At 39.8% G+C, this 72,089-nt stretch overlaps 5 protein-coding genes and 1 pseudogene across 7 annotated transcripts; 2 read left to right on the top strand and 4 right to left on the bottom strand.

Moving 5' to 3' along the window:
• The first annotated feature begins 4,728 nt into the window (after window positions 1–4,728).
• On the top strand, window positions 4,729–7,587 carry LOC147862560 (ACT domain-containing protein ACR3-like). The gene is made up of 6 exons (XM_087321138.1): window positions 4,729–5,145; window positions 5,318–5,478; window positions 5,695–5,762; window positions 5,944–6,564; window positions 6,658–6,762; window positions 6,955–7,587. The coding sequence occupies exons 1-6, from the start codon at window positions 5,081–5,083 to the stop codon at window positions 7,312–7,314; spliced, it is 1,380 nt and encodes a 459-aa protein (XP_087177264.1). The 5' UTR covers window positions 4,729–5,080; the 3' UTR covers window positions 7,315–7,587.
• Window positions 7,588–9,132: 1,545 nt separating this feature from the next.
• Window positions 9,133–12,067, bottom strand: LOC147862559 (large ribosomal subunit protein uL24z-like). The gene is made up of 4 exons (XM_087321578.1): window positions 11,927–12,067; window positions 10,705–10,817; window positions 9,867–10,008; window positions 9,133–9,449 (listed from the first exon to the last, which is right to left on the bottom strand). The coding sequence occupies exons 1-4, from the start codon at window positions 11,940–11,942 to the stop codon at window positions 9,277–9,279; spliced, it is 444 nt and encodes a 147-aa protein (XP_087177704.1). The 5' UTR covers window positions 11,943–12,067; the 3' UTR covers window positions 9,133–9,276.
• Window positions 12,068–17,321: 5,254 nt separating this feature from the next.
• On the bottom strand, window positions 17,322–19,302 carry LOC147862558 (desiccation-related protein PCC13-62-like). The gene is made up of 3 exons (XM_087321421.1): window positions 18,899–19,302; window positions 18,163–18,391; window positions 17,322–17,688 (listed from the first exon to the last, which is right to left on the bottom strand). The coding sequence occupies exons 1-3, from the start codon at window positions 19,291–19,293 to the stop codon at window positions 17,323–17,325; spliced, it is 990 nt and encodes a 329-aa protein (XP_087177547.1). The 5' UTR covers window positions 19,294–19,302; the 3' UTR covers window position 17,322.
• Window positions 19,303–28,110: 8,808 nt separating this feature from the next.
• On the top strand, window positions 28,111–29,941 carry LOC147862557 (desiccation-related protein PCC13-62 pseudogene; annotated as a pseudogene). Its single transcript, XR_015529934.1, has 3 exons — window positions 28,111–28,484; window positions 28,889–29,117; window positions 29,251–29,941. The product of XR_015529934.1 is annotated as a desiccation-related protein PCC13-62 pseudogene (transcript).
• A 736-nt stretch (window positions 29,942–30,677) lies between these two features.
• Window positions 30,678–39,794, bottom strand: LOC147862556 (microtubule-associated protein 70-1-like). Of its 2 annotated transcripts, XR_015529963.1 has the most exons (13): window positions 39,330–39,794; window positions 37,647–37,958; window positions 37,451–37,536; window positions 37,300–37,365; window positions 37,039–37,209; window positions 36,727–36,897; window positions 35,644–35,799; window positions 35,080–35,226; window positions 34,679–34,750; window positions 34,044–34,574; window positions 33,774–33,954; window positions 31,183–31,296; window positions 30,678–31,099 (listed from the first exon to the last, which is right to left on the bottom strand). XR_015529963.1 is itself a non-coding variant. In XM_087321528.1 (12 exons), the coding sequence occupies exons 2-11, from the start codon at window positions 37,939–37,941 to the stop codon at window positions 33,775–33,777; spliced, it is 1,875 nt and encodes a 624-aa protein (XP_087177654.1). In that variant the 5' UTR covers window positions 37,942–37,958; window positions 39,330–39,794; the 3' UTR covers window positions 30,678–31,296; window position 33,774. The 2 variants fall into 2 exon arrangements, 1 of the variants encoding a protein (XP_087177654.1); XM_087321528.1 differs by having other exon boundaries at window positions 30,678–31,296.
• A 3,584-nt stretch (window positions 39,795–43,378) lies between these two features.
• LOC147862555 (F-box protein At2g26850-like) lies at window positions 43,379–46,216 on the bottom strand. Its single transcript, XM_087321529.1, has 5 exons — window positions 45,436–46,216; window positions 44,406–44,485; window positions 44,078–44,256; window positions 43,916–43,990; window positions 43,379–43,830 (listed from the first exon to the last, which is right to left on the bottom strand). Exons 1-5 carry the CDS (start codon window positions 46,138–46,140, stop codon window positions 43,643–43,645), a joined length of 1,227 nt encoding a protein of 408 aa, XP_087177655.1. The 5' UTR covers window positions 46,141–46,216; the 3' UTR covers window positions 43,379–43,642.
• Window positions 46,217–72,089: the final 25,873 nt, after the last annotated feature.

The following is a 72,089-nucleotide window of genomic DNA, read 5'->3' as shown; positions in this document are numbered from 1 at the left end:
TCCAACTTTGTGAAAGATATAAAGTGTACTCTCTCCTCTCTCTCAAAGCTACCAACCTAACACCTTGGGTTCAAAGCCCAACTTTCACACATCTTTATTACTATAGTCAATCGACAACACCTTGGTTAACGTCTAACTTTCACACATCTTTATTCACCAACTTGAGATTGAGAATGGACGTACTAATGGAGTCCCTAGAGAGGAAAGGATATGTAGATTATGTCACATAGAGGTAGAGGATGAGTACCACTTTACATGCAAGTGTCCAACTTACGCCGATATAAGGGAAAAATACCGAGACATACTCAGTCCCTTTGCCACCCTCCTAAACTATTAGATACTCTACATATAAAGAAATTAGGCAAATATATCTAAGAGCTAAAACAACATAGAGAGAATAAACTACAAAATGTTGACAATAACATTTCTAATATTCACCAACATGTAATAAATGAAGTTTTTCAGGGACAGGGGGAGATGACGAATGTGGACACACTTGCACCACTCGGCCTATTCCTTGACGAAGTAGAAAACCAAAGAAGAACCAAACACCCTCGAATGTCGGGTTTCAAAGCAACTCGACGTGGTGTAGAAGCAATAAAGAAAATAAGGGAACAAAAGCTACACAGCCTAGAAGCCATGATTGGGGTACCTTCTACACCACCAGGACCATTGGTCACACCCACACCGAAACCTTTTGACCTCCCACTTCTTTTCGAGAGGCTTGGATGGAAATGAAACTAGGCTTAGTACAAAGTCATTTCCTTTATTGAATATGTTCCACCATAACATGTTTTGTACAATACTAGAATTCTTTTAGGTTAAGTTCTATTTTTATTTCAATGATTGGGTAGACACCCTATTTTATTGCACACCCCAATTGTCTCATGGGCCAATTTTTGGCCTTAGAAGACGTTAATTATATATCTCTTCCTCCTTCCTTTTTCTCTCTCTCTCTCTCTCTCTCTCTCTCTCTCTCTCTCTCTCCATGGAGAACCGCACCCTAATGCAAAACCATATTCAACCCTTAGCTTGCAAGTTGCATGTAGGTCCAACCTATTTCAATGGATGACCATTAGAAATATAGGGGTTGAACAGATGACCTTCTTGTGTAACCTATACCAATTCTCTTTTCTATGGGTCTCTCAATATTCGTGTTTCCTTTCCATCCACTCTTAAATAATCCTTCCAACCACTTTCTCCTTTTACAAATGGATAACGTTGATCACATGGATATTTGCTTCTTTTTTCCAAATATGCCTTCTCAAAAGAGTAGTGATCATAAATAGAGAGGAATACTTCAGCTATTACTAAAGCTTGTTTTTATGTGGTGGCCACTAGCATGATGGTGGATTGGGGACCATTTTCATCTCTATTATGCGAGCTTATCGAGCTTATCGAAATCTATAGACACAATAAAGATTTAATAATAAATGTTCCCTACATGTCAAGCTAGGAGCACTTTTGGTTTGGAAAGTCAAACATGAGCTTGAACCATTTGTGAATAGTGAAGTAATGTTTTAACACAAGAAGGCATATATTTTCAAACATTTTGACTAACTTTTGCGACATTTCTTGCGTGGCTTCACAATTATCGCAACATTGCATACACAATTGTAACACAAACATGAGAAACGTTGAATGCTCAATTAATGCACCTTGGATTCGGAACAACACATCACCTACCATGATACACGCAATATTGCCACTTCTTACGTACATATACACAAACACACAAAAAAGAAAGACAATACCGAAATGAATGTCATATGCTTAAACTACATTTTTTAACTTAGTGGATCTAAATTGGGGTATGACTTTAATTTATAGTGTATTTAATTGATTAATTGTAATTGCAATGTGCTGAAACTGTTATATTGATGATATCATAAAATAATCATGAAAGAGATGTAACCTACTTTATTATATTTATCTAAATCATAATTAATTGGCTATTAAATCTTATCATGTTTTCCCATAAAACTCTTTATTTTGTGAAGACAATCCCTTGGTAAAATCTAGTTAAAGAATACTACCTCTAAACTCTTATACATGACCAATTATAAATCCCTTTACACCAAATGATATAATAACAATATCACTTCCCTCAAAGATGTAAAAATTCCATAAAATCCCAAAATGCATTACTGATATGGGGATGTAAAACACCATTCACTATAGTCATGTCCCTAAGATGTCAATAAGAGAATTCTAGTTATTCAATAATCTACAAATCATAAAAACTTCACCAAACATCCATCCATCAATTCAATACCTACATAAACAAAGCTAATGACAGACAGAATAAGTAAAATAAATAATGTGTGGTTAGAAAACAATACATTGTGTGTTAAACCACAATGTAAAAGGGCTTGCCATCATCAATTATATAAACTTGGTGTAGTGGTAAATCTTGTAGTTTGCAGCATTTGCCGAGTAAAATGTGTGTATCGTCAAATTTAGGTAGGATTTTAATTGTGAGGGATAACAATATAAAATATTGGTTGTATAGTTCCGTCGAGAGGAATGAAAACAATAACATGGCCCTCTAAAGGACCACACCAACAATAATGAAGAATTTGTTTGTGTTAATGTCGTTGAATTTCCACTAGTGTCTAAGAGGAATGGGGACCGTTTGTCATGGAGTAATCTACATGGTTGTACCATTGGGGAAATTCCTTGTGATCATGAAACGTTCCTTTGTTTTAATGGCATTGAATGTTCTCACAAGAATGCAAGATACTCTAGAGGGATCCATTTCTTCCCTAATCTAGTTCTAAAACCCTTTTGTGTACATACAAAATGTCCATACATGTTATGAACCCACATCACAAAGCGTTACGATTAGAATTTAGAGCACCATATATCTAATTATTAGACATCACAAAGGTTATGAAGCACTAGTGTTACCACTAGAGCACCATATATCTAATTAATAGTAATGGAAAAGTTTAGTAGGTAGTTATATTAGCATATTCTAAAATACAAGTAAATGGTCATTCTCTATTTACATTCAAGCAAATTAAATAAGTAACAGAAACAAGGTCTACAACATTAGCTTCTTTTTTAATATTTAATGAGCTATAAATGTTTGTTAAGTGCATGGAAATGCTTGAGGTTGTTATATAGAAGCCTAAACTCTTGAGAAAGAAGTTGAAGTTCTATACATCTTGCCAACATGTTTTTGGTTTGAATTGTAAGTAAACAATTTTATTTGCCTCGCAAGTAAGGAAAGTTATTCTTCGGTTGCGATGGACACATGGCATGGATGCTCATAACACATGACAAAATATTTAATTTTTCAATTGGGGCCCTACTAGGAGTAGGGGATAATGTAGGATGAGTTGTCTATAATAATCTCATCAATTTAAATAAGTTTGATAGTTTAATCATTTAATTATAGTGATGCAATGAGAATAAAGAAGTATTTTTCTAATGACAGTTTCTAATGGTTTATTTATTATGTGATTGATATTGGAGTTTATTGATTAACGTCATATGGGAGATTATAATCCATAGGCAACATTTAGCTCTGTTGTTTTTCTCTAGTTACTTAAGTACATTCTTAATCCAACACGTAGCAACACGCTTTTATAGTTTACTCATTCTCATTTGTTGTGACATCACTTCAAGTATTGAACACAATTATGGTCGCAATTCAACTTTATCAAGATATCTCATATCATATCTTTATGTGGATCTCTTTATTAGATAGAGTTTTGATTAAATAAGTTAGGACCATGTATAGCCCCAAAACCAGCCTTCTTGCCATTTAAATGAAATCTATTACATTTTGTGAAAGAAAGAAGTTATGACGAACATGAAAAGTTTTGCATTATGTCTCTAAAAAGACAAAAATGGGCTATTTCCACAACAAATACAAAAGAAAACATTGTCTCGTCTATGAGAAACAAAGACATGAATGAGCATCGTTTATGAGGAAGACTTACTTTAAAGGTATGTATGAAGCCTTTTACAAGAAAGCTCACAATTTTAGCTCACATCTAAGATTAGTGGTGTCTCATGAATATACATATTCATAAAGGGCTTGTCCAAGATGGAGATGTTTTCAAAGCGCTCTTGGGGTCTCATACCAAATATTAAGTAAGCATGATGCTTACATTATTTTCCACCTATTGAGCATGTTGTGTATTATCAACGAGACAGAATCGTTAACTGATATGAAGAGGGGCCCATTTTCCCCTTGTCATGTGTGACCCGATGGTATATGTGATGATCATGTGCATCCTCTTATGAACACGAGTAGTTTCAAGATTTGGCGAGTTATATTACGAAGGAGGCAAGAGGCATAAATACATAGGTATTAGATAGACAGACAGAAATATGGATAGTAGACAGACAGACAGACAAACAGACAAACAGACAGACAGATAGATAGATAGATAGATAGATAGATAGACAAATAGCCGCTTGAGTATTAGCCCGTGGCTTGTCAATACATTTGCGGCCATTGGGGTGGGGCATGGGACGTGAAGTGTGGATAGTGATAGTATGGTGTAGCGTGGCGTGTGGAGCACGATCAAAGGGGTCGGCACGTGATGAAGGGTCACAAGGGATTAAGCGAATCACCCACTTTACTTGACCCAGCACCAGATGTCTAGATTTTTAAATGTATCCAAGAAAAGACATACTATACACACACACACACATATACATTTCTAGTCTCTTTCTGTAGTGTTTGTCTTTGTTCCTTTCTTTTCAGTTTTGGGTGTTTTTCATAAAGAAGAGGAACAAGAATGAAAAGCTTGCTTTTATATTTAAAAAGAAAATGAGCAGAAACTGACTTTTTTATATTTCTCATTTGACCGGCTATACCCAGTCTCCAAAGCTACCCACCTACCCTTAACAACAACAATAACAACAGCCACTCTGTTTTCTTAAGCCATGTTAGAAGTCTGCCAAGAAAATGAATCAGTCTATAATTCTTTGCTTAAAACCCAAATCTCTTCTGTAACCCTAACCCTAACCCTAATTTGAATTCAGAGAAGGTTATCTGCTTCTACTCTTCTTCGTCACTCTTCCTTTGCTTTATTCTTCTTTCCGGAGATTTTGCCTTACTATGGATCGACCACAAGCTGAATTTGATGAATATGAGAAGCTTGTCTGGCGTATGAACCGACCAAGGTTCACATACCTCCCTATTTCTCTCCTTCTCTCTCCTTGTTTGATCGCATGTTGATTCAATCGATCCAAGTGTTTTTATTTATTTCCTTCCAATGTTCTTCCTGAATTCTTCTCTTGATTTGTTTCCTTCATTCTGGATCCTTCATTTTTATCTTAAATTATTCTTTTGTAGGGTTATTGTGGACAATTGCTCATGTCAAACTGCAACTTTGGTGAAGGTGGATAGCTCCAACCGCCACGGAATCCTTCTTGAAGTTGTTCAGATTCTCACAGATCTAGATCTTTGGATTAGAAAGGCCTACATCTCATCCGATGGTGGATGGTTCATGGATGGTCAGTTTACACCTCTTTGGATCTATGAGATATGTATGTGTGTGCATAACCACATGTGCGTGGATGTGTGTGTGACCGTGTGTGGGACCTTCATATAGGTAGGTGTGTGCTTGACTCTGTGTGTATGTGTGTGTGTGTTACACATATTGCATGTATTTGATCATGTATTCATGGATTTCCGTCATTTCTGGCTAACCTTGTTCTATCTACATGCAGTTTTCTATGTGACTGATGCCTCTGGTGACAAAGTACGAAATGAAGACACAATATCACACATTGAGAAGGTGAATTCCTCTTCTTTTAAGACATAGGATTATTGCCGATGGGCATTCTTTGAAATTTATTGTCTGTGATTCATGCCATTTGATGTTAAGATTATGTGTGCACTCAATAGTATGTTCTTTCTGCACTTTCGGAAAATGTCTTAAGAACTTCTTCTGAAATTTGGGCAAAACTTTTGAGCAGGGTATAAGCACATCCCATGAATCTACTAGGAGAAATGTTAGGTCGACTATTCATCATGACCCTATTGAGACTTCCAAACATACAGCCATTGAGTTGATTGGCCACAATCGTCCAGGTTTGATGTCAGAAATATCGGCTTTGCTCGCTGGGATGCGGTGTAATGTTGTTGCAGCAGAGCTCTGGACACACAACATGAGAGTAGCATGTGTTCTATGTGTCAACGATGAAGAATCGAAAGGTCCGATCGAGGACCAGAGCAAGCTCCACAAGATCAAGGACTCACTCTCAAATGTGTTGAGAGGACATGAGAGCTCGAAAGAAGCAAGAACCGACTTTGTAACGAGTGCCACACATACCGAGAGACGCTTGCATCAAATGATGTTTGCAGATAGAGATTATGAGAGGGATGATGATGATGATGATGATGAAGAAGATTTGGAGTGGGATGCGGTAAATGAGAAGATCACTGTTACTGATTGTGAAGAGAAAGGCTATTCTGTGGTGAATATTGATTGCCGAAACCAACGAAAACTGGTATTTGATATTGTTTGCACATTGACTGACATGCAATATGTTGTGTTCCATGCAACGATCGATTCAGATGGGGATCGGGCGTGTCAAGTAAGTTGAACAAACAAGGATGTGAAAATATGTTTTGAAAATGCATAGTTATGCATATATTTTCATTACTAATTTGATCAATTACATATGCAGGAATATTACATCCGTCATATTGATGGTTGCACTCTCAATTCACAAGCAGAGAGGAGAAGAGTGATCAAGTGTCTGAGAGCTGCTATCCAACGTAGAGTTTCTGAGGTATATGATTATTCTCAATCCAGATGGATTAGTTAGTTCTAGTGTAATGGTTTTTTCATAGTTGGTTTAACCCCTACTATGGTGTGAATCCTCAATGGATGCCTCTTCATATCACAGCCTAATGTTTTGTTTTACTTCTGCATACAAGTAGGTTGATTGACACGGGTATCTTTTATTGATGTGGATCTGCAGGGCCTGAGACTTGAATTGTGTACAAGGGATAGAGTAGGGTTGTTATCCGACGTTACCCGCATATTCCGCGAGCATGGATTGTCAGTTGCTAGGGCTGATGTCTCTACAAGTGGCGAAAATGCTATTAGTGTGTTCTATGTGACTGATGTATCAGGGAACCATAATGTTGATCTGAAAGTAATTGAAGCTGTGAGGAAAGAGATTGGCCAAGCTGTCTTAAAAGTCACACAACTGCCCCTTCATGCAGCTCCAAGGTCACCCCCGGCTACCCGAAGACAATTAGTATCAAAGTTTTCCTTTGGGAACTGGCTTGGAATGCCATCCCTAGTTCTACTCAATTTGGGATTGATCAAATCCTGAAAGCCATAAAAGACAACACGATAAAAAGGCACCTGCCAAACACATTAGATAGACTTGAAGCACAGACTTTACAAGAATGTACAAACGAAAACCTTTGTAAACAATGTATCACAAAACAACGTAGTTAACCTTTTTACATCAAGGAATTTAACAAAACTGACACCAAGTATTTGTATAGGCCATACACATTAGTTAACATACATCCTTGAGCACCTCAACATGTATATATGTGTATGTATATAATGATCCAGTTGAACATTAAACTTTATTAAACAATCAATGACATTTCTAGTTACATTGGGCATGATAAAACCTCAACAAAATAAGAAAATCTTCAAATGGTAAGGACAAAATCATGTGATAGAATTGCTTACAATGGTATTTTTATTTATACATATGCTTCAGCTCAAATCATTCACAAAATAAACATCATTTAGAGCTTTTACACGATTTCAGCTTCACATCCTTGTGAACAGAAATTTGGCTTGAAACTATAGATCCATTGAGTGCTCAAACACCTTGAAGACATGATGGATTACTTTTTATAGCTCTCTCACACTTTGTAACATAATGTATCCCTTCCGATCAGTGACACTCACAAGAAAATTGCTTAGATGTAATGTAGCAATTTTCTCTTTAAGAAGAATGATTATAACGTGAAATCTGACTGATTTTGTTAACACTCCTAGGGTTCAAGAACAAGTTTAGCCTTGTGCTTGGAACCTCATAACAATAATAGGTAAATAAAGCTACTTCTAGCACTGTTTACTCACCTATTTGATATGCTGTGACAAAGTTTACAAGGGAGAACTTCAAAACATTGGTAGTGTGCAAAATAAAACATCCAATCAATGAATTAGGTAGTTTGTTAGACCTCATCCAATCAAAATATATTCCCCAAAAACTAACAAGTTAGGCATGCAGTGTCAAAACTTTTAAACAATTGCGGATTCACGAAGTGCTCACAAGTCATACAGTACGACGCCAGCACACAGATTTATTGACAAATAAAAAATTAGGGAGCTGAGCATATTACACGGATCTCATAAAGAAGCACATAAAAAATAGTGGTAAGAAGACAATCTCTATAGATGGTCAACCATTACTTGACATGAAGGTGAGGACCAACTGGATACAGCACAGGTGCTCTTGTGTAGCACATAAAATAAAAATGCAGTGCAGGATCAATTCAGTTCAACCATCCATTTTGAGCATCCCACAAACAAAGAGCTGGATGCAACTGTAAAACACCCACATACCTATATAATGTTGCAGAGCCTTACAGATGAGGACTGCGTTCATAATTGCATGAAGCTACACCACTAACCATGTTGGGTTTCACTGAGTTAATGTGCAAAAATATCAGTTGATATGAGTGGGTACCATGAGACTGCCTGTCAGCTAAATACCTGCTGAGCCACAACTATTAATCCTACATCCGCAAGGTCTCTTCAGATAATAGTGATTTAATGGCATCTGGGTGAGATAATGATGGAGAATTTTAAACAATCAACCACGACAAAGATGATTTATTTCTTGCCCTATTCCGACCATCTCCAAATGCCTACTTTGAGCAATCAGGAAACCATCCTTTAATCAATTTCAATGTAAATTAACACCCAAATATTCGGTTGGTTAATGTAATTAAACCAGCCTCTTTAGACAATAGATTATGAGTTCAAAAGGGAAATTGTGTGCGCTATATATGACAATATTGTGAATATCTCCTATAGTAAATCAACGATTGAGATAAAATTGTCGAAAATAGAGAACACGAGTTTTCATTACCATGGAAGCAAAATATTGCAAAAGAAAGCATTGTCACTACAAAACTCAGCTTCGTGTACTCATTGAAAATATTGCAAATGTGCTGCTCATTAGCAAAATATCTTATGCCTTTGCAAAGGACAATTAAAATGAACATTTGGAAGAACCTACTGTCCCCAATATCAACTAAAAATTCTAATCAATTTCTGTCAGGGGAGCACCAACTTCTTCTGCTGTGAACTTACCCTTGCCTTTCTCAGCTGCCCTTCCTTTTCCTTTCCTGTCTAGGAGTGATTTTCTATCCTTATCCAACTTGATTTTGGTAATCACAACTTTTGAGGGGTCTATCCCAACATTTACAGTGGCGCCTGCACAAAGAAAGTGTATATTTTTCTTGCAATGAGCACATTAATCAAGAACACTTTCAACTAGATTAAAATAATGCCTATTATAGGATGCTTCTTGATATGTAGGATGACATCCATTCACGTGGATGTCCACAACATGGTCTCAAGGAACAAACCATAAGATTTTAATATAGCAATAAACACCTAGCTAGTACATCAAATGCAAGGTCTCATTCCATTTCCTTCTTTGATGTTCAGGACCTTCTCAAACACATTCTCTTTCAGAAAGCAAATTCACACATCAAACCAAGAACTTTGAAACATCTCCATATATCAGACTGACACTAAGAACATTCTGAAAGCCAATTTACAATGCAAACATAAAACAAAGACATCCTTTGATGAACTCAATGTAAGGGGGGGAAACAATGTGTTTACCATTCACTTTCTCTCTTGTGATACGTTCAATGTGGATAACCCACTTGCGCCTGTAAACTTGGACAATTTTACCTTCCCTGCCTTTGAATGTACCCCTAACAACCTGCACTTCATCATCTTTACGGATGGGAACAGATCGAACCTGAATGCAGAAAAGGATACTCTTTAGTATCTAGTCGGAAAATGTGGATTAATAGCGTGATACCCATTATGATACATGATTCTCTACCAACAATTAAGTAATCATATCAGACAACAGCAACTTCAGAACTTTATGCCAGTGACAATGATGGATAATGCCGCTCATATTATAACACATCATACATAACAGTTTTTATCCCACAACATATTTCATTATGGTAGTGACAATAATGATGATAGTAGCAACCAGTTAAATCACGTTATACAAACTCTGAGCTCAAATTAAACTTTTCGGTGGTGATGATGATGGAAACTCTCAGTCATGGTCATGATAAACAAATCTCAACGATGATGGTGGTGATCATGACATTTTCATAATCCTGATGAATAATTCTGGTAACAGTAGTTTGAAATAAATCTTATTTTCACAGATATATTGAATAAAACGTGATGTGAGATAAGAATTCAGCTCTTAAGAGTAAACTTTAAAGATGTGGTCAATATCAGCCAAAGAAAATAATGATCAAACACACTATGATAATTATAAAACTCAATAAAAGAAGAAGTTTCTAACTTACGTTTTATATTTCTATTATCTTCACGAACTGTGATGAAATCACAGTTAAATGTTTGAATAGTGATAATTACGATGATGGAAAAATGCCTCAACCAAGAAGAGGAGATATTTTTAACTCACATTGTACTTGTTCCTTAATGCAGAAGAGAGAGGCGCACTCATCAAAATCCGCCGTGCGCTTGAAGGAGCAGTAAAATGTGCCTTTCTTGACTTCCTCCTTGAACTACTCACCCCTACACAGCAACAACAAAACCAACATTAAAACTGAGAATTGTAGAAAAAAATACACAAACAAATCATAACATAAGCAGCTTTTCAATCTTTCCAAGAACTATATAACTTTAAATAGGATACCGCAGGGCAGTGATAAGGAATATTCCTTTATTACCATAGGTTCTGCAGATCATACTCACTGATATTATGAATAGTGTTGCAACTTTGAGAAACGTTTTAGCAGTGTTCGCTAAGTACCTTTTCCATAGACTTTGACAAATCATTTCTTCATAAAAACAGGTACAAATGCATGTATAAAGCATATTAAGATAATAACGCAAATTATGAAACCGTATATATACAACATTGAGAAATTAGTGCTCATACTATCGACAAAGAAAAACAAAAGCAGTTCTGTAAATAAAATCTTCACTGTAAATATTGCATAGAACTGTCGAAATTCCTACACATATTTACAGATAGCCAATCATTTTGATGAAACTAATTAACTGTTTTCACAATTCTCCAAACATATCTCATTGCCAAACGAATAACGGTAATTTAATAAGATATTTACCAAGAACATTTAGAAACATTCAATGGCCCGTTGGTCTCCAATGAGATGTTTCTTAAACTATATTTTCGGAGATTAATCCGTTTGTCAGGATTCCATTTCATAACGGGGATATAGAATCATATATTCAATGAAAACTACAATTTTTCAACAACACTTGGGAACTCTCTAATGTGAGATACTATTGATGGTTTCATAAAACAGATATCCTCAGAGAATAAAGAACCAAACCATTTCCAAACACAATGTTGTTCTGTAAGCATAACACAACAGCACATTCTCGAACACAAAAAACATGGAAAAAGGGGGAAACTTCAGCAGGAGGATGCATTGCAAGGTAAAAGGCGAAAACCAGCTGCACAACACAAAAAGAAACTCACTCTGCAAGCAATAAAAGATAGCAGAATACGTGTCACGAATGAAGCGGGAAACGAGACAAAATTCTGCAGAGAGACGAAGGTGCGGGTAAAGAGAATAAGGCCAGCACCAAATCCAGGGTTTCATGGAAAAGAAAAAAAGAAGGAAGGGAGACACGGAGAGAAAAAAGAACCTTACTTGGATTGAACTTCATGACGACGGGCGCCGGAGAAGATGCAGTCTGCTGCAGCAAGCAGACGACGACGAAGACGAAGAAGAAGATGAAGATGAAGATGAAGAAGACGGAAAGGAAAGGAAAAACCCTAACGAAGAAGAGAAACTATATAATGAATGGAAGGAGCAAAAACAAAACAAACAAACTTTTATTATTAACTCCACCAAATACCCCTCTCCAATTTTCCTTCATTTCGACAACATACCCCTACGCTTTCGCTCTGGTCTTTTTGTCACGTTTGTTATTTATTAATTCCGCAAACACCCCTCCACGTTTCCTATATATGTATACATATTCTACAAAAAATGCCCCTACGCCTTTATCACGTTTGAGGGACCCGATACAATTGCTCAAATAGCACACATAATTCCCCCTGCGCAATCCAAGAGACATGAAGAAAAGGGTCATTCTCGAGCTTTCCGTCTCTTTATTATTCTTATAACTTCTCTTTCCTTCGTTACGGGCAAAGATTTGTGAACAGTCTAAGGCTATGTTATCATTGAACATCTTGCATGGACAAAATATACCCTCATCGTGTGGCACAAGATATTTGGTCACAAACTGCAGAACAAATATCGGCTCCTTTGGCTTTCGGAATTCATTTGAATTGATAGAGTTTTCGATTTAGATTTGTTACCATAAGAAACCCTCTTTCTTTGTATAAGACAAGTTTAAAGGTTCTACTCATTGGTACCAAACAAAAAACATGCAAATAATCATGGCATGAATAGCTTATATATTCCTCATGCACATAAAACATTAGTCGAATTTAGATGTGCAGGAAACACCAAAACTATTAGGATAATGCTACATGCACATTAGTTGGCCATATGGTGGAGGAGATGTGCTTTGGATATAAATTGTTAAAACTATAGGATAGTTAAGTAGAGAGATGAATTTTAAATATTAAGAAGGGTATTTGGAATACAAAGATTTAGGGTTACAATACATAGTAATTACTTCAAACAAATATGAAAGTTAGAGGGTAAGGTAATGGGCCATGTGGAAGAAGAAGTAAAGAATTGTCTTATTTGAGCACCGCATCAATGTAGCCTATCCCTCCTTATCCTATTTAACCCTTCATTTTAGGGTTTAATTTAATTGGGTTGTTTGTTCCTTGTTAGAGTGTTCATTAAAATTTAGCTTCTAGCAACCCTAAGAACCAAGCTTAATCTTGGAGCTATGAAAACCATCTTCTACTCGCTTGTGTATTTGCCCACTCGATTACAAGGATCCTCACCCCAAATTGGTATAAAAAATAGGAGACACACTTTGAAATGATACAAAGTGTTCCATAAAAGCCCTTTATGATTGTGATCTTACCGTGGGATTGATATTCTCAAACATGCCCTAAGATAAAGGAATATTGCACGTTTTGTGGCACACAAACTTTAAAGAATATTCACAATGCAAAATCAATTCAACCAAAATGCAACTTCTCAATTGTTGGAGAAATTATATACCCTTTTAAATATTGAAAATGAGTTCCCCATCATCGTCATAACCTAGATGGGCAATGGAGGAGTGTATAAGACTCTAAACACTGGACATTGTGCTCACTTTGGAAAGTTATACATTTCAAGACGAGATATACTAGGCAAAATTGAAAGTTGTGAAAGATTCGTGTCTAAAGACATTTACTATCACAAGGGGATGTTTTGCTTGCAACAAACATGAAAATCTCTAGAAGCAAGAACATTTGGAGTTACCTTCTTCGGATGCTCTTTGACATCATTAAGAATACCGCCTTTGATTTTTACACTCTATAGTTGATTCCTTCAACTTGCATGAACATGGCCCACATATATCCATCCTTACGCAAATAAAAATAGGTAGATTCATTATGTGGGCACAATTACACCCAAGAAATATGAGAGGGAATGGTCTTACATGTGTCCAATCCAGCAATGTTACATATTCTACTCAAAGGTTGGAAATTGTGTCTTGCAGGTCAATTGACGAACCATCAAGGGGGATAACATACTCATTGTCAAATATTTATGAGATTGATGGAAATGCAAGTATTCCATTTCTTGACCTTGTATTTGTAAAGTCTATACTTTTTTATGGGAGTTTCATGTGGTGTAAATTGAGCATCTCCCACAAATTGAAAGCAAATTTGGTCGACACTCTTACAAAATATCACGAAAGCATTGGTTGTTTGTCTTTCAAAACCATAGAAGCGGGGGAAGATAAACACAATAGTTTATGGCACATTTCCCATCTATCAGTAAGGATCCATCAAGTTACAATGGAAATAAGTCATCAAGAGGTATACTCAAAGTGGGCAATTGTATCATTTAGATACACTCCTAGTAAATCCTCTTCAACATGAAATCATGAGCATAAACCTTAGTAAGAGAGGAAAATAGATGAGACACTTACATGACTTTTGGAAGTTAGAAAATGTGGGTCCCTAATAAAGAAACATTTCATCTCCTTAATTCTCGATAGAATATTGGGATTCATATGACATCAATTGGTACACCTAACTTAATAGTATATTTTATTTTCGCTAACATCTCTCTATCAACATTTTGACAACCACAAATAAAAGTTTTTATTGCCTCACAAAATGGGTTACAAGAGTGCCGTGTGCCTCTTTCGGGCTTGGTGTTATTGTCAAAAAGAGGAGCGTTTAAAATCTCCACAGTCCAATTTGGTGTGAAGAATACATGAAGTTTTCTCTTCCTCTTCTAATGCACACATAAAAAGGTGTTTTCTTTGCCATTTCCAGGGTTCCATTTTACAAAAGAATCAAGAGTGTGAATATTGGGATATCTAATCTGACCTCATCTAACTCCAGACCCCTATTTAGAGGTAAAACAAAATTGTGTGGTCACCCAAAATATGTTTTCTTTGTTTATCATCGTGTACTAATTACAACAAATTTAGATGCAAAAATTGAAGTATCATATATTCATGCCACATTTGAGTGTTTATGTCACGTCAATGTTACACATATCTATGTGAGGTAGGATTGCATTATGACTAAACTAGACCGAAGGATTTTGGTTTACACTTAACGATGATTATATTCATCTCATTTATCCTCCGTGTCCCAACATCCCTCAGTTTCAAATGGAAATACATGATGGTAGATTTTTCCTCACATTTTGAAATTAATGATTTTATATTATACTATTTAGTATCACTCTCTAAATATGAGCAAGATACCAACTTGAGGCATGTAATGGTATCGCCTAAATCCATTGCTATGGAAAATATAAACTAAAGCTATTGTTTTCATGGATGGAACTCTAAGTAATAATGGTGCAAGCCATCTAATGCAGACAAGAAACGTTGAACCAATGCAAATGGTCATATATAATTTAATCTTCGGTTGAACCTTATATTTGAATTGTTTCACCCTTAAATTCAATCCTTATTTTAGTGTTGATGCAAACCAACAATGCATGGAATTTTAATTAATTAAATCTTAGAACTACATTACTAAAGTTAGAATTCACACTTATTGAAAGAAGAAGAAGAAGAATTGACAATGTACAAGAAAAAACAAGTTTTTTATTCATAATAAAACATATCGATCGCAATATTATATGAAGCATTCATTGCCTTCATACAATGCATAAAAAAAAACTAAACATCCATGCCAAAGAAATTTGTTTTAAGTGTGTTGAATTTAAAATTTGAAGTGTATAAGAATGATAACGTGGTGGTAAAAACTTGTGGTTTGTGACTTCAAAGTGACACTTGCAAGTCATGATAGATTTAGTTTACGACCATGCACACCAATAGTGTCTTTTATAAAATATGTTTATAAATCACCTTAACCCAAATGATGGTGGAGAACAAGTCTCCTTAACAAGCAATGCTAAAAAAACTTAGTAAGTTGGGATATGATGTTTTTAATATCTTTAAAAAATAGGAATCCCATAATTTTCTTATAATTAGAAATGCCGTTTCTTATCATTTTCTTATCAAGTGACGTCACATTTTGGAGATGTGTGTGTGTGCCATTTCACAATGTTGAGTTAATGCATGGTCACATAATTCTTCAAGAGCTAGTCGATGTTAGTGATTCAAATCTAAATTGATAAAATGTGTTTCCGATGAACATGATAACTTTGAGCCAGCTATTTCCCAAGAGTTCAATCTTGATGTCTATTAACTTTGAAGTTTTATGTTTTAAGTTTTGTACAAGTGTTATGTTAAAGTGATATTTGTTGTCATAGTGTATGGTTGTATGCGTTGAGAATTTTTTCCTCCATTGCATATGTTCTCCAACAATGTGTGTGTGTGCCATTTCACAATGTTGAGTTAATGCATGGTCACATAATTCTTCAAGAGCTAGTCGATGTTAGTGATTCAAATCTAAATTGATAAAATGTGTTTCCGATGAACATGATAACTTTGAGCCAGCTATTTCCCAAGAGTTCAATCTTGATGTCTATTAACTTTGAAGTTTTATGTTTTAAGTTTTGTACAAGTGTTATGTTAAAGTGATATTTGTTGTCATAGTGTATGGTTGTATGCGTTGAGAATTTTTTCCTCCATTGCATATGTTCTCCAACAAGGGTGTACTAATATTCACTCTTTCATCTACGATTTGATAAAAAAAGGAAGGGCGAGGCCTAGATATTTGAAGATTTCTTACATTTCAAGTGTTTTTTCTATTATGCACATGGTCCCATACTATTTAATGTCTTGACATTGCATTGCCGAGAAAGCATGCATTCATGGGATTGCCTAGTTGTGTCGACACATGGTTGGACAATTATCATCCAAGGTATTTATGGGAACGTGAAATCCCTCCTAGAAGGTCATGCAATTTAAACTACTTTGAATCCTCGAATCCTCGACTCCTAAGTAATAATAGCAAATCCTCTATAATTGGTTGAATGCCTCGTTGTGTAGACACATGGTCGGTCAATTATCATTCAAAGTATTTATGGGAACATCAATTCCCTTGACCAGAGAAGCTAACTACTTTGAATCCTCCACTACTAACTACTACTAAGGCAATAATGGTAAATCCTCTATAATTGATCAAAATCATTGACACCATGGTTTTAATTAATTGATTACTAATTACAAGAGAAGCTAAGTACATATTTAGATTTGTTCCATACCCGTCATCAAGTATGTACAACAAAATACTGCCCAAAGTATTATTATAAGGAACTTTTTATTAAACTAGAAACATGGCTAAAAAAGAGTGAAAAAAAACGTGATATGGTAAATACAAAGGGGAATGCAGGTAAATATTTATGATAGTACTTCCCAACAAAAAGAAGCCCCTGGCTATGGAGCTCTTGTGATAGAGAAGCAGAAAATGATGATTTATGGCACTACAGATTTTCAGAGAAATTTTTAGTACTACTCTCTGTCATGGTCTTCAGCTCAGGAAACTCCTGGCAACGGCACCGTCAGCACCACGGGGGTAGAAGCCACCGGGTTTCGAAGCACTGCCGGTGCCATAGACCACGCTAAAGATTTGCTCGGGAGTGCGCGCGTAGCCCACCGAGAATGTATCTCCCGCCAGCGTGTTGCCCGTTATCCTCCCCTCCGCTCCCAGACACTCGGGCACCACGATCCCCTCGTCCACGATGCCAGAGTGGCCCAGCGTGTTCCGTAGATTCGACAGCTTGTCCGTGATCTCTCCGACTGTCACGCCGTACAATTCTGTATCCTTATGCTCGTAAAGCAGGGTCCTGATCTGTGCATCTTGTCCGGACTCCACTGCGAGCAATCCTGCCACAAGCTGTGGAGACAGGATTCCAATGGTAAGTCAAATCCAAGGGTTAGATGACAAATTTGGTTGATTCCTCAGAATTGAATTAAACCAACAGCTAGATGCTTGTTCTTAGACCTATCCATCCAAATGTGGTCCTCATAGTGTGAAATTAAGTGCAAAAGAGTGGCCAATTCACTATACTCTTAAATTTTCCGACATGCAAATGACAGTGCTAATCAAATGTCAACTTATTATCAAACACAATTTATTATTGAACACAATTAATGAATGCGGTACTTCCAGCTGATGCATTATTCAACTTTTCGTAAGAATCATCGTCAATACATTTAAAATGGTATCACACAATGAATGCATTTTAACACAGAATCATTTGCAATGCATTTAACACGATCGATACTTGGATGGTTGCAGCATTTAATATATTGACGCCATCGAAGAGCTTAATATGAATTGAATTTGTGAGGAAAAGAAATGCGTTACTCGTTTCGCTGTCGAGCTTGAGAGATTAGGGTTCGCACCGACATAGCCAGTAAGTCCAACATAGGGCACCAAGTAGATGGCAAGGAGCCAATTTAAAGAGTTCAGGTAAGGATTAAACGGTGGTGACAACGTGCGGCCCAATGCAGCATTCATCGCTCTAGAGAATACGTCCACGCTGATGTCTAGCTGCACTCTAGGAAATGGATTCGGAATGCTTCCTTTGATGGCCCTATGAAATCATGCAATTATTGAGTTAAAGCAACACATATTGTTAATTTTGCCCTTGTTCATGTAGCATAACTACATACTACCAAATTGTGAGTAGCATGCTAACTGTAAAGTTTTCCCTTAGCATGCCAAATTATCCAATGTAAACATGCAATACTAAATTATAGCTTGCCAAATTATCCAATGTAACATGCAATCCTAAATTGTTATGCTACATGCCGAATTAGCCCATGTATCATACAATTGCAAAAAATCAAGTAACATGCAATCGTTGATAAGTTAAGAGTGTTACAAAATAATCGCTCGATTCCATACATTTCATATATAAATCTAATGATAAAAACACAAACTACTCAAATCAAATCAGTGTCAACATAATGATTGAACGATCCAAGTGTAGATCAACTAGAAATAATATTAAATCTGATGAAATATTTCGGCGTACCGAATTAATTGCATAAGCTAAAGCAAGCTCTAACATTACAAAGAATATGTGTGGGGGTCGTACCTAATATGACCAACTTCTTGGAGTGCCAATTGCTTGGTGATGTCGAGAATGAAAGGGTCGAGGTCGGCCTTTTGGGCTCCGATGGGACGAGGGCCACCTCCGATGAGGGACGGATCGAAGCCTTCGAGACCAATGCCATAGGCTGCATTAAGGAAGAGCTCCGCCTCAAGATACTCCAAATTTAGGGCAACTTCTAGATTTTGTGCATCATTGGTCGGTATCAATGAAGGTTGGTAAGAACCCGGGGGTGGCGCAATCGTACAATTATAGCCATTGGAGTCTTTATTTCCCGGGGTCGCAGCCGATTGGGATCCCAATATTAGCAGAGAATTCATCAAAGGCAACAGAATTAAATGCAACACGCTTATCTTCATCTTCATGGATCTCATAGCCATGTTATTGTTGTCCGGGGAATGATTTAAAAACACCTGCATGCATGCCACCACATCGCATTGTTTCATAAGCATTCTAAAATCTGGAGAGGAAGAGTATGTATGTGATATTTATTACATGTAAAATTAACGACAAGCTTGAAAGGACCTGTAGAATTTAAATGACAAAGTTTCATAATATTGATGGAAAGGAATTGAAAAAGAAGAAGCAAAGAAATTAAATATCTAGGTTTAAAATAATATGTAATAACTTAAGGACACATATAATATAGGACCTTTTAACAATTATGTGAAGCATATAGATCTTAACCTATAAATAAATAAAATGGGAAAAAAAAAGAAATCAGAAAAGAAGAAAAATTTAACTAGAACAATAATTATATATTGAAACACAATAGAGATTGGTTTTTTACCTTAAAAATAAAACATAAGAGGGTGAGAGAGAGTATTATATAAGTAGTTATATATATAAAAGAAGAAGAGAAGGAGATAATAATGTTAGTTATGTTTGCTTTTGAGTGTGCATGGAAATGCCATCGGCAGGTCCTTCAATTTATATAGGCAATAGGTGTGCTTCCTGATGAATAGAAAGAGAAAGAGTCGCAATAATTTACTACTAATAATAATAACGATAATAATAATAAGAAGAAGAATGTCTATTTATTGTTATATCTCATGTTCCCATAAATTACATTTCTGGGCTGGTAAAGACTAAGTCTGGTTGGATGTGTGGGGGGGGGGGGGGAGGGGAATCTAAGCTGACACGTGGCGGAGGCCTCTGGTTGCTACGTGTCACCTATCCTGCCATGTTTCTATATTCATGCAAAACACCAAATCAACTACCCCCTCCCCAACACACAGTCTTTGAACAAGCCCCCCCCCCCCCCCCCCATTTCTCTCTCTCTCTCTCTCTCTCTCTCTGGGTCTCGCTTTCACACTCATCATAACCACCCTAAGAACACACACACACACTATCTCTCTCCTCTCCTCGTCTTCATTTCACATTCAATGAGCCGTCGATATTGGACACTTGGGCCAACTTTTAGCTTGGCCCAGTTGATGTCGCCCCATATTTTTATTACGTTTGTGTGTGTGTGTGTGTGTGTCTCTCTCTCTCTCTCTGGGTCTCGCTTTCACACTCATCATAATCACCCTAAGAAGAACACACATGCACACGGGCGCGCGCGATATCTCTCCTCGTCTTCATTTCACATTCGATGAGCCGTCGATATTGGACACTTGGGCCAACTTTTAGCCTAGCCCAGTTGATGTCGCCCCATATTTTTATTACGTTTGTGTCTCTCTCTCTCTCTGGGTCTCGCTTTCACACTCATCATAACCACCCTAAGACGAACACACACACATGATATCTCTCCTCGTCTTCATTTCACATTCGATGAGCCGTCGATATTGGACACTTGGGCCAACTTTTAGCCTGGCCTAGTTGATGTCGCCCCATATTTTTATTACGTTTGCGTAAACCAACACCTCACCTCGTATTCTTCAATAATCAGCCCATCGCAATTCATTAGTCTAGCTCGTTTCACACACGCCATGTATTTCGTCCCATATTTATGCCCCCCCCCCCCCCCCCCCCCCTATTTCAACATTGAGGTTTGGCTCTAATACCACAAGAGACAAATATCTCCCCCCACCCTCAAAAATCTATCACCTTCACATTTGACGAGTCCACAAAACATATGGTTCTATCGCCTTCACATTTGACAAGTCCATAGAACATATGGTGCATGCCACACCACAAGTTCGTTGATATGAGTTTTGAAAACACAACTACCTACACGCTCCTTACCTCCAATGCTTACCCCCCCCCCTCCCCCCCCCCCATCTATGAGAGTATAACTCTGTGATGTAAGATTTATCTATGTGAGGTTCCATACATAGTTCGTGTTATATACATCGTGAGAACCGACATGCTACTGGTCTTTTGAGGATGATTGCATCCCCTCTTTCTCCATTTACTTCCGTTATATTATAAAAGCTATTTGTATTATTCCGTACACTATGTTACCATAGTTATTAGTGATAAGCTATATTTTGACATAAATGCATGTGCACATGCATACTAATCATAATTCATCGTTTATTCTTACAAATATTCCTCCCTTAGAAACACTATGCACAATAAAATAGTGCATTTTTATTTTTACAAATATTTCTAGCTAATACAAAGTCTTTCCAACATTAATTGTACCTAGAATTAACTCTAGAATATTAGAATTCCTTTTCTTTTCATTAAACTTTACATAGTGCGAGTACAAGAAAATTATCCTTCAAAGGAGAAAAAGGAACAAATACGCAAATGATTGAAATTGGTACATGGATATTCAAACAAGAAAAATACAAATTCTTCGAGTTACTAGGAACTTAACCAGGCCATGTGGCAGGATGACAAAAAGGCCCACCCCTTCCCCGAGATATATAGTGGCACTTGCATTTGGGCATTCCAAAAACCGACCGTAATGACTTATGAATCAAAATGCAACTACCCCATATATCGCTCTCTTTGAAACCTTAGCTTGTACTCCTTACCTTCTAACTCCACCGTTTGTAATGTAATGCAATAACATTAATTGTAACTAGAAACGTAGTTGTAACAATAATGTAAATTATATTTCTCCCTCACTTTCTCTCTAAAAGTTTGATTCCAAAGCTTGACAAAGCATCGTTTTCTTTTACTCCAACAATTATGCATATAAAACATATTGAATGCATCATATTTTAGCATTGGAAATATATGATAAATAAGTGACGCGGTTCATCTAAAAAACTTCATTATAACTTATCAAAATATATGACCTCAAACTAGAATGCATGCTTGCCCTTAACTCCCATAGCAAGCAACTTATGACCTATAGGAGTCATGAACTGAGAAACACTATATGGGCTATTTTTCGTGATGAAAGGCAAAATTCCATTCCAACAAGCCACACTCACTTGCATTGCTCTTTTTGTTGCTCTCATTCTCCCTCTTGTTTCCTTTCCTTTTCTTTCTTTGTTTCCTTAACATCTCTCCAATTAAGGGCAACATTTGTTTGTTATAAGAACACTAATTCCTTATTATACAAGGCCCTCAATTCTTATCATATTGCAAAATGCAATCATCGGTTTAGATTTCTAGGAGCATAACAACAAAGATTATATAAGGCATTTACACAATATTCTTAAATTCTACTCCAAAAAACTCTCTAACAAACGGAGAATGTCATAAGGATTGTCACCAAACATTCTTGTGGCACACAATATTGATTTTTGCATCATGCATTATTTATTTATTCTAATGTATCCTTCCATTAGTTTTAAAAAGGCATATCAACGACAAAATACAAAATAGTTGGAAAGGAATTGACTATCCTTCCCGAGCCAATCTTGTGTAAGACGATGGCTAGCCATGGATCCTTCGTTTGATGAAATTGATTGAGCATTTCCTCAAATTTCCCATTCTCAGCATATCTTGCAATCATGCATTCCAAGAGACTTGTTCCTAGACTGAAAGCCTATGAAATACTACCTGTGCCTCGGCAAGTGACCCACATTTCGCATACATATCTACTAATGTATTGCCAATGAAATAAATATTTCAACAACTTTTTGTACATTATCCTTGTGAATTTCATTTCCTGCTAATGTAGCTCTAATGCTACCACATGCTTTCAGGCAACAAACAGTGTGACACAAGTCTTTGCATTTGCACAAAGAGGGAGAGTGTTTCACTAAATCCATGTTCCACATATCTCTAATACCACAGTAAGCAAGTCCTTCAGATTCCCACACATTGTTTGAGTCCAAGAAGAGTTCATTGTTGTCTTCAAAAAGATTGTATAATTCAAGAAGCATGCCAAACTGCATGAAGCCAACACAACAATTGAAATCCTATTTCAAACATTCAAGGATGACATGGTTCTCTCTAAATCTCCATTTAAAATTGCCCATACTGCCAATATGGGTCCACACCAAACCATACCACAAACTGTTTGAGTCAAGGGAGAGTTAAGTGTTGTCTTCAAAAAGATTGTATACTTCAAGAAAATGCCAAAATGCATGAAGCCAAAATAACAATTGAAATCCATTACACCACGTAAGACCAAAACTGTTGAGCCCTTGTTTTACCAAAATGAGAGATGATTGAAAGATTTGGGGCTACACCCTCCATTTGCATCTAGATTAGCATCATGCATATTATTTAATAATGAAACAAGGGAAATTTTGTGCATTCCAGGTTATCCCCTCACAAGTCTTGTACATATTTTAATTGTTTTGTTTACGAAACAGAGTGCACTAAGAAGGACAATAACATGACTTTCCTATGGACAAATAGTCTTGGTAAATTCATTGGAAATAAAGCATTTGGACATGGTCACTCCATGCAAAGGTGGAAATTTACAAATTCAATATTAATGTTAAAATATTCCCAACCTTGATTATGGAAGGATTCCTTCAAAAGCAGGTGTACGTAACTTATTTTGTCTTAACTCACGATTATTGTCATTGAAAAGGCATGAATGATTTATGCCATAATTTGATTTTGTGTGTGCTTGTAATGATGGCATTCACTATCTCATCATGGTCTCACTAATTGCATCTTCCACTATTGTAATATCTTGGTAACTATTGCATTCTTTAGTTACATGATCTACTTGTCTTTAGTGCAATTTAAGCTTCGATTTTATGTGTTTTCAAAGTAAACTCAGCGATTTCCGAGTCTCGATTCTATCAAAATGCTTCATATATGGGGTCTTTCTACGGAACTATTTCCTTTGTATTCACTATAAGTAACCATATTGCTAAGTAGTTATACATGTATACTACTTTTCTTTGCATGCATTACGCAACTATATCGCTTTCATGGTAGTACATAAAATCAAAATATGAGGTCACATGTATAATACATGCAAATTGTATTAGTGTAGAAATGTTCTTTTGCACGAAACTCATGTCTATCAGGTTTCTCAAAATTTACTTGTATTTTCCTATTAACATTTGATTTCCTTCCCTTGATGTCTTATGTTAACATGAACAACACAACACAAATTTCAAGAAATGAAGCAATGTCCACATAGTAGTGCACATTGTCTTATAATAGAACCATGGTGATGGATGGTGAAAGATTTATTCTAGTTCTCAACTAATATAGAAATCTTCCCGAAAATTCAAAATGAGATCAATTGCGTTATAAACAAGATGGAACAATTGAATGGCATCAAGTTAGATGATTTGAGTCTAAGCATGACATTTTATATTGGTCCACATGATGGACATTTGGTACTGGGTGATGTTGTCTATTGCAGATTTTGATTTTGTTCATCTTTCAGATGATAGCTATTAGCCAGATAAAGGCCAACATACCCCTATGGTGGGTGGTACTCAAACAAATGATTATTAGCTAGCAGATACCTCAAAGGTTGATTTGTTGCACTCTCAGTGTTGCAATATTGAGCAAACACACAATACAATATTAATCAAATAATATAGTGCACATTATTGCTAACATAATACAATACCGAACACACACGAGGGCTCACTAGCCCAATGAGAAGAATCAATGGGCACACAACTATTATAACAAGAGCTCATGCTTTATGACATCAAGGCTTTATCACCCTTAATCATGTCCCGATACCCTTAGCACTACCAATTTTAATCCTTATTTGTGGAATAGACGTAGAAGCCAAAGTACAACAAGTGTAATGACACTCTTGTTTATTAAATTACTCAATGGCCGAATAAGACTTGCATTATCTTTCTTTATATGCTTTATCTTTTGTGGATGGACCCACATCCCTCTTAAACCTCAATTCTCTTAGGTGGATTCTCTTTTGGCCCAATCAACATGGGCTGGTCGACATCCTCCTTGACATGATCATGAGTTCTGTGCTTGGCATGCTCCATTTGACGACTTTCTTGGCAAGCTCTTTGCAATGCGGCCTTGCTTCCATCTTCACCTCCTTTGTTGCTTTCAACTTTGGGGTGATATCTCGAGGATATCATTAGTCAACGGATCTCTGTGATCTTCTACTATAGGTCTTTGGGTTTCATGGTGCCAATGTTGCTCGAAGAGTTTTCAAAGACTTTGGTTTGTCTCTTTGGTCTTGTTGGTGTGGGCACCTTCATTGATGTATCCATGTAGTATCTTTCTACACGTTGGTCTTCACACTTATCTGCAAGAGGATTTGAAAATGGGAGCAAGGCCATGGGGTTTCAGATAAATTAGAGGAAGGAGGGATTTCATGTTTTAGCTCTTGTAGTTTGCATATTGCTTCCTTGTTTTGTTTAACAATTTTAGTATGAAGTATGCATAAATGGGTCTTTGAATGTTGTTTAATCTTGGATTATAGGTTCCAAGAGAGTTTGATATATATTAGTTTGGAGACACCACCAACGAGCATAATCTCTAGCTACCAACCAAAAGAATACATGTGTATCCTTAGTGACAATGATCAAAACACTTGCAATAGATGTACTAGCAATGTTGAAATTCATTAGCCTTGTCATCATAATGTCAATGACCACGATGATGGCATGGGGGAGTTTCTTAACGACTCGTTTGAAAAGGTTGAATATGCTTCTTTCCATGAACAAGTTTTCACAAGGAAGCAAGCCAATAAATTCTACAATATATGTGTGTTAACAAGATTGAGTTCAAGTATTCTAGTCTTGAATTTACAAAACCAATTTGGTTGGAGTAGAGTTTCCTTTACTGCTTGAGTATATACAACTTTTTCTTTACACCTCTTTTAAATTAATTTTAACAAGATAACATACATTTTTTATACTTTTTAAATTGTAGTTTGCATTCAACAAAACTTCTATCTCAAGAAAACATTATTCTAAAATTCAAGAGAGGACACAAAGAAGACGAGGACAAAGCCTCAACCACAAGTCAATTTAAGCTAGAGAAAAAATTATGCAATCCTCGGAAACGGGGAGTATGTTAGTGCGCATAAACTTAAGAACCAATTTCAAAGCTAATTTGAATGGGTTATGGGTAGGATATAAGTTGGAAAACCAGTTAGCATAGGAACTAGGACAAACCTAACGAACTTATGAGACATGGGAACATGTCTTGGAGCCTTAGGTGTTGGGCTATATAAAAATGACGAGCTACTTCCTTCATTATGGTGTCTTGAGAGTTTGTCAAGACTTTGTCTGTGAGGCTAAGGTATCTTCACTGAATTCATTATTCAATTACCGAGGTATGACATAAGGTAATATTTGGTGGTATGGAACACCAATGGTACTTTATGCTTTTCATATCCTTCAGTCAAGGGTGGTCGATGTTATTATATTGTTCATCATTAGTTTGATCCTTATTACAACACCTTCTTCTTCTTCTTCTTCTTCTTAGCATCCTTGGAGATGTATACAAGAAGTTGGGATAACAAGTGAATATAAGCTTGCAATTTCTCAAATCTATAGAAAGGTGATATACCATATGTGCATTGGAGATAAAATTTCAGATTTTTTTCACTTATAGTATAATTGGTGTTAAGCAAGGATTTCCACTTTTACCTACTCTCGTTCTTTTATATGCATTGATGAGTTGGAACAAATTGTTGATCATGAAATTCTAAGACAATGCTACATCGAAGACGTAGTTATATGACACCATAGTAAGGTTCAAAGACCTTGATCTTGATGTTCTCCCCAATCGTAGAGGGGTTAGTATGTGTTTGACAAATACTATGATGGGGAAAGTAAATGTCCGGTTCTGAAGACATATCTCTTTCAACACTTTGATAACATTAATGCTTCTCTATGGGGGTTGAAGTATGGGGCAGTGGCACCCCGAAGTTCACATGATCGAAAGAGTTTGAAAATGTTTTGAAAGTCTTGCCGTACGAAGTTTCAACTCAAGCTACAAAAGCCATACAACTTAGCTCACATTCACTTCCATGTGAGATGGGGAACATGCAAGGATTCTTGTTGTTTATGCATATTTTTCCATGAAGAAGGTCTTGAGTTTGAGTGTTACACTTTAATACAATGCTCTACACGTTATCACGTTCGAGTTTGTTCTCTACATATTGTCATGTCAATCCACTCACTACAAATATTCTTCTCACCATCAAAATGTGCGCTTTAAATTGCAACATTTATTCATAAAATGCTTGAATGTTAAGAGTCACTAGTAAGTACTCAATTCCATACATACTAAGTCAAAATGCTTCAATATTGAACCCATATTTCATATTTGACCCTAGAGGACAAGAACAAATTCTATGTGGCTCTCTCAACGTGCACATTGTTGATTATTAAGGTTACTCATATACATGTATTACACATAGTGACCACATGAACCCTGTGTTCGTAGAAGGCAATGCACACATGCGATTGCCATTTTGAATCTTTCCATTCCAAGTGTCTATAGAGACAAAATTACCAAGATTTTATTACCGTCCTTGGAGTCTGGAAAAAAAAATTAAGGGTAATGCATGACAGAGGGGATCCAACCATTTAATAAGTAATATAATCCAATGCATCTAATACTTGTGAGCATATATTCAAGGGGTGTCATAAGAAATGCATTAAAACACATACACACAAAATGAGGCCAAATTAATTCATGAGTGAAAGAGAGCATCCATGTAGGACGAATGAATGAGCAACAAAAACATTGTACCCCACAAGAATTCCCTTATAAAAATTCTAACTGAAACTCTTATTTTTTGCATGATCAACCTCGTCATTTATGCAATCCTAACAATTACAATTACAAGTTCTTTTGTTATTTTAAATTGCTTGAAACAATTCTTTGTTACAAACATAACCATTTAGAAGGGTGGGAGGATTTTTACTAAAATAATGACCAAGAGGATGATGGCTTCTTTAACTACAAAGCATGTGATCATGATTGCAACACTTGTTTCAGTGTTGGCGTTGCAATTCGTCCATGGAGTTCCTATGGATTGTGAGGAGATAGACCCACCAGTGAGGGGATCATATCAACCTTCATCGATCCCTCCCAATGATGCAGACCTGATTGAAGTAGCGCTAAACCTCGAGTATCTTGAGGCCGAGCTCTTCCTACATGGAGCTTACGGTGTTGGCCTTGACGCTTTTGCTCCATCCCTTGTTGGTGATGGCCCCCCACCCATTGGTGCCCAAAAGGCCAACCTCGACCCTTTCACTAGAGACATCACTAAGCAATTGGCACTCCAAGAAGTGGGCCATATCAGGTGCAATGATCTATAACTCATCGAATCCACTAGGGGTGTGTGTGTGTGTGTCTATATATCGGTGGATGAATGTATTCCTTATGTACGAGGGACATGTATGGTTTATGTATTCACATCTGTCATCCATGCTATGTATGTATGTGCGTGTGTGTATGTATGTGAGTCGACTACGATGGTACACACATATTCTATGTAAGTTTTGCCCATGTAAGGTATGTATGTATGTATGTATGGCATCATGTACATATGTATGTAATGTATGCATGTATGTAAAAGCATATAAGCTCATACATACATATTTAAGCCTGCACATGTATTTATAATACAGAAGAGATTTTGAGGGGGGAGCTTGATTGATTGATTGATTGATTGATTGATTGGTGTGCAATGAATGTCCTCCGCAGAGCCATCAAAGAAACCATCCCCAATGCATTCCCAAGGGTCCAGCTTGACCTCAGCGCGTCTGTGTTTGCGTCAACATTGAATGCAGCGTTAGGGCAGAACCTCTCGGAGCCATTCAACCCCTATGCCAATTCTTTGAACTGGCTCCTGGCCATCTATTTGGTGCCCTATGTTGGACTCACTGGCTATGTTGGTGCAATTCCTCGTATTAGTAGCCGCACGGCCAAACGAGTTCGTCTTTTTTTTGTCATTATTCAGTATTGTTTATGATGATGAATGGTTACATTACTATTTTGTGATGATGACTGCATTACAAGCATAGAAGGAAGCTTCCATTAAATGACTTAAATTTCTGTTGATGTAGTTGGTGGCAGGATTGCTTGCTGTGGAATCTGGTCAAGATGCACAAATCAGAACCCTACTCTACAGGCATAAGAAAGAGAGGTTGTATGGACTAACAGTTGGAGAAATCACTAGTAGATTGTCGACTTTAAGAAACTCATTGGGCCACTCGGGCATTGTGGACAAGGGTCTTGTGGTGCCACTTTGCCTAGGTGCTCAAAGGAATATAACGGGTAACTCATTGGCTGGAGACCGAAACTCGGTCGGGTTTGAGCGAACTCCGGAACAAATCTTCAGCATTGTCTATGCCACTGGCAATGCTTCTCAACCCGGTGGGTTCTTTCCTCTTGGAGGCAATGGCACCATTGCCAAGGGCTTTCTTAACCGTGCCCATACATGAACATCCTATACACATGCACATACACTTCCCCTCTCTTTATCAATATACCCCTCTTTATGTTCATTCTTTACATGGCCCCTATGTTACATGATACACCCCATGAACTATATACCTATATTGGACACTAAAAGAAAATATTATTCCTATAATCAATATGAATTTATTTTAAATTTGTAAGGAAAGATAATTGATTCGATGTGAAGGGAAGGTTAAAGCTAGCAACAATTGTACATGTCAGCAAAACATGAGTGATTAAGATATATCTTTAATGATGCACCCTGATTAGCTATGTTCATAAGAATCTCAAACACAAACGATATTTAGAATCCAATACTAATAATAATCATTGTTTGACCTTCATAAGAAGGCTGGTTCTTCTTGAGGGCAAAATCTATCAATCCCTGTTTGATGCATGAATTTAATGCACATCATAGAAGCACATTTTCATTTATATCACTTTCCAAAAATCTAGAAAAGGATGCAGTAAGCCATTGTTTCAGCTACTCCCTAACAACGCACATTACACAAACAATCTGTTTCTTTACTTGCATGGACAAATCAATGGATGCCATTACTCTTTTTCCGGGATCACAAGGTAACCAAACCATGCCAGGACCAACGGAATCCATTTTAGACCATCATATAGCTATTCATTTACTTTTTGCTCTCCACTTATATCCATTATGTTCTTTATTTATTCAGACAAATCAAAGGATTCAACTCATTTGCAAGATCAAACAGGAGCCAAGCCATGAGAAGTAGAATCCATTTTAAACCATCATATCTAGCAATTAACATGACAATCTCCTCTGAACTACAAGTTTAATGACTAAAAAATCCACAGATAGTATGCTGCATATACTGTGGCACAAATGGGAATAAACATAAAAATTTAGGATATTTTGTGGCAAAAATGAGAATGCGCATCATACAAATGTTTCAAGCTCGGCATCATAAAGATATCATATAGCATGAGAATGTAAATGCTATATCATGTTCGTATCTTGCATACAATATATTGGTCTTCATCTTGTACATTTGTGCATAGAGAATTCAAAATGATAGGATATATCAATGTAAGAATTTGTTAATGAAAAAGATGTCTCTCAACAAAATATAGTTTTCAACTGAATCTACCACACTAACTGAAGCATATAACTAGAAATAACATGGACGCTGCATTTATGTTAACAGAAAGCTGTGTGGATAGAAATAGAGAATAATATCTAATACACAGTAACCTGTGATGGTTTTCTACACATAACTTCATCATCGACTCAACTATACAAAATGGTCAACAGCCTTGCACCATATTACATTTGAAGATTTAAGAATCTGTGAATTAGTAGCTATCTGGCTCATTAAAGCAAAGGTAAAGATGTTGGATGATGGTACTTCTCCAATCCTTGTTTATTAACCTTCACATTGGAATACAGGATTCTCCCTTGCAGCATAATCGATTCTCTCCTTTCTGATGCATAGAAATATCGGAAATTTATAAATATATGCATACTTGGGGAGTATGTTCTACATTCATTGCCATAAAAAACACACTTCAATTTTTGATGCAGATTGTAGAGGTGAGAGTAGAGTGTTCCTGCTAAGCTGACGATCATTGTTTGTATCATCATTCTTCTGATCAGGACTTCTCATGCATTTCCTGAGCTCCTATATGTATGTAACCATGCCATTCAAGAGTAAGCATTGTATATATAAATTGCAGTTATTCATATCGATTTTGTTAGAAATATGCTCAGGTGAAATAAAATTTAATTTGACACATGTTCATTTTTAATTAGGCACTGGCTTCAGCCCTTTAAAAGATCATGCATTTCCTGTATTAAGCCATCTCTACCATACACACGAGGATTTTTGTTTCCTGAAGTTTGCCATAAAATTGATACTATTACCTCTTTCTCTTTGCTTCTGCCTGTTCCTGTCCCTCTTGTTTTGAAGTTACACAACAATATGATTGTTTGCTCATGACCATACTAGGAAGTAGCCTACATTATAGGCAAGCTCACGGCCCAAAAGATGAAGATCCTCTCCCAATTAATGTGTTTTCTAAAACCATGCTAAAAGAAACAGAGCAACATACAGTTTCCATGCTACGCATGGCAAGCTCACTCAAGCCTAAAAAGAACAGTAAGTAAGCTACTTTCAGATGTATTTAAATTATTACCAGAGAAAATTATTGCAAATATATACACAAGCCATTGCCAAAAAAACATAATTGACTTGACTTTCAGTAGATCTAGATTTTTATTCTTGTGCACATAAAAATCTAGGATATTTAAAACCATACTTGTCAGTTCAAATTCACGCACTGATGTCACTGCAATTAGAATGGCCACGCAAACTACATGTTGGACGCATATCCATGACAGCTATTAGAGGTAGGAACAAGCAAAGAGAATTTGAGCACCTCCTGAATCCCTACTAAAACAAGTCTGTGGAACTTCTAGAGGGCAGTGCAATACTAGCTATGATGTCATTTGGAGAGAAATAGGCCAATTTTTGCAACTGAACCCAGCCTACATCCCCTTGAGATCCATACATTAGACTTCTAAAACTACTCTGATTCCCCACAACTGCTACCACAGACACATATCATGCTTACAAGTGAACCCCATATGGGCATATATGCCAGAACACTAGCTAATTGGGAGAGTTCACCAACATCTGATGATGGATGGTCCTTCATGGAGGCATACTTACCAATCAATGGTCTTAAACGGGCAATTCTTCAAAAAGCATTCAAGCGTGAGATGATACTACTTTCTTGTTGGCAAAGATGCCCAATGAGGATCCCTATCAACATCTGCCATTAAGCAGTATGCGCTGTTTAGCTCACAAAATATTCTTCAGTACGCATAGATTATGCCACAGTTGTTTGTTTCATGACTGAGTCCGCAAGCAAAGACAACTTTCCACCCTTGGGTTTCCCATGATTTATCTTTCAGTTATAGGAAATGGGCAAACATGCTTCATCTTGTGAGCAGTAAGTTGTGTGATTATTACCTTTGATGTTCATAGATAATGTCTAGGTTGTTCAGTGGTTTCAAAACCACATTTCTGCATGGTTCTCCCTCTCATTAGCATTTGTATGTGTGATTTTACATTGTTTAGTGTGTGAGATAACAGAAATATTTGATACAGAATGTCTAAATCTTTAAAAAGGTCACTACCAAAACCATGTTTACTAAAAGAATCCCTGCAGAAACCCTTTCTATTTCAATAGAGCATATCATGAGATGTGCAGTTCCCAAATGCGGAGACATCAGGTCTTTTCCAGGGGAGTGAATGACCAAGAACAATCAAGAGGTTCTATTGAGAACATGTGGGCTACTGGCACAATTGGTTTACTATCAACCACTATATCCATGACGTCAATAAGAGTTTTGAGATCATTATATATTAACGTCCACAGGGCGAGAGAGAGAGAGAGAGAGAGAGAGAGAGAGAGAATATAGAGAGTATTAAATATGGGCAAGCTAAGTGAACATACATTTTCAGTTCCTTGAATACAAATCTAGAAAATTCTAGAATCCATGTCTCTCCTCTTTGGACAGTTCTCTATTTCTTTTCTTTTCCTTTCTTTTGGGGGGGTGGGGGGGGGGGAGGACCATGCATATGCTCCGAGTGGCATTTATATGGAAGCATTTACATTGTCCGAACGAAGGCTTAAAACATGTTTATATTCAAAGGATATATTGATCATCAGGTTTAATTGGAGCAGTAGCAAGTTCAAGTATTTTTTTTATTACATAACAATAATGACCATTACCCAATTTCCCCCAGTATAAGTAACAAGCTTATAAAATATTCCAACATGAATATGAACAAGTTCGTTGATAGGTTTTGATGGGTTCAAGTAGCCAAAGGGAAGTCATGGATTTGAATCTGGAATTCAATGTTTCATTGGTATTTACTGGTCAGCAGAGCCTTACGATAACAAAAAAACAGTCAGTGTGAGATTACTAAAATTTATTTCAAGAGTATCCTTAAATCCCCACAAGAAAACCTCTAAACAAAACCTTAATTTATGGATGGTAACAAGCATGCCAAAATCATTGAAAAGGTCACTTCTAAAAAAACTGTTTTTTGAGCCCAGAAGGATATAAAAGTGAAGGGAGTGAGAGAACCTCATCTTCCTGAATTTGGCTGGGGAACATTTAAAGATCCTCTGGGATTGCCTTGTCGTCTCGAATGGTCAACTTGGATTGCAGCAGCTACCTTCTTCTCCATATTGGTCATGTCTCTTCGCATCTTCTTTGCTTCAACATCCATTGCTTTTGTCAAGGTGTCAACTTTCTTCGCAAGCATCTATAAATATCCATGATTGTCAGCCCATTTAGCATTTATTCATATCATACACAAACTAATGAGTATTTTGTGGTTAGCAGATAGTACACCTCAATTGCATCATCTTTATCTTTAAGACTTTGATCTTTCTCGTGGCTAGCTTTCCTCAAAGCAATAACTTCTTTCTGCAGCATATCATATAATAAACTAGAGACCATATCATCTGTCCCATCTGTGACTTTAGTCCTATAATCAATCTTTTGTGAAGTATTTATAGATGTTGATGCCATTTCCTCTACAGACGCTGAAGTTATCTTATTTTCAAGATCTTCCAAGCTGTTTGATAGAAATTTGTTCCTACTTATGCTAACATCTGGTCTACCTCCATCCAAGGACCTTGATGTTAGCTTCATATTTTGAAGCATAAAAGAGTTAGGCGCAGAGCTTTTAATGTGTGAAGATGAAGTACGGCGTCTATTTGCAGTAGTTCTTGAAGCATTCTCAACTCCACATATTGATTGTCTCCTAGAACCACTATGTGCTTGCAGATTCTCCTCGCCAACCGTGAGAATTCTTCGTGAAACACCATTCTGCAATCTCAGACTATCTTCAAGTACCTTTAAACGCAACTGAAATTTCTCCTGATTAAAACCAGAAATACAGCAGGTTTTATTGTCCTATTGAAGAATAGTTGGAAGAAATGAAATTTAATATTTTAGATTAGGATGTGCCAAGAAAAAAGAACCTTCAGCTGTGCTTCTGTTTTAGCTGCTCGCTCTGCTATACTCAGTTTTTCCCTAAGCTGCTGCATCTCCCCCTGGAAAATGAAGCTTTTATTAATATAAGAACAGAGAAATGACTTCAAAATCAAACCAGTGAATGTAATTTTTTTGAGGCCCCACTTTGCTTGGATGTTCGGGCTTTAGCAAGCAGTATAATTTGTCATTATGTTGAGCAATTTAAATAGGTTATTAAACCTTATAAATGCTAAGAGCTGAGATAGAAAATGTGTTTTTTAATGAATTCAACAATTGCCAGTGGTCCTCCAGTATCAATCATTTGGCAATTATGTATAGTTCTCATGCCTGAACCATGGCCAAAACCCCAAGTAATAAATATATTGGTATCAGTGTTAGCCCTTCATACCTGCAGAAATCTTCTCTCATCTAGCCATTGCTTTACAGGCATCACCTTGTCACTAGCATCTTTCCATTCATTTGCAACAACAGATGCTACCCTATTCGCTGATACCTTAGTCCGAGCCAATTCCCTTTCAAGCGTTCTCTTCTCTTCCTGACAAAAGAAAACAGACACTTGAAAAAAGAGTTTTGAAGCTATAAATATTCCACAAACCAGCAATTCTTAAACTTTCTTTGCTTTGAAGTAATAAAAAAGCAAAAGTTCCAAAATACACTTAATTTTTCTTTAATTCCACAAAATAACTAGGTTTCTGTTTTTTCCATAAATGCCCATGGTCAACTCTCATAGGTGAGAATAAGGAGAAAAAATGACCATAAACTTGCTCTTTTGGAAGATGATCAAGGCATTTGGGTAAACAGCAAAACTTGTGGACAAGGGAAATAAAAAGAAATTTGGGTGTTTCAGAGTCTTGCCAAAATAAATATTAAATTAAATAGAGTTTCTTCATTCTTCGCTTGTGTAAAAGCTACAGTCTTAGCTTTGGGTGTTAAAAATAGATATGCAACTAACCAACAATTTCTTGACTTGCCGTTGACGCTCTCTCACTGCATTCACAGCATCTCCTCCAGCAAGAACTGCTTCTTCAAGTTCAGCGACTGTGAGGCTTAATTTCTCTACTTCTGCAACTTTTTGTCGATGCATCTTGTCCAAAATTTTGTTTTCCTCCTGCCTCACAGCTAAAGATATGTTAAGACTCCCTTTTTTCTAAAAAAATAGATCTTGACTTAAATCTTGAATTGTTTCCTTTATAAATTCCAATAAACGCCAAATATTTCTTTAGCTTCTATATCTCTATGTTTTACATTTAGATCTTGACTTAATGTCTCAAATGCTTTCTGTGCTTCTGTGTAAAATCCAATATATCTGGCATAATTCTATTTGCATAATGATCAAAATTCAATTCAGTGTTCTAAACATTAGAGCTTGATTTAAGTTCCAAATATTTTTAATGTAAAGTCCAATAACCTTACACCTTGATCAAACTTTGACCTTCTATGTTCTGAAAACTTACACCTTGATCAACCTTTGACCTTCTATGTTCTGAAAACTTACACCTTGATCAACCTTTGACCTTCTATGTTCTGAAAACTTACACCTTGATCAACCTTTGACCTTCTATGTTCTGAAAACTTACACCTTGATCAACCTTTGACCTTCTATGTTCTGAAAACTTACACCTTGATCAAACTTTGACCTTCTATGTTCTGAAAACTTACACCTTGATCAACCTTTGACCTTCTATGTTCTGAAAACTTACACCTTGATCAAACTTTGACCTTCTATGTTCTGAAAACTTACACCTTGATCAAACTTTGACCTTCTATGTTCTGAAAACTTACACCTTGATCAACCTTTGACCTTCTATGTTCTGAAAACTTACACCTTGATCAAACTTTGACCTTCTATGTTCTGAAAACTTACACCTTGATCAACCTTTGACCTTCTATGTTCTGAAAACTTACACCTTGATCAACCTTTGACCTTCTATATTCTGAAAACTTACACCTTGATCAAACTTTGACCTTCTATGTTCTGAAAACACCTTGACTTAAGTCTCCATTTTTTCTTTATGATATCCAAATTCCAGTATACCTGGCATATTTCTATTTGTTTCATCAACTCTTGATTGCGGTTTTGTAATTCATCAACCATAGAAGCTTTGATCTCTGCAATTTGCACAGTTCTCTCAGCATCCAATAGAGCAGCTTCCTTAGATTTTGTCAATCTATCAAGTGCCCTGTTAGTTTCCTGAAGCTTTGCAATCTGTATAGTTAAATAGAAAACCCCAGAGTTCAATTCTTCTGGTAAGACAGATTATTCTGGATATAATAGATTAACAGCTTCAAGGAAAAATGTTCTAGATATGATAGAAGAACGTCAATCTCTATGAACAAATATACATACTTCTTGACGGGAAATCTTTAATTCTGCCTCAAGAGGAGCAAGAATAGCCTCAATCGGCGGCATATCATCATCTTTTTGTGCAGCATGAACTCTTCTCAATGTTGCTTCTGCAGCAAATTGAGCTGCAAGTGCTGCTTTTTTCTCATCATTAATCTTTTTTAACTCAAGGTTCTGTGTTAATAAACAATATTTCGACGAATGAATTTAAAATGTCAGGTAAAATCAATAAATGAGCCTTCCAATCCAATGTCTTAGGAGTACCTTATTTTCCAAAAGTAGCTCTGACTGCTTAAGTTTTTCCTCTATCTTTTGCTTTGCATCTGAAACCTATATTTAATGAGTCAAACTTTGATTAATATTTTTGACTGACATAGCAAATAATAAAACAGATCAAAGATTTAAGAGATGACACATCTTCAAAAGCCCTCTGCTTGTTACGCTCTTGAACTCTCGATGCTTTGATCTCAGCTTGTAGTTCAGAAATTTCCCGATCTTTATCTGGAAAAAGACGGTGTCATAAACAAATTAAAAAACAGAAAACTAACTGATAATGAACATTTTGATGCAGAGAAGCATGAAATACAACTATTCAGAAGATATTTACATACCTCGAACTTCATTTTCAAGGCGAACAAGCTCCAATCTCAATGGATCTGAACCTGGTAGAGAGTTAAGGAATTCATCTGACTCGACACCTTTGTTTAGTGAGTTCTTCCGTTTGAGTTTAGATTCTGATCTTGACAACATTGGAGAGAGGTATGGGCCAGTGTTACGATCAGGTAGTTTATTTCCATTTCTGTACTGATGTTCTAGAAAGGTTTCATCTTCATCAGTGATATTTGTAAGATCAAATATTGGAGTCTCCATATGAAAGACCACAGTTACATCATAGGTCAGGTACATTCATTGTGACACAAAACCTACAAGCAGCATGTAACCATCATACAAGAGCTCTATCGATAACAAAGTTGAGCTACAGAAACAGATGAAAACAACATCAGCCAACAATGTACAAAATATCTCCAAATCCAAGAATAGATCTAAATGGCATGGAATGAAATGATGTCAATGATTGCTTAATTTAGTCCTTAAATGCAAGTCTCGTGAACTAGAAGCAGATCTCATTTTTTAGCATCTCGAGTCACAAAAGACAACGCACAGCAATGATTTAGAGATAATAAATGGGCGGTTGCCTCTATGTCTATATTTTATATGCAAAACTATGAGAACTAGAAAAGACATTACGTAAACCTGCATTTGCAAAGATAGATCATTTTGTACAGAATGTCTTACAGCATAAATAACGTTGTTGACATTGTGCATGAAACTATTCATAGTTAAGCACGCTGTTCTCATTGATCTAACTAGAATTTAGCAATAAAAAGTTGGAGAATCATTTCATTGTAGAAAATTTCTTGCCTAAGCTAGTTTTCCTTTTCCTCAAATGATTCTGGAACAAATGATTGTTAACCAGTTCCAATCAAAGCCAGCCCTCATCTTTATCTAATCTAATTCAGTAAATGGAGTCATTCCATTGTTAACCCGTTCTCTCTTTTTTTCAGCCTAATTCAGTAACAAAAGATTATGGAACCTTTTATCAATTGTTAACCAGTTCCGACCAAAACCAGTCTCCTTCTTTTCTAGCCAAATTCAATAACTAAATATTATCAAAACATTTCTAGTTAACCAGCTCTCGTTGATTTCTAATCTAATTCAGTAATGAGACATTATGGAACTATATTTTTGTTAACCAGTTCTAACTAAATTTAGTTTCATTTTCAAATTTTATCCAGCATCTAAATATCATGGAAGCATTTCATTGTCAAAAAGATAGGAACGGTGTCAAATCTTCAACTCTAATTCGGTGGAACAAATTCCTTTGATAGTCAAAATAGTGTGATCTCATTTGTAATAGCTAATTCAGCAACAAAAGATTATGCGACCATTTTATTGTTAGCCTAAATCCAGTTCTCATTTCCTGTAACCGAATTGATGATGGAACCATTTGATTGTTAAACTTACATCAGTTCTCTATCTTAATTCAGAAACAAAAGAACACCTCAATCTGACCACGTTCTTTCTCGAACTTAATTCAGCCCTGGATGATAACCAAATCATTTGATTATTTTCAGTGGTTTTGAGGAAACTATTTTCTGATTTTTCTAGCATAATTCAGTAGCAGAAGACTTTTGAATCATACATGGTTCAAAACATCAGTGACAAACGCAAGAATGTCTTTGTATAAAGCGTGAGACAGATTATCTGTCTAGCTATGGATGAACACTACTAACCCTGTAGAGCATTCTTCTCTGTAAAATTGTATAGTTCCCTTCACATTCTGTTGAAGATATGTTTCTGCATCGGATGAAATCTTCAGTAAGAAAGGTTCGAAATGTAGCAATTTTCTGCAGGAAGCTTCAAGCGAAACGCCAAGAAGAGAGGGGAAGCTTCTGCAAGTTCGAGGAGGAAGAATCCACAGGAAAAGTGGGGAAATATTTCACGGGAGACCTGGGGAACATGAGGGGGAAAGATGAGGGACAATTACACAGGAGACTTCAGGAAGCGAAGGGGAGTCGTCTTCTGAGAGATCGACGAAGAAAACGAAGTGGAAACGTCGAAGGGGGGAGGTGCTTCATGAGAGGGAGAGTAAAGGGAACCGTGAGAGGGAGCTCCATGGAGGAGGAGGAGGCCTGAAGGCTGAGGAGATGAGACGCAGGAAGCAGGAAGCAGGAAGCAGGAAGCGAGCAGCGAGATATGTCTGTGGGTGTGCGTGGGGTGCAGAAATGGAGGAGAAGAAGGGCGAGAGCGGCGTTAGCGGCATTCGAACCCGTCCCCTCCACTTCCCTTCCCTGCCTAAGTAGTAAGAAGAAGAAGCATCAGAAGAACAATGGGACAAAAAAATTAACGGTTTCGTGGTTCGGTTCGGTTCGGTTCAAGTTTTTTTTTTAAATAACGGTTCGGTTTTTACCCTCTCAAACCGAACCGAACCGTTGCCAATTGTTAGACAAAGAAGTGACTTGGTCATTTCGTTCATTCATCAAAATGCACATTGTGGAAGAAAAGAGTTGAGAATTGGGATTCGTTGAGTTCCATGGAGTCGTTGTATCACTACCCCAAAGCGCTTCAGGAGGAGCATTCCTCTCCTAATCTTTGGAGGATCATACGATTGGTTGCTCCAAGATTTGGCCTCTCTCAATGGTATGTGTATAAGAACCCAATCTTTGAGCTCTAAGACAATTTGTTGTTTGTGGAGAATGTCGATATCCACCATGGGTGAATAGGTGGCGTGTTAATAGTGACCACCCATTGTTGAAATGCTCAAAATCTAATATGGTTCGACAATTAATGCACAATTTGACAAAGGAGTTCAAATTTGGTCAAGTGGCAACTACCTAAGTGTAGAAAATATGTTAATTCTTTACCAAAAGAGGTTCATGCATCCTTGTGGCTATATACAATTGGGGTTGAAGGAAATCTCAAGTTTGAGTTCAATCTCAATCACATGCAATGCTTGGCTTTATAATCGTGCAAAATGTTGATTTGGAGTCACACATACATATCGTGGCCTTTATATATTGGCATCAAATTTTGGATGTAGAATGACATTCTTGTCTATATATATATACATGTTGTGCGGATGTGTTTCTTTGGCAAGCAATGGTGGGTAGGTTGTTTTTGGAAATGGCTTTAAAACGCCAACACATTTCCAACGGGGCATTTTTTCTTATGCATCAATGATTGTGGAGGATGCCAAACATAGATTCATTACACACCCAATTGCTAAGGCAAAATGGGCATTGTTAACTAGGGATGCTTTGGCACCCTTTTAGTGGGTTTTCTCTAAGGCAACTAGAGCTTTACCCTTAGGATTGGGGCTCTTGTTCCAAGCTAGAGAAATGGGTTCTTGTTTGGTGGTCTCCATGGAGTACAACAACAATTTGTACGTTAAAAGGAAATTTGATTTGACAATTTTCATTACAAACATCAATGGGCACCTTATCCTTAGAGGAGACCTCTTTATATCACTTAGTATTGTAACACTTTAAAGGGTTTACCTTGTTGCACAATCCTTAATATTGCAATAAGGATAATATGGGCCTTTTGTATTGTCATGTTGTAACAAAACACACATTTGCAAAAAGACAAGGAAAAGAGAATATGAGTTCTTAGTATTCAAATCGAAGACAAGTCCAAAGTTCTTTGTAGGTTAGTTTTGGTAATCTGGATTCCAAAGGGATCTGAATTCCATTGTAAGCTAGTCATGGTGGTGTTTTTTCTATTGTGATGAGAAAAAAGTGTATGTGTTTGCATTTATGTTTATGTGTTTCCACTTCTTCTTGTAGTATTTGGGATTATGGCATATTTGGCATATGAGAAATGCATCCCTCCTCTCTGGAAAAAATGGGGTGCATTCACCAATTCAATAAACTCATTTATTTGACAAATTGGTTTTGCATTATTGATTGGAATTTTGACTTCCCAATTATTGCACCTAATTGATGACTCTAAAGTGATGCTCGAGAGTGACAGGGATTGCAAACATTCATTTTGTTTGAGAATGACTTTACCCAAACATGATGGTGAAAGAGCTTCATGCAACAATCGAGACTTTGATGTGACTTGTAACTTGATAGGGGCTCCAATCTTAATCGCCTTAGGCCATTTCTTGTGTTGAGCAAGTAAGTGGCTTTTTTCCATAACCCCATGAAGAAATATAAGGTTTTGCAATGTACATAGACTCATCACCCTAAAGATCTAGGGAATATCTGTGAATGAGCATAAGGCAAAATTTGCCATATGCGATATTGTGATTCATCATATATTTTGTTTAGCATGGGAGCTCTCCATGAAAAGATTATGCGTGTCATCTGATTAAACATTGTTGGGTGTTAAACCTTAAAAAACATCGTAAAGTAGATTGCAAACTTAGTATTAAAAGTTATTTGGGTACTGCCATAAGACATAATTATTCATATGCGATGTTGTGATTCGTTGAATATTTCGTAAAAAAATGGGAGCTCTCCATGAAAAGATTGTGCATATCATCATATTATACATGGGGCGGGAGTTATTCATTTAAAAAGAAGTAGAAGTATATTTCAAAACTTAATATTAAAAGGTATTAGGGCCACATCATGTGAATTGTAGCAATAAGTGAGTGACTTCAATTATCTAATCCAATTTTCCAACAATATTAGAGATTGATTGTGTTATTCCTGTGGCCCACACACAAGCTATTTCAAAACATTTTAAATAATTGTCAAACCCAAATTGAGGACAACTAGCAATATTATAACGTCAATTGTACCAAGATGTTTAAGTTTCATCTAAGAACACTATGTTGCATGGTTAGATTTGCAAGCCCTCCACCACAACTTCACTTGGGAACTTTACGGGTTGTTTTCTTTAGAGAGGGATATGGCTATATTATTAGTTCATTTCACAACTTAATATCCCAGATTCGTTTTCAAGTGAGAAATACATGTGCTACTTGCACATCTAAGGCCAACTACCAAGGCAAATTTATGAAAATATGTTATTTTTCCTTCTACTTTTTGAGAGAGTAAACACATAAGTGTTTGTAGCACATAAAATTTGCTGAGTAGTTCCACTTGGACTTGACAAATCAACTACTCTAGTTTTTTTCCAGCCAAGCACAATGTGAATTAGAACGAGAAATTCTCATTTTTTCATTTATTGTATACTTGGGCAACAATGTGAATCACCTTCAAGAGATTTAGAAGTAGGCATAAGCACCATGGACATGACAAGAGTGATCATCCACATCTTGTTACTACTACGTTGATTCAAATGCTCTTGGACTTTTTATAGGAAGCTCAATTTTTTTTCGTGACATACGCCCAATATCAAACAATAATCCACTTCCATGAGTAAGAAAGGAGGGGTAAATACTACACAAGAGGCATCCATTTCCATGTCAAGATATAGAGAAATCGATCGAATTGATAGGAAGATGTAGGATGGTTTAGCTCATAAATATGTCACCTTTCAAATAGCATTTGTTTCTTAGATGAGGTTAACTAGAGCATAAGGTTATATTTTATATTTTTGAGATTGATGTTTTTAATTTCACATAAATTTTTGTTAATATGAGTTGAGGTTAAATATAATAACCTACAGTTATTGTTTATATTTTTGAGATTGATGACAGATGTGTTTCATTTCATATGATTATTGACGGTTACTTTTACTAAAAAATTACCTAGAATGCTCAATTTGCTCCAATGCATTGCGGTATCCCATTCATATAAAGAAAAAACATTTTGATAAACTTACCAAGAGGATATTGGAACCTTTCGTTCTAGCATTTTGCAAGGGCTCGCTGAAATGGTGCCCTTGAAGAAGGTTATATTTATGTCCAAGGAAGAAAATAATTGCAATTTGCTCCACCCTTAATGTAGGATGGAAAATATGATAGATACAAGTTGGAGACTTGGACAAGACATGCCCCTCGTCCTTGAAAGTCCCTAAAGATGGAAGATGATAGATACAAGTTGGAGACTTGGACAAGACATGCTCTAGTTCTCGAGTTGGTTAGCAAAACCAACAAAATATCCTCGCGTCGAACGAGTAAAGAGGTTAGCTACTCTAATGGTTCCATAGGCCAGAGTTGTTTCCAAGCACCGATCTCTTGTTCGGAATGTAGCTTCCGGATCCCCGCATAGAATCCTTCGGTATCATTACCTTTTTCTTGATGATTCTTCCGGTTGATGGCCGTTCTCCTCCATCGAGAGCCCGAAGCATATTGGTTGAACTCTAGCCATACCAGCTCTGTTACGGCACTCAATTCTAAATCGTATTAGCCAAGACTGTTATCAATATTTTCGGTTCATCGATAATGAAGAAGTGAACTCACCGTGTACATGGCAATGACAAGTTTGAGGGTCCTTATCACATGTATTGAGATGCCCTACTACTCCATACCACCATCCTATAGAAAGATAATCCAATTAATAATAGTGTTCCAAAGGCAAAATCACGAATCTATAGCATCGGTTTCTAAGGACACAAGGCATACCATAGGGAAACCTTTTGTTCCGTCTCCATTGGACTTCGATGTGATCCCCGGGTCTTAAATCCTCGAGGGAGTCCGAAACGTAGAGCTCATGGGCAGTTGCGGGAACCGGTGGAGCTCGTAGCCGATGCCACGAAACACCTTCTTCGATAAGGAGGGAACAAGAGCCGTGGGGCGGGTACCTTTGCAGGGGAACAAAAGCCAACAGAAAAAAACAAAAGAGACAAATTATGCTTGAGAGAGCCCATCAAATCGATGCATGTAAATATTATTACTCCATTTTGCAAAGAAACTGAAGAAGAAAGAAGCTTTCATGTACAATAGTACATACCTAGCGGTAAAGGTATCAGAGTGGCGATCGTAGCAAATCTCGGCATCATAGCATGATAGCAAGAAACCCACATGTCCATGCTGTAAAAGGACAACCAAAAAATGGGCATCAAAAAACTGCTACTGCCTTTTCTGCTAAAGAGGAGTGTAATTATGCAACATTACTGTACATCCAAACCCAAATCATGGAGCAGAGTAAATTATGTCTTCTTGTAAATCTTCATTGAATACTTATACCCTAGTTGAATCTACCCCCCCCCCTAAAGAGCATATGAAATCCCAAATCAAAGCCTACTACATATTTGGAGAATGTCTGAGAAGCCTTTGTTTTTTTATGAGTCGAAGAAAAATAATCGAATCGAATGTGCGGGGTACTATTGCCATGTTTTTTTAACCGTTACATACGATTATACAGAAATTAAAGTCAGGTGTCGGGGTAACACAATGCTTTACACTAGAGAGATATCACTTGCCCTGCCTCAATGGGATCTCAGAAAATAAGGTCGTGTGTCAGGTAACACAATGCTTTACATTAGTGAGATATCACTAGCCCTGCCTAAATGGGATCTCAATCTAGATTGAATGTCCAAATCAATGAAGATTAAAGACATATCCATAATGAGACATAACATGGTGGTCTAAACTAGAGAGAGAGAGAGAGAGAGAGAGAGAGATTAAATACATATGCATAGTAGCATTATTATACCGCAATGCTCTATCCTGAAGAGAGGTGTAATTTATATATAATATGATGCTCTAAACTGAAGAGAGATGTATCAAAGACATGTCCATAGTGAGATACATATAGCATAGGTGATCTACATTAGGGGGAGATGTATGAAAGAGAGACTCATGGTGAGATATATATATATATATATATATATATAGCATGATGATCTAAACATGTAGAGGAAGATGTTATTCAAAGACATGTCCATAATGACATGTAGCAGGATGATCAAAGACATATCCATGATGATTGAGAGAGAGAGAGAGAGAGAGAGAGAGAGAGAGAGATGTGTATTGTATACCTCGCGGTTGTAGACTTGAGCAGGAAACCAAAAGGCGCCGCTCTCTAGTGTGGCAAACCACGGCATGTAAGAAGTTCGATCGTATTCGATCAAATGCTGTCTTCGTTGACGATGATGTCGATATTGATGATAATGTTGGTAATGGTGTTGACGATAATATGGTGGATGATGTTGATCATGACCTTGATCATGTCGATGATGATGATGATTTTGATCATTCAACTTGGGATTATGAAATTTCCTCCAATGGTTCCAAAGGCATGACAGAGGCCATTTCATTAACAGGAATGGCTTAATCACATAGTCCACATCCTCTGCTTTACAAGGGCTACTCACACTCCAATTCTTCCACTCATTATAAGCCATGTCCCCTGCCACATTCCCCCATCTAGAAGCCACATGAGGTATCCATAGATGATCACTACTACATACCTTGAAAAGCTCCTTTGAAACAGAGGATGCTCTGCATAAGCTCTGAGGGGGCAATTTCGACAGTATGATCTCCAATACTAAATCTGGAAGGTCTAGGAGGGATATTGATGCATTGGGCACCTCTGACTCCTCTAAGCTTTGAACCTTTGGGGTGGGCTTCTTTCTTAGGCACATAATTAGGGCCAGAAGTGGAAAGAAGCGGCTCCTCTGAAACAGACAGAACAGGGGGAAGAATGTGGGAAGGAAATCGCACAGTTGCAGAAAAATCTTCATCTGATGAACATTTGAAGGAGGGATGGATGGATGGATGGATGAATGAATGAATAAATGAATGAATGAGGAATGAATGAACAGAGGGGGGGAAGAGACTGTTTGTGTGGTCCCTTTGGCTATGGGTTCATCGTGTTTTTTTTCTTTTTAACTTCCTCCCTTCCAGTTCCGAGCTATATATTTTCTGCTAATTACAAATGTGTCCTCCCAAACTTGGACGAAATTGCAAAAATGACCTCCGTCCAAATATCTCATGCCACTTGCTCATAAGAAAGCAGTTTGACAAATAAAAAAGGCTACTCTAGTCTCTATGAGAGAGTGAGAGATGACAAAGCAAAAAAGTAGTTGTCGGCGTGCGCCCCTTTTCCTAGGGCCGTCGGCTCGTGAAAGTTTTTTTTTTACGTGTTCTCTCCAGAATCGGTTCTCGAATCTCTTACAAAAAAAAAGGGGGGGTTGTGCGGTTTTTTGCCTCCCACGCTGCGCTCATTGATTACATAGAAATACCCTTCATTCTTTATGGAGGAGCCCCCATGCAATCTATTGGTTTTTGCAAAAATCCATTGCAAGATGATGGATGTTCCGTCACTACGAGAGGCAACATGTTATGTCACACATTATGCTATGCTTTGCAATGTCTTTTGTGCTTTGCAACTTAATGATCCACGCCCTACATTAAGCATTAACAACTCGATTTACATATTGGATTAACAAAATGGTATCATTGATCTTGGCGTTACTAATCGCAATTGCTTATCTGCTACTCTATCCTTACGCTCGCTGATTGCTCTAATGCCACATTCCCATCTTATATTAGTGGATTTTAACAACTTCTTTCCGCCGTAAATTATGTTATTGATAATCTCGCATTCATGATCCACATAATAGGCCTCAAAGTGTCTTCAACCCCCATAGTTTTCGCGTCCAATTAGATGATAATCACATTCGTAATCTTGTCGATTCCGCTTGGTGAAACCCATACACTACGAAAAACACGAGTGGTTGTTGCTTTTTACAAATACTCAAGGGTTGTTACACCTAGAAGGCCCAAAAGAAATGGTGTCATGACCTTGGACTTGTGTGCCTCAAACATTATAGTTTTTCAATGTAATAGTGTAGATACACTATCTACCATTTCACGCGTAGTTTGAAATACATATTGATATCATGAAGCAAATGCATTCGATTTATGCATGCATGTAATTCAAAGAGAAACCAATAATGTAGTTTTCAATTCTCCTATATACATTCCTTTTGTGACTTTTTAACTCACGCCTGATCTTTATTGTTGTAGGATATCAATCATAATTTTGCATGGTCAATAATTGAGGTTTGTTTTATGATTTCAAACTTATCCATTATATTTTTTAATTTCATTTTAAAGACATAAGAGTTATTCCCATACAAACCTTGAAATCCTTAACCTCCAAACACACAAAAAATGTGATACTCTAAGATTGTACAAATGTGATAAATGACATCAAGCAGACAATTTTGCATTTCGTATTGGCACTTGTTAAAGTAATTTACCTTTTGACATAAACAACTAGATCCTTCTTAGGCTTAAGCTTAAGCTTGATTAGGGCTGGAAAACATGACTCAATCATGTTATGTATCCCCAACATTCACATTTTTTTTTTACAAATTTAAGTTAACCAAACAAGATGCATTACACATAATGGTAAAATATGTGGGTATTGTGTCATTCATGGTAAGTCATATAGTCTAGTCCAATATTCATGTAGAAGGTGGCTTGTGAAATGGCACCAAAAGGTGCTCTGGTTGCTTGCATATTGCATCAAGCCGCGACTTTTTCCATCTTTCTTTCAATGTTACGGTCTAATTGATGAAACGACTGTGTGTGTGTGTGTGTGTGCATGCGCGCACACTTGTTGTCTCCACATACACACACATGATGGAAATATCCCCCTTTCCACTTGGAAAGTTGGACCTCAAATGTATCACCTTTGATCAATCTTTGTCTCAATATATATGATTATCACACTCTCTAAATTGACCATTAACCATTCTCACGTAGACCGACGTTGTTATCATTTTTAATGTGATCAAAGTGTACCTCATGTATGTGTGTTTGAAAGCAAATCGCACCAACTATATCTTTGTTGTATTCTATTTGCTAATTGATGCGAAGTAGTGTTTTTTTGGAAAAAAACTATATCTTTGTTGCATATATTTAAGCTAGTAATATATTTAAGGAAGTTTCCTTTTTACTATCACTAGACTAGCCCATGACTTTGTAAATTGTAGGTAGGATGTATATTGCTCAAATTTAGCAAAAATCCCATGTAAGAAACGAACTATATTTGGGAAAATAAATTTCTAGCCACAAAGATCCCTATCCCATAACTAACTCCTTATTAACTAATTAACATTACATACACTACTGAGCATCCAAAATAGGCAGAAATCACATTATATGTTTTCTTCCCCTCCATCTCACAATGTGGTTTTGCATTGTGCCATACATTCTAATTTCTTTCACATTTGTCATTTTGCATTTATTATCCACCCAACATCCTCCCACCCCAAACATAAACCTGTTTACCTTTGAAAACTACAAGACAAAATAATCGAAATGAATGTTAGAAAATCATTAGAAGAAATGCATTTTTGTGATAGGCCCCCCTCCCATCTCTTATAATTGTGAACTTTTGGAGAGTTTCGATGCTGGAAGTCTATCATGTATGGGCTCCCATGCATATCCCATGAGACTCTTGCAATCCCTTTGTATTACATGATGAACACCCTCAATGTTTCTCAACTACCATAGTATGATATTCATTGGAACTTTAAGAGAGAAATTTAGGTGACCTATAATGCCTTGAATTGTTCAAATCCTTACATGAAAAGTATGTCTTCCTCATTCATGCATCTAATGGAGCTCCTTTAGAATATAGTATTCTCTCCTTAAAAACAAGTACACATCCTTCATGAAGATAGTTTTCGTGGTCAAATGGTCGACAATCAAACAATATAAATGCCCTACTTGCTGAAGGAGTATTGGGTGAAGGGAGCCAAATTTATACACAACTCTTGCAGCTATACATACATACATGATACATTATGCATACATATATAGATATATCTTTATATATATGTAGTACACACACACACACACATTGTTTAGATAAGTTAGGTCAACTACGAAAACCAAAAGATAAGCTTTTTATGAATGCCACGGTATTTTTCAGGGATGGCTAGCCAGTATACTTTAATAACCTTCCCCATTCACTTTAAAGCCAAAAGGAGAAAATGATATGAATAGTTTTGTCATTTTTAGCTTCATCACAAGGATAAACCACGATGAATCCATTCTAAGGTTAGTCTCTTAGAAATTCCTCATGAAATAAGATCCATCATTTTGAAAGCACATTATTCAAAGATTTGCCGTCAACATGTAATACGCTGATTAATTAGTAACAAACATATTTACCGATGGACCCAATTATGAGATGTAATAATATAGGTACAAACATAGATAAGTCATGATGCATTTCATTATAGCTCATAGTCTTGAAAACCTAAAGGTAAGTAAATAAATTATCCTTGGATATCCTCATCAACAAATTTCTAAGAGCGTGATGTGAATATGCTCATTCATGAAAGATATTCTATCAACATTTTTGTTTCATATGCTCATCTAAAGTTCAATAACACATGTCGAGGAAACAATCCAGAAATCCAACAGGAGGTAAATTATAGGCGGGTTCTAAACCCTCCGACTCATCATAGAAACTACATAACAAACTTGTGAATGGAAATACACAATTGTCAAAGCGACCTTCACAGCGATGTCATGGATACTACATGTGAGGGTAATGCTAAGATACAATTGCACTTCAAATGATTACGTTAGAAACACATGCCCTCTCTAAAGTTACAAATCACCATCCTAAGGGAGGTGGGTATCCACATGTACATATAATATGGGTGGACCTCGAGGTTCCGACCTCTTCTTACTTGTGATGATTTATGTGAGGTTATTTTGCATGCATGTTTCCATATGTGTGAGTGCTTGTATTAGGCTTTGGTGTTCATGTGTATCAAATCTAATTATATAGCATTATTACATGCATGCTTGTTTATGTCTCCTAGAAGATAGATCAAACATCCATTTCTAGGTGAAATACCCATTTACAAAGCATAAATTTGCCCCTTTCATCTTGCTTCATATGCATCTTCCATATCCGTCATCTATTATCACCCTAGTACAACATTGAAACATGCAAGAAACTTTAGTGTCCTAGTACTATCAATGGTGGTGAGTTTCTCTCACATTCATTTTACAATACATGGGAAATTATTGGCCTATTGATTGAACCTATGTGAACTCTCAAATCCAATTATAAATTGAGATGATCTAGGATTCAGAGGAGAACTCAATAATAGATAAATTGTTTATTGTTATAACAGAGGAAAATATGGTATTTAAGATTTGTGTGCAGCTCGCTCCTCTTATTATTAGCTTATCTTAGAGGTGAAGTTTTTAAATTAAAAGCCTTAGGTCTTGGGTTTGAGACCCTAAATTTTCACCTCCCTATTATTCCATACATATCCTCCAAATTTACTAGACGCCATTGTGGAATGTAGGTCTCTCCCTCTCTCTCTGGTAAAAAGCACACAATTATATTAATTGTATGTAAAATCCACTTAGTTATAACACTTCTTAGTCTCCTCTACCTATCATATGCCTATGTAGGGAGAGGGACGTTCTGTAATGCTATTAAAAAACTTGAATATGCATTTGAGGAAATGATCCCCACATGATGTAACATCCAAAAATTCCACATGAGAATACCTTTAAGCTTCTTTATATAGGCTTTCACCCCATGTCTATTATCAAACACGAAAGCATTACACATATTCCAATTGTGTTGTAGACCCCAATAACGTAAAAATTGGAACAATATCTCCATCTCATCATTTGAACCATTTTGAACATATTGAGAAAAAACCAATTGTTGAGGTGTCAAACAACAACGGGTTAAAACTTGCCAAATGTTTGATAATTACTTCCAAATGGTACATGCTATAGGACATTTAATGAACCTATGTGTACTATCCTCCAATGGAACGGTGCAAAAGAAACAAGTGTCGGACCCTAGTCCTCATCTCTTTAAGGCCGAACCTAATGGGAGCCCACTAATCATGACTCTCCATATGAATACCTTTGCACGAAGTGGTAGATGGGAATGCCAACTATGTTGTAATATTTTCCACCACCTTGCATCTGACTTACATACATTCCACAACTTCGTTGCTTTAGGAGATAGCCAAGATAATGATGCCATCGCATGATGATACACTATATTTGTAGTGACCTGTAACAAGTGTGTACCATCTTGTAACCGCCAATCCACCCAAGGTGCAAAATTTGTTTTCAATGGCAAAGATTCTTGCAACAATGGTATATCTTGTAATTTCTACCAAATAAATCCATAATATGGGGGAATACATAACCATCGCTTGGCATCTTCAAAATCCAACAACCTTTGAAATTCATTATCGACCACATCTTCCAAATGTACAATCCCCAATCGAAATAAACGATTGAATTGAGATCTCAACTTCTCTTTCCCATGCCAAAACAACACTCGAGAAGAAACAAGGAATTCATTTTGTAATGAATTACAATATTCTCGATCACTTGATGGTTCCCATTCAAAAAGAGATAATGCATCTTGCCACGATCTTACCAAATGTTGTCTACATACAGAATGTCGAATCTTTAGAGGAATACTTCCACTGAGTAATGACCACCAATATTCATGAATCTTTGTTTTCCCGTGCACCAATTCTTCATGCTCAATAAAATATTGCATCATAGATATCCATGGTTGATCTTGTTGACATATATCTCGTACTAATGCAAATCTATGAGCCATCAAATGCCTTTCAAAATCCAATATTGTTGCACCACCTTGTCACATTTTAGACTCGAACCTCTGACTTTTAACACACAGAGTACATTGTGTTATGTTAACCATATGAAAACTCTTGTGAACTGTCCACATTCGATTGTGAACTTGTATATATTGTAGAGTCTAGTGTATAGTACATTCAAAAATATTCTAGTCGTTAGTATATTCTAGAATTATTCTGTGGTATATTCTAAACGGGTATATTCTCGAAATATTTCTTGAGTATATTCTAGAGATATTCAATCTCAAAATTTGTATAAATACTTGTAACATCCTTGGTCCCTTTCAAGGCATTCAACACCAGTCATTGACACATCAGTCTAGTATTCTCGTTTCATTCCATCATACTTGTGTCCTTATTCATCTTTGTCTTCATGCTCTCCATAGCTCTCTAAGTTCATAGTCTCATAACTCACAGCTTCTAGAGTTCTTAGCCTCGTTATTTCTAGTTCCACGTTCGTCATCCATGCTCCGTCGTAGTTTGCAATTGGTGTGTACGTGACAATTTGAATCCCTTCCAACTGGGAGCACCACCTATCTTCGTCATCGCCTTTGCTTCTAGAGTTACCATCATCACCGTCCTTGCTTCCGGAGTTACCGTCATCAACATCCTTGTCTTTGACGTCATCCTTTTCAGAACCTCTTTGCCCAACCACTGTCTTCATTAACATTACTTGTCATCATTTTAGGTATCATTTTGCATCATGGTTTTGGTGAGGAGTGCTTTCGATCGCTCACCTTCCCAGTTCCGGTGGGGGTCACAACCGCTGACTTTCCTGGTGGGGGTCAGATCATTGCTCGCTTGCACTACATTTTTGTTATAGTTCAAGTCTCGCGCCACTTTCTGTTGGTGAGGACCAATTTCGATTGCTCACCATCTAGTTTCGGTGGGGGTCACAACCACTCACTTTCCAGTTGGGGATCGCATGGGGTTTCTCGCTAGCGCTATCGTTTGTGCCGTCTCTTGGGTCAATCTCGACTATTTACCCTCTCATAATAGAAGAAGTCAAGTTGAACACTTCACTTGCACTCCTTTGCCCGTTGTTCCAATTATCGGTGAGGGCCGCATGGTCGCTCATGTCTGTTCATGTTCAATTCTCGGTGAGGGCCACATGGTCGCTCACGTCCGTTCATGTTCAGTTCTCGGTGAGGGCCACATGGTCGCTCACATCCGTTCGTGTTCTAGTTCTCGGTGAGGGCCGCATGGTCACTCACGTCTGTTTGTGTTCAGTTCTCGATGAGGGCCGCATGGTCACTCACACCCGTTCGTGTTTTCGATGAGGACCGCACATGGTAGTTGATGTTCCAGCTCCCGATGAGGGCCACACATGGTCGCTCACGTCAGTTCGTGTTCCAGTTCTTGGTGAGGGCCTTATGGTTGCTCATGCCTCAGTCGTGTTGTCGCGTGGCGCGTGACACACGTGCCAAACGTTGGGATGTGCGCGTCACAAGCAGCTGAAGTGATGTACTAATGTCGTTAGAGTGAGAGAGAGAGAAACAAAAATTGAGGAAGTTTTTAAGATAGATAGATAGATAGATAGATACACATCACCAATAAGATAACTAAGTTTTCTTATTATTAATTTTCATTTTGATACATAGATTGATTCATAGATTGTTTGATTCATCCATTGATTGATCCCCCCCCCCCCCCCCCCATTACACAAGCCTTACGAGGGTTTTTATAGGTTTATCTATCCTTCTAACATGCACAAAACCATGGGCTTAAACCCATGGTTTTCGGGCACACGGTTTTCCTTGTGGCATGCACAAAACCATAGGCTAAAACCATGGTTTTGTGTACACGGTTTTGTATGTTTGTTTCCTATGGAATACTAAATATGAGAAGAAAATATACAAATTTAAAGCACTTAGTAGTAGCTTTAGTGGTAAGATAATTGCTTCCTATCTTACAAGTGCAAGGTTCAAATCTTGCTTGCACCCTTCTATATGCACTTGAATGTCATAAGAACCTAGGCTAATTTTCATATTTATAGTCATGTGTATAATGTGTGTGAAGCCACACTATTTCACAATTTCTCCCATTGGACACAGAACATCACGACATCCACCCCCACCAAACCGCACATCCTCCAGCATGTGCCAAGAAGAAAAGAGTGATGTGGCGGAGTCAAAAGGTGGTTTGTCTTTGATTTCCTCCTTCCTTACGCGTCATCCTTTGTCCTCCATTTTGAGTACATGCATTCCTTCCACCCGATCAACCATATCATTTGATCGTCTTTCGCATTTCCATGACCACTTATCGTAGGCCCTTTTGCTCCTCCTGAGTGTAAGTCTTCATGTATCGTACATGTGCCGCCTTCATCTCGACCATCTCCTTGGTCATCAAACTTCCTCGGATCGTTTTTTCTCATCTTATGCTTGCTTTTCCTCATGCTCACAACATCAACATTATCATTAGACACATCCCAAACCATCCTAACATTTTGTAGATTATCCTCAATACTATCAACTTTAAAGGCTGTCCTTCCCACACATACTCACAACATCAACATCATCATGATACTCATCCCAAATAATATTTTCTAGATTTTCCATACTTATACCCTTGTAATCATTATGTAACCCCACGTCATCATGGACATATTTTTGTAGAATGTCCTCATCATCACAAATCCCTATTCTATTTTCATAATGGATGTCCTCATGAATGTCACCATTTGATCTAGTGAAACTCTTATAAAATCTATCCTGAAGAAAACCAAGGTAACCTAAAACACACAATTCCTCTTCGTCACTCTCACCCTCATCATTACCCTTATCATAACCATATCCACAAAAAGTGCATAACTTTTTACCATCATAACCCTCATTCTTCTTATGGCACTCACTCTTACCATCAATAATACACTCTCCCTTACTATCATCAAGCCCTAAATCATCATCATCATTACGTTTAAATGTAAAGTTTTTATCCCTTCCTAACTTCTCCTCTTGTTTGTGGTTCTCATTAAACCTATCATACTTGTCATAAGATTTTAAACCATGAAAGTCTTGATCCCAACTACTCTCACCGTCACGACTTTCGTTGAGTGCTTTTTCATTAGCACAACCATGAAGAGCTTGATTCCTCCTCTTGTGTTCACATTAATCTTCGTCACGATCATAACCTTGTAGATCTCAAGAACTCTTTGTGAGTTTGTAATGATCTTTGTCTTTGTCATGACCGTGTAGATCTTGATCGGTCTCCTCAAGCCCACGTTCTTTGTCAGATGTCTCTTCACCATTGCATCCTTGAGTATCTTCATCTTTCCTTACGAGCCCACTTTCTTCGCTGAAAGTCTCTTCATGACCGCATCCTTGAGCATCTTGGTCATTCCCCTCAAATTGATGTTCTTCATTGCTTGTCTCTTTATGATTGCATCCTTCTCGATCTTCCCTCTTGAGCCCATGTTCTTCATCACATGTTTCTTCACGACTGCAACTACGCCGATCTTGATCATCTTCATCGTTGTCACCATCGAGCAAACCATGAAAAGGTTGAGGCTCGAAACTTGATGTCAGAACCACTTCGTACAAATCCGGAACTTCTTGATATAGTCTTTCAACTTGATTTGCCAACTTGAGATACTCCAACGCTCTACCCTTTTCATCATGCAACATCATTTCGATGGCCTTCCTTACCAATGGAAGCATCACGAGCCTCAGACCACCTTGTATTCTTATTGACTTCTCTAAGTCGTACAATGCCAAGATCGCATCCTCCATTTGTAATGCCCCCCATAACCACCTTGTGTTGTTCACATCGGGTCACCAAATAGATGTCGCGTGGCGTGTGACACACGTGCCAAATGTCGGGATGTGCGCGTCACAAGCGCGGACAAGCATCATCCATAACCACTAGCGGATAGAGGCTCGGTGCTTGTCCACACTTATGACACGCACATCCCGACGTTTGGCACGTATGTCACGCGCCATGCGACAGTGTTCAGTTCTCGATGAGGGCCGCAAGGTCGCTCATGTCCGTTCGTGTTCTAGTTCTCGGTGAGGGTTGCATGGTCGCTCACGCCCGCTGGTGTCTGTGTTCCAAATCTCGACGAGGATCGACATGGTCTCTCATTCCCGTTGGTGTTCATGTTCCCTATGAGCACCGAACATGGTCACTCACGCTTGTTGGTATTTGTGTTCCACTCTCCGGTGAGGACCACACATGGTCGCTCACTGGAGCTATTGTTCATGATCCAAATCCCGACGAGGACCGATATGGTCACTCATGCCTGCTACTGCTCATGTTCCAGTTCCTGGTGAGGACCACACACGGTCGCTCACGCCCGTTGGTGGTCGTGTTCCAACTCTCGGCGAAGACTGACATGGTCTCTCATGCCCGTTGGTGTTCGTGCTCCCCGTGAGGACCACACATGGTCACTCACGCCCGTTGGTATTTTTGTTCTAGTTCCCGATGAGGACCGCACATGGTCACTCATGCACATTGGTGTTCGTGCTCCCAATGAGGACTGCACATGGTCTCTCACACCCGTTGGTATTCGTGTTCCAGTTTTGGGCGAGTACCGCACATGGTCGCTCATGCCCGTTGGTGTTCAATACCTCATCTTCTGGAAGGGTTACTCCTTGTCTAGGATTTACAAAATACTTTGGAGGTTGTCTAATATTTTCATCAATAGTATCCCCTTAAGCCAAGGACTGGTTTGGGAAGGCATCATAAACCTTTGACTTTTAACACACAGAGTACATTGTGTTATGTTAACCATATGAAAACTCTTGTGAACTGTTCACATTTGATTGTGAACTTGTATATATTGTAGAGTCTAGTGTATAGTACATTCGAGAATATTCTAGTCGTTAGTATATTCTAGAATTATTTTGTGGTATATTCTAAACGGGTATATTCTCGAAATATTTCTCGAGTATATTCTAGAGATATTCAATCTTAGAAATTGTATAAATACTTGTAACATCCTTGGTCCCTTTCAAGGCATTCAACAACAATCATTGACACATCAGTCTAGTATTCTCGTTTCATTCCATCATACTTGTGTCCTTATTCATCTTTGTCTTCATGCTCTCCATATCTCCCTAAGTTCATAGTCTCATCACTCACAGCTTCTAGAGTTCTTAGCCTCATCATTTCTAGTTCCACGTTTGTCATCCATGCTTTGTCGTAGTTTGCAATTGGTGTGTCCGTGACACACCTAACCTTTTAGGAGTAGCCAAATGGTTCCATGAAATCCATGTAACTCCCATCATTTCTCCCTTCCGCCACAACATGAACCGAATAGGTTGTAAAATGTTTTGTAATGCCTTCTTAGTCCAAGGTAGTAAAAGCAAAAAATATAATAACATGGGTATCAAGATACATTGCACCACTTTGAGTCGTACATGAAAGGGCCATAATTGAGACTTCCAATACATAAATTTGTCCTTCAATTTACTACAAATCCAATCAATCAATTGAACATTTGTAACATCAACACCCAATGGATAACCCAAATGTCCATAAATTGATCCTCGTGTAATCATTGACCCTCGCCATCCCAAACATTCCAAATCACTCTCCGTACAAGAAATAAGGCGAGACTTTCTCCAATTTATATACAACCCTGAAGCCAAAGCAAATTGATCCCAAACTTGCATACTCTTTTCAAGATTTTCTTTTGAGGCTTGTAAAAACATAAAAGAATCATCAACCAATGCTTGTGCCACCAATTGTCCACCAGAAGGAAGATGCAAACCCACAATATCACCATTAGCCGCAAGATTTGACAACATTACTAACAAAGGATGTGTAACAATAGCAAATAACAATGGGCTTAGTGGGCGTCCTTGGCACACGAATCTAGTAAGAAACACTTTTGGAGTAACTCCGCCATTAAGCATCACACACGAGGTCACATTTTGCCCTAGTAAAAAGATAAGTCGACACATACGAGGACCAAACCCCATATTATACATCACAGGTGAGAGGAAAGACCAATTAACATGATCATATGCTTTTTCCAAATCTAATTGCACCATAACCATTTCTTCATGTGTATGTTGAGCATAATCGGTAGCCATTTGAACATTCAACACATTATGCAATATATTTCTACCTGTAATAAAACCATATGGAGATGGACGAATAAGTTGAGGTAAGAACTTCTGAGGTTTGTTGGTCTCTCTCTCTCTCTAAATAATGGCTTTCATTACGAAAGTAAAAACACCACCATGACTAACTTACTACAAAGTATAGAACCCTTCTATCTAAGGATCTAAAGACTACTATGACTCCAAACTCAATGTCACCCTGCACACAAATTCAAATGGCGAATATGATGATATGTGACCTTGAAGAGTTCTCTCTCTTCATGGTTGAGATTTTGTGACTTCTCTCGCACTATCAATTGTCACAAAAGAAGTCCTTTTAACTTTAGAACATATTTTCTCACCCAACTTGCGAATCAAAAGTGAAGGCATTTTGCATATTCCAATTGAACCATAAACTCAATACCTCAAGAACTCAAAAATCATTTGGAAATGAGGCATTGGTTCATTGTTCTCCATATGTGCAAAAACCCAAGTGAAGGAAGATAAACTTAGTCCAGTTAGAGACATCAACACTAAACTCATATACCTCCAAACCATCCATCCTTGTTGTTACGGGCATGACCATATAATATCCCGTGGTAAGTTTTACCGTAGTATTCTATACACATGGATAAAGTGTGAGGGTTGAATGAGAGTGTAAAGAAGGGAAGAATTACTTTTAATCCTTGGGATTGGGACAACCCATTAGGCCAAGTGTGAACTTGCCTGGGGGCTTTAGGTCTGGCTATAAATATGAGGCCTAGCTACCCTAATTTGATACATTATCGACTACATCGAGACTCCGTCCTTGTGGTGGGTCAACTCTTGTAATGAGCGCGCCAGTACCAGGTACGACTCAACGCCACGACGATGGTGTGGGACGTCGATCGAGGCTCGAGTTCATCTCAATCCCTTCGCTCGGGGGTGGTCGAGTGGATCGACACCCTTCTTTCTCTCTCCTCTCTTATTTTTTCTATCTATTATATCCTTATTTCATGCTTACATTAGTAGTTAGCTCTAACAATTGGTATTCGAGCTTTTCTTCTAATGTTTCGTTTGTTGATTGATTTTTTTTTGTTGAATGACGATCGATCGATGTCCGGCTGACCTTGATCCAAAAAGGCATTAACAAGCGAACTTCAGTAACTCTTTCTTGATTTTTTTTCTATTCTTTCTTCTCCCAATCTAATCATGTATAGTCAATATGTTATTTTTTTCATTGATTCAATTATGTTGTAGTGGTAATAATCGGTTGTGTAAACGTACATATGTGTATGAGATCAATTCCTCATTTGACACATATTTGATATGTGATTTGTGCCGGATGTGTATGAGAGTTAATACTTCAATTGTTTGTTATGCACACATACATATGTTAGGTATGCGTATGAGGTCAATACCTTGATTTCTATGTAAATGATATGCGATTTGTGTCGTATGCGTAAGAGGTCAATACCTCAATTGTGCATTACGTTCACCTTTATTTTGGACGTTTCGTGTGCGTAGAGGCTATATGCCTCAATTACATATATTGATTACATCATTCGTTGGCTATGTTATGTTACGATTTTTTAAAATATATGCATATGTAATCACGTGTATACGCATTTAATCGTATACATGTGATAAACATAAATATGTGTATATTAGTTTTTATTACGTGATTTTGTAGATCGAACGTTTTCCTTTTCGAGGAAAGGATATTGGTGGCCACCCTCACATTTTTGTGAGAATGGTGTAGTCACCATCCTTTTTTCAACAATTTTTTTGTTGTCATCCCCGTCGGTCACTTCGATTTCGCGACACGTTATAACGAAATGATCATAACCACAATGATGTTGAGAGTGTAGGGCTTGACCCACTTCAAGTGAGGTCGCGCTTATGACACACACCTCCAACATCTCTCCCTCGTTACATGGTTATGGTGCCACCATGAGATCATCATTACGGAAGGTATTTGTAATGATGCAACCATGTGATGGACCACGTGGGCTTACTATGAAAAGGGGGCTCATGTGGCTTGACCATTAGGTTGCACCTTGGGGTATGTCATCGTAATGATGAGACTTGAGGTTGGGCAACGTATTATACATAGTTTTCTTGTTAACAAAGGGGAAATAAGGACTCTAGACATATATGTTTTCTTTTAAAAAAACATATATGGGCAAATGTCTTCACGTATGTCTCATATGCATAAACATTAGTTATTTAAAAGCAACAAACTATTTGGTTAGCCCAAGTGTTTAATGACTTTGTTCTCGAGGTCTCGAGTTCAAATATGATCAAGATCATACAACATTATTAATGCATATGACTATAAAACATGTTTAGACTTTAGGTCTAAGTGCACTTCGGTGTCCTCATAATAGGACTTAAAGAACCGAAACCACATGGGTAGGCACAAAGACATAGTTTATTGTTAACATTTTTTCATGTATAAACTATTCATGATGCGAACATACATGGTTGAGCCTCGAGGAGCTGCCATGAAAAAATCAATATAGAGATAAGGGAGAGACATTCATTTGTAACCCCCATGGTTTTTAAAACATCTTTGTGTTACTGTAGTAACTTGATCTTGAACCTCATCTCGTACATGTAGAGGGGTATTGACGTGAGATCATGATATCGATTAATGTTTGCCCATGATATGTTGACATCACGACATGATGTTATGACTATTTGTTTGACCTTATCCTATTTCTGTGCCAGAAATTATCATTCAATGGCTCATTATAACGACCCGATGGCATCTGCCCAAATGGAAGGAATTCAAGGAAATTCTCTTGGGCCAATCCCCATTGATTCGTATTTTTTACAAATACAAAATTTCCTTAATTCTATCTTGTATGAGATGTCAGAACTTTGGCAATCTCATAGTGCTCTCGAGGCACGTTGTCACGTTGTTACGCACGTGCGTGGAGAAATGAGGCGAGACCACCGGGGTCTTGAACCGAAGAGCAGGTGATAGAAGGGGAAAGAGAAAGAGAGAGACGCCCGGTTGCGTATGAGCAAAGGAACACAGGGGCACGGCCCTTCAACGCAGAAGGCACGAACGAACACAGAGACAGAGAGACACAAATGTGTGTATATTAACGAATAACAAAATAAACAGCAGAGCACGCGAGCGGTTACAACCGAACAGGCTGGCGAACAGATGCCGATGCCTGTTCGTCTGCGCACGAAAGAGAAAAGGGTGGAGGTGCTGCCGGAAGCACACGGGCGTTCCTCGAAGCAGCGCGAGCCTCCTGAAAATCTGCAGAGAAGAGCAACAGAGGAGAAGCGTTCGGTTACGGTCCGACAACACTTCGTCCTCCTCAAAGCGCGATCCCTTCTCCATGCGTCTCCCTCTCCTTTATAGCGTCAAGAAGGGAGTCGTCTCCCTCATTTACTTCCTACCTGCCGAATCTAACTACCCAGGATATACCTATGTACCTAATTCCCTATTATATACATTAAGGGCGCGCATGTGTGAAGAGCCGGTTCACGCACGCTATGCACCGATTGCGCTAAGGGACGGTTTTCTTCACGACATCTGCCCCCACCTAACCGCGCATCCACCGGTATGCGCCAAAATTGGGTTCTGGTTGGAGAAAACCGGTCCGGGTTGCGGTTCTTCGTCCATCGGTTCGTCCTCCGTTTTGTACTGTTCGTCGTCGCTGTCCAGGCCTCTTAGATCCGGTTCGCCGTCGTGGCGTTTCTTGAACGCTTTGATCCGCTTCCCTGCTACCGGTATCGCCATCCTCGTACCGTCGAGTTCCGCCAGGTGATACGTCCCGTTGTTGTTGGCGCTCGTTACCACGTAAGGCCCGAACCACCGCTTTGCAAACTTCCGTGTTGCTCGGTGCTGGTTGTCGAGGCTGCTGTCGTAGACTAGCACCCAATCGCCTTCCTCGATTTTCTTTGGTCGGAGCCGGTGCGTTCGGTCGAACCGGGCTTTGTTCTTCATCCTCGCCGCTTGAAGTTTCTCCGCCGCTCATTCCACGTCCTCTGGCCTCCGCTCGAGCTGCTGTATACGCGCCGCTAGCAGTTCTTCCCGACTCATCTCGTCTCTCTAGTCTACTGTCGCCCAAGAGGAGATCGTCCGTTCTATCGGCATGATCGGCTTCTGTCCGAACATGAGCTCTGCCGGCATGAACCCGGTTACCGAACTGTGCGTTGTCCGGTCCGCCCACAAGGCATAAGGTAACAGCCGTGGCCAGTTCCCGACCTGGCCTTCGCATGCCCGGACTAGCGCTTTGACGATCGGTCCGTGCCCGCGCTCCACCTTCCCGTTTGCCTCCGGATTGTACGCTGTGGTGAGCGAGAGCTTGACCCCTAACCGGTCGAACAGCTCCTCGGCCTCTTCGGCGTCCAACTCCCCGCGGTCAGCCACGATCTTTCCGACGCACCCGTACCGGCATATCACGTCCTCGATCAGGAACCGACACACGACCGCGGTCGTTTTGGTCTGCAGGGCTCGGCCTTCCACCTGGTTCGTCAGGTCCTCCCGGGCCAGTACCAGATATCGCATCTGCCCTACGCCCATCGACATCGTCACCAAATCTACCATCCATTTGAAGTGGATGGCTGGAGGGTATGTAGGGTGAAGCTCATCCTGATGTCGGACTATGGAGTGCATCTGACAGCTCTCACAAGTTGTCACGAACCGATGCACGTCCCGGTACAGCCCCGACCACCAGTACTTCCCCTTTAATTTCTCGAACGTGGCCCACGTCCCACGGTGTCCGGCCCAGGGGCTGTCGTGGTAGCCCTTCAACAACTCCTCATGTTCCTCCTTCATCGCCACTACCCGGAGCGGGATGCCGTTTCTCTTCTTTGGGTGCTTCCATAAGTATCCGTCCCGGAGAAAGAATCGGTACGCTTTCTTCTGGATCCGGTTGGCCTCGTCCCTTGTCCATGACGCGCCCGACGTCATCGTCCTTAAGAATCCTCCAATCTGCAGCCACTCCCCATCGTACTTGCTCTCGTCAAAATCGTTAAGCGCCGGAGTGCTCCCCCCCTTGGTTGTTACGTAAGCCGCCTCGAAGAAGTCCATGCCGACTTCCTCTTTCTCCGAAACCATACCGCCCTCGTCGTCGAATCGCGCCCTTGAAAGCATGTCGGCCATGGCGTTGTCTTTCCCGGAAATGTGTCGTATTTCCGGATCCAGAGACTTGATGTATGCTATCCACCTTAGCATTGCCAGGTCCGGGGTTGCGCATCCGAAAACCATGCCGAGAATCGGTAGGCAGTCCGTCTCGATAATCACCTCTGTCCCAATTAGATAGTTTTTATCGGCCTTTACCGCCGAAACGATACCCCAGAGTTCGCGTTTAACCTGGGCGTATCCTCGCTGTCGCTCGCTGAGGACCTTCGCGCCGAACCGGATTGGGAACCGAATACCGTCCTCATCTTCTTGGTTGACGACCCACCCGATCCCGATCGGACTTGTATCTACCGTTATGTAGATGGGGGTGCCTTTCTCGTAGACAGCCTTTCGGAGCGCTGGAGCTGTAGCAAGAGCCTCCTATTTTTCGGACCGACTCCGTATGCTCGACTCGCCACTCGAATTTTCGCCCCTTTTTCAGCAACCCGTATAGCGTCTCGGCAACGTGGGCGTAATGCGGGATCCATATGTGGTAGAACGCGCATGCTCCCAAGAACCTCCGTACCTCCGTGACCGAGTTACAGTCGGGCTTCATTGTGGAAATGGCTTCCACCTTAGCCGGGGACGGTTTCCTGCCATACGGTCCGCATAGATGTCCGACGACCATGATCTCTGATTGCCCGAAGGCCGATTTCTCCCCGGAGAAGGTGAGCCTCGCGTCCTCTAGCCTCTGCAGCACCCTCTCGCAGTCGTCAATGCGTGTCGCCACGAATCCCCGGCATCCGTCCGGTCCGATCGTTTCGTCCTTTTCCTCCATCGGACATCCCTTGATCGGGATGTTGTCCAAGAATGGCATGGTGATGTCTGGGATACAATCCCTCAGCACGTTGTTCATCGCATTCACCATGTGGGCCACCGAGTTCGTCCCTCCTTGCGGTAGGGTACACATCCGCACTAGGCCGAGAGGAGTCCGCATCGTCGTAATGTCTCTGCTCTCTACGGCTAGTTGGAACTGATCGTACCCTGAGTACAGATAACCGACCGAGTAGATCAACCTTCCGGCGAAGGCCTCCGCGAACTCGTCTATCGTTGGTCCGATTCCTGCGTTCCGAATGGTCACTCTGTTGACCGGTTGCAGGTCTTGAATGAAGCGCAACGTCCCGTACTTCTTCGGTACGGTAAACCATCGGTTTGAGTACGGGGCACTCGACGGTTCGAGGATACCCATATCGACTTTCTGCCTCAACAGCTCCATCAGCTCCGGGATGTGAGCTCTCGGTACCGGAATTGGTTTGAGATTCCACAACACATGCGGTACCGTGAATATCACCATCGGCTTCACGACTGTCGGGTCTACGCACCCGATCTCTCCCGGTGAGAATGCGAAGGCTTTCCCTTGCCTTCCGAGCATTCTCTGAAACCGGTCTTCTTCCACCGGCAGTAGGAACCGGCCCCCACCGATTTTGAGCTCCTGTAGCGTTCTGTCGGTGAAGGTGTGTCCTGTGCAGGCCGGATCTCGTAAACTGGGGTCCGACGCGACCCCCTTGATTCGCAACTCGCTGCCCTCCGGTAAGGGTGCCGTGACTGGCCTTACCTTCCGGTCCACAGTCTTATACTTCGTGTTAACCCGGGCTGTCTGATCCGACTCGAGCCCTCGACTGAAATCCGCGATGACTTCGTACATTTCTTCTGAACAAACCGGTATCGTCCGGTCCTCTTTAAGGCCCTCTCCGACCACCTCTCGCAGTATTCCCAAGGTATCGTCGAAGGAGACCGCCTCCACGGCTCCGTTGATTTCTTCGCTGTGCCCGAGAACTCCGCACGCCCGAAGTCGCTCTTCCGCCCTTGTCTTTTCTCGGCCAACAACGCCGACTATCGTACACCCTCCGTTGTCGGAGAAACAAAACTTCCTACTTATGGTACAAGGTTTCTTCGGTTTGGCTTCTATCGTACATTTGTGGGGTTTTCCCGGAGTGTCCGGACTGTCGCGGCCCCACGCCTTGACAGTCCTCTCTAAAAATCCTCTCGGTTCTCGCCACCGAGGGACTCGCGGTTTCGTTCGTGGTTCGGTCGCACCGTCAGGAACTGGACCGAATGACGCCCATCCTGATTCTTGACCCTCGCGTAAGCAGACCCGTTGTCCAACACCTTGGTCTCCATTCGCGCTGCCGTAATGTACGGTTCTCCCAGTATGACCGGGTGCGAGGACGTCTCTTGCACAAAAAAGTGATGGTCTATCTCGACGTCGCCAATCTTGACTCGCACGTTTGGGCAGGCCCCGTGTAGTTCCTCGGCGGCGCGCGTCGCCGCTCGTATCTTCCACCCGTGTTTAGTGTTGATCGGCCATTTCCCCTTCTTGTAGAAGTCCATGGACATAAGTTTTATTTCCGAACCGTGGTCTACTAGGGCCACCACCGGTTCCTGAACATCTCTGATCTTCACCGGGGTTTCCGTGGTCGCTCGGGCCCAGTGTGGCCTCGAATAGTGGCTCTCCGCCCACTCGTCTTCCAGCGCCAGGTCCTCTATGTGCGCCGTCCGCACCTCCACTGGCCTTTCTGGTTCTGCCTCCGTCGACAGCCTCTTCCTCTTCACCAAGTCCACGATGGAGCCGTGGAACTCCTTCTTGGCGATCCCGAGCACCTCCCGCAACGACAGTTCCACTTTGCTGTCGAGGATTCGTTCTTCTAGGACCTTTCGTAGGTCTGTGGTCCTTTCGATCTCCGTGCCCAAATGGTATCCGCCCTTCTTGTGGTTATCTCGGGCACTGGATTCACCGGCCTCGTTCCGTTTCGGTCCGAATCGGGTTTCGTATCTCTGTGAGGGTCCGGCCCCTCCGGTTTTACCTACCCGTTTGTCTTCAACCAGAGCCTCGTAGTTCTGGCAAGCTGCTTCGACGAAACCCGTCTTTTCTTCGACCGGGTCACTCCACCCGGTTACCTCCTGGACCCGCTTCTCCGCGCGGTCCGCCTCGTCTCTCTTTAGTCAGGCACCGGCGAGGCCTTCCAGCACCGTCGGCCAGAACCCGGCTTTGCTCTCCTTATGGCCCTTGCTGCCTCCGACCTGAATACCGGCTGACGCTGAGTAGTGGACGGTCTCTGCGTGTCGGGCTACCGCCTCTTCCATCAGCCTTTTCATTCCTCCTCGCCCGTCGTTTCGGTTCAGGGCCCTCCGGGTATCACTGGCGTGCACTCGACCTTCCCACAGGTACACTACCCGGCTTCTCAAAGCCTCCGTAACGTCCCCGCAGTCTTTCCGGATGTGGCCGACCTCGTCGCACCACATGCACCTACTTCCTGCCGGAGGCTGTCGGTCACGAGCCTGATCACCGCCTTCCCTCCGAGCCTGGGCGATCTGGAGATCCTTAACCGCTCGTGTCAACTCCTCCAAAGCTGCTCCCCCGGACGAGCCTCTGACCACGCCAGTCGAAGCCGAACCGGTTTCAAGCCCCTCCCGGGTCTCTTCCCGTCGCGCCTGCGGTATCGGTTCGAGCTTCCTTGCTGCGACAGGTCCCGCCCTAGTCGCCTCTGTATCAGCCCACTCCCACCGTTTGTCAAAACGGCCGCAGACTCTTTTTACCGCGGCCCAGTCGGCCGTCAGCCTGTCTTCGGTTTCTAGTAAGGAGCCCACTTGCCCCCGATCCTGTGCGTCAACCGATTTGGCAAACAGTAGGACACGACTTGTGTCCAGAACGGTCCGATCGAACGCCGAAAGTTTCGCAAAGCGTTCCTCAAACTCCCGGAGGAGTACCGACACATTTCTTCCTTTGTTGGGGGACTCCACCCACTCCATGAAGCCCCGCTTTGAAAGTCGAAGCGCGTCATCCAGCCCGTATTTCTCCAGGAGCCGTCCTTCGAACTCCTCCCAGGTCCGGCTCTCTGCCCGGACTTCGAGCACCTCTGCATGGATGCCGGGCATCGCCACTCGAGGGAATCCGGCAAGACGCCTCTCTTCCGGAATATCCCTCATCAACATCTCCGCCCGGTAGGACGCCAAATAACTCGTGGCATCCTTTCCACTGAACCGGCCGATCATTCCGACGATCGCCTCAATAGCCCTATCAAGGGTGTTGGTGCCCTCGCGCGCGCTCACTATCCGGTCCATGGCCGAAGCCATGGCCTCTGCAAGGTCTGACCCCCTCATCTTCTGCTCCTCTGCCGCCTTGTTCACGTCGGGTTCACCAAATATGTCGCGTTGTTACACGCGTGCGTGGAGAAACGAGGCGGGACCACCGGGGTCTTGAACCGAAGAGCAGGTGATAGAAGGGGAAAGAGAAAGAGAGAGACGCCCGGTTGCGTATGAGCAAAGGAACACAGGGGCACGACCCGCCAACGCAGAAGGCATGAACGAACACAGAGATAGAGAGACACGAATGTGTGTATATTAACGAATAACAAAATAAACAGCAGAGCACGCGAGCGGTTACAACCGAACAGGCCGGCGAACAGATGTCGATGCCTGTTCGTCTGCGCACGAAAGGAGAAAAGGGTGGAGGTGCTGCCGGAAGCACACGGGCGTTCCTCGAAGCAGCGCGAGCCTCCCGAAAATCTGCAGAGAAGAGCAACAGAGGAGAAGTGTTCGGTTACGGTCCGACAACACTTCGTCCTCCTCAAAGCGCGATCCCTTCTCCCTGCGTCTCCCTCTCCTTTATAGCGTCAAGAAGGGAGTCGTCTCCCTCATTTACTTCCTACCTGCCGAATCTAACTACCCAGGATATACCTATGTACCTAATTCCCTATTATATACATTAAGGGCGCGCATGCGTGAAGAGCCGGTTCACGCGCGCTATGCACCGATTGCGCTAAGGGACGGTTTTCTTCACGACAACGTGTCATTAGTATACAATGTGATACTAATAGATCCGATGAGCGTCAAGGTGAACCATCATTTGTCGTAAAGCCATTTACAGGAAAAAAAGGAAAGAACTGAAGAAGCAATCTGCACGTGGTTGGGGCGATGGGAGTCTTATTTTGAGCTCTATCCCAAGCCAAATAGTACAAAGATTGCATATGTCGGTCGAGAACTAGGGGGTAAGGTCGTTGCCTGGTGGTGTGTGTGGGCTCTGCACTACGGGAAAATTGCCCAATACCTGGACAGACTTTGTCACAGTTTTCAAGGGTCGATTTTTGCAACCACCATCTCGAACCGAGGCAACAAAAGTTTTAATGAACCTCTCTAACCGGAAATTTTCCTCGCTAGAAGACTATGTTCACCATGTTAGAACCCAAATTCAAAAATCAGGTCTAGAAGGGGACAATTGGTTGATAGCTTGTTTTGTCAATGGCATCCCCAATTCGGACTATCATTGGATAGTGCACAATAAGGATCCAAAATCCTTCGAAGAGGCCATTGAAATAGTTCTTCGTTATCAACACACTTCGAAGAAGGACTATAACAAACCTGAAGCATCCGGGACTAAGCAGTCGCAATTCGCTGGGAAACACAAGACACCCAACGAATTCATGGATCGCGATTATAAGCGACAAAATCCTTTTTGCGTGTTCTACAAAAAAATGGTCATATAAAAGAGCAATGTCAGAAGCTCCAACGAAAAGAGCATGACAACAAAACCAAAGTTGCAGACCATAAAGGTCAGATTCTTGATGTCCTTGAGGTCTATACACATCATTTAAGTAATTGATGAATCAATGGATATGACTACGTGCAAACGAGTATATCAATGGATCTCCCCTACAATTATTATTTGATTCGGGAAGCTCACACAACTTTGTGAATGATTGTTTGGTTCAGATATGGGGAATCCGACCCACTATAAGTGATCACACCTATAAGATGCACTTGGCTGATGGAAGAGTGCAGTACATCAACAATGCGATTCATTCATTAGGAATTTCTATTGATACTTATATAGAGGAAGTAGACTTCCATGTAATGAATCTTTGTACCACTGATGTAATATTGGGTTATCCCTGGTTTTATAATAAAAACTCTTCTTTATCTATTGATTGGGTTCACCATTCCATTACCTTTGTACTGAACGATTGTACTTATTTTATTCAATGTGTAGAAAAACAATCTCTTTCGATTGTTTCCTCTCCATCAATATCTGAGTTGTCTTGTTCTTCTTTATTTTATTGTGTACTTGATCTGAACATTCATGTTTATAATATCGATAGTGTCTCGGGTCATTTATCATATTTTGAACAACAACTCGATGAAATCTTAAATGATTTTCGTGATGTTTTCCCGAGTGAACTACCACATGGGTTACCTCCTAAACGTAATATAGACCATCATATAGATATTGTACATGGCGTTGCACCAATAAGTATACATGTCACGAATGTTGGGAGACAGGTCCCTCCGGATGGGAAGGGAGAAGAACAGTGCCGACGAACAAACTCGGCCGAGGCCGGACCGGATGAGGAGTACCCGGCTACGGAGAGCCGGATGATACAGGCCCGGTGAGGACCGGATGAGGAGTACCCGGCTACGGAGAGCCGGATGATACAGGCCCGGTGAGGACCGGATGAGGAGTACCCCGCTACGGAGAGCCAGATGATACAGGTCGGTGAGGATCGGATGAGGAGTACCCGGCTACGGAGAGCCGGATGATACAGGCCCGGTGTGAATCGAATGAGGAGTACCCGGCTACGGAGAACCGGATGGTGCAGGCCCGGTGTGAACCGGAGGAAGAGACATATTCGTAAATATGTTTCTGAGAGCCCATCGAGGCTATATTTGTAAATAGCCGAAAAGTCATATTAGTAAAAATATGACTTAGGGCAAACTTTTTTCGTTGTTGTCGTTTTTCTTGTTAGTGCAAGAAGAAGAGAGAGTGTGTAACTGTACAGAGAGAGAGAGAGAGAGAGAGAGAGAGAGAGAGAGAGAGAGAGAGAGAGAGACGAGGTCGTTGCCTCTGTTGTAACCGCCGCCTGTGGCGAAGATCTGTGAGCACGAGGTCGTTGCCTCAGTGAACTCACTGTTGTATATTCCTACATAGTGACTGTTTGTAGCCTGTGGGCTGCCGTGGTTTTTCCCCTAGTTTGGGGTTTTCCACGTAAACCTCCTGTGTATTCTCTCCTTCTTTGTGTCGCGTTTAATTTCCCGTTTTCTGTGTATCATTCTACGCTCGGTTGTGGCCGAGCGTCGTGCATTAGGATCGTTGGGTTCCCGACAAGTGGTATCAGAGCGAAATCGACACAGAAAATGGACGAATCGTTTGGCGGCATGTTCAAGCTCACCGGCTCCAACTATTCAGTGTGGAAGTCAAAGATGAGGGACATGCTCGTTGTTAAAGACCTCTGGCTGCCAGTTCAGTTCGGGGACAAGAGACCGGACAAAATCGACGCCGCGATATGGGAGGTGATGCACATGAAGACAACGGCGTACATACGGTGCTTCATCGACATGAGCCTATACAACAACTTCAATGAGGAGAGCAAGGCTCATGAGCTCTGGGAGAAGATCGGCATAATGTTTCAGAACAAAAATGCTGTCAATCAGGTGTCGGTATTCCAGAAGCTAGTAAGACTCCGGTACCAAGATGGCTCCAGCATGGCGGAGCATATGAATGCCTTCCAGGGGCTGATACACCAGGCAACGTCATTGGAAGTACCTCTTGCCGATGAGGTACTAGCGCTACTCCTGCTTGGTTCCCTCTCAGATAGCTGGGAGACGTTGGTTGTCACTTTGGGCAACGCCGGGCCGGAAGGAAAGCGGTTATCCCTAGCAAGAGTAAAGTCAAGCTTGTTAGATGAGGAAGCGCGTCGGAAAGACAAAGATACGAGCTCCGACTCCAAAGCGCTTCTTACCGAATCGGAACGCGGAAGACAGAGAAACCGTAGTCCCCAGAACCGGGAGAAGTCGGGGACATGGTCAAAGTCAAGGGGAAGGCCTACTTGCTTCTATTGCGGCAAGCCGGGACACTTCCAAAAGAACTGTCGGCATTTCCGTAAAGACAAGGAAACCGACGGTACCGATTCGAAGCAAACCCCGGACCGGAACGGTAAAGACTGAAACGGTAAAGACCGGAAGGGAACGACGGCAATCGCGGCAAGTGAAGAAGAGTTGATGCTCATCACCGAGGAGAGTGAGATAAACCTTGCCGGCGACGAGATGACCTGGGTGGTAGACTCCGGAGCATCGTTCCACCTTACCCTGGACCGGAAATGCTTCTCATCCTACTCAGCCGGTGATCACGGCTGTGTCCGGATGGGGAATGAAGGAACATGCCGAATTGTCGGCATAGGAGACGTGTGGCTGACAACACCAATTGGATGCAAGTTGCTGCTGAAGGATGTTCGACACGTTCCGGAAGTTCGTCTGAACCTAATATCAGCCGGTCGGCTAGATGATGAAGGCTACACGGGTAGCATCCGGAACGGTGTCATGAAGTTCAGCAAAGGGAGCCTGATTGTGGCTCGGGCCCGGAAGGTAAACACGTTGTACCTGATGAATGCCCGGTTATGCCCGGAAGAAGTGAACGTGGCATCCGACACTGCCGGTGAGCTGTGGCACAAGAGGTTGTGTCACATGAGTGAGAAGGGGATGAAGAGGCTTGCAGACGACAACCTCATTCCAGTGAAGAACGTGCACTTAGAGAAGTGCACTGATTGTCTGGCCGGTAAGCAGAACCGGACCTCCTTTCGACCAAGGCCACCGATGAGACGTAATGCACCACTGGAGTTGGTGCATACGGATGTGTGTCAGGTAAACACGAAGTCACATGCCGGAGCCCACTACTTCGTGATGTTCATAGATGACCACAGCCGGAAGCTGTGGGCCACACCACTGAAGACGAAGGATCAGGTGCTATCCGTCTTCAAAGAGCTCCACGCGAGAGTGGAAAGAGAAACCGGCCGGAAGCTGAAGGCGGTTCGAGCAGATAACGGAGGTGAATACCGGGGGCAGTTCGAGGA

The sequence above is a fragment of the Azolla caroliniana genome, unplaced genomic scaffold, assembly GCF_043228905.1.
Source record: "Azolla caroliniana isolate FFs.n. ecotype wild unplaced genomic scaffold, voAzoCaro1.0.p SCAF_6, whole genome shotgun sequence".
Classification (NCBI taxonomy): domain Eukaryota; kingdom Viridiplantae; phylum Streptophyta; class Polypodiopsida; order Salviniales; family Salviniaceae; genus Azolla; species Azolla caroliniana.
Note: the sequence above shows the minus strand (reverse complement) of the source record. Positions and strands in the feature narration are given on the sequence as shown.

Coding starts and splice junctions, on each gene's coding strand:
- LOC147862556 (XM_087321528.1), bottom strand. CDS start 37,941: ATGTACCTGACCTATGATGTAACTGTGGTCTTTCATATGGAGACTCCA. Junction 34,751..35,079: donor ATGAGAGAAGATTTCTGCAG/GTATGAAGGGCT, acceptor TTCATTTTCCAG/GGGGAGATGCAGCAGCTTAG. Junction 33,955..34,043: donor ATAAAGATGATGCAATTGAG/GTGTACTATCTG, acceptor GGATATTTATAG/ATGCTTGCGAAGAAAGTTGA.
- LOC147862555 (XM_087321529.1), bottom strand. CDS start 46,140: ATGAAGATTTTTCTGCAACTGTGCGATTTCCTTCCCACATTCTTCCCC. Junction 44,486..45,435: donor CTCAAGTCTACAACCGCGAG/GTATACAATACA, acceptor GTCCTTTTACAG/CATGGACATGTGGGTTTCTT. Junction 43,991..44,077: donor GAACAAAAGGTTTCCCTATG/GTATGCCTTGTG, acceptor ATCTTTCTATAG/GATGGTGGTATGGAGTAGTA.
- LOC147862560 (XM_087321138.1), top strand. CDS start 5,081: ATGGATCGACCACAAGCTGAATTTGATGAATATGAGAAGCTTGTCTGG. Junction 6,565..6,657: donor ATGGGGATCGGGCGTGTCAA/GTAAGTTGAACA, acceptor TTACATATGCAG/GAATATTACATCCGTCATAT. Junction 6,763..6,954: donor TCCAACGTAGAGTTTCTGAG/GTATATGATTAT, acceptor GTGGATCTGCAG/GGCCTGAGACTTGAATTGTG.
- LOC147862559 (XM_087321578.1), bottom strand. Junction 10,009..10,704: donor CATTAAGGAACAAGTACAAT/GTGAGTTAAAAA, acceptor TTCTGCATTCAG/GTTCGATCTGTTCCCATCCG. Junction 9,450..9,866: donor CACAAGAGAGAAAGTGAATG/GTAAACACATTG, acceptor TTCTTTGTGCAG/GCGCCACTGTAAATGTTGGG.
- LOC147862558 (XM_087321421.1), bottom strand. CDS start 19,293: ATGGCTATGAGATCCATGAAGATGAAGATAAGCGTGTTGCATTTAATT. Junction 18,392..18,898: donor CAAGAAGTTGGTCATATTAG/GTACGACCCCCA, acceptor ATGATTTCATAG/GGCCATCAAAGGAAGCATTC. Junction 17,689..18,162: donor CAAGCTCGACAGCGAAACGA/GTAACGCATTTC, acceptor CTGTCTCCACAG/CTTGTGGCAGGATTGCTCGC.